This window comes from Podarcis bocagei (genome assembly GCF_964188305.1).
Source record: "Podarcis bocagei genome assembly, chromosome: W".
In the NCBI taxonomy this organism is placed as follows: domain Eukaryota; kingdom Metazoa; phylum Chordata; class Lepidosauria; order Squamata; family Lacertidae; genus Podarcis; species Podarcis bocagei.
In genome coordinates, this window is record NC_138131.1 from 88,054,936 (window position 1) to 88,127,024 (window position 72,089).

Below are 72,089 nucleotides of genomic sequence, written 5' to 3' on the forward strand. Positions count from 1 at the left end.
TTATTTTATTTTTTTAACATTCTCAGTCATGGTCAAGGCTAATTCTACTTAACTATATGAATTTTTATGTGCTTAAACTTTGAGTAGACTTTTAAGTCTGATTTTTGTAAATAATAGACAAAATGATAAACACTAATCACTTAAATGCCTGATATCACCAGTTCTGCTTCAAACATCACGAGCAAATCTGGGCTGAATTTCAACACATCAGTTACAAATTGGGAAAGTTGAAAGGGACCTGGGGTCATCTAGTCCAACCCTAAAATACAGGGTTCATAGCAAGATTTGTACTACCAGAAACACACACATTCACCTCTCACCTTTAAAAACAAAGAGCAAATCTGGGCTGGATTTCAACTCATCAGCCACAAATTGGGAAAGTTGAAAGGGACCTGGGGTCATCTAGTCCAACCCTAAAATACAGGGTTCATAGCAAGATTTGTACTACCAGAGAGACACACACATACTTATGTACACAGACACAACTGGGGAAGAGACCACAAGCCATGCGCCTATCATGTACTATGGAAGAGGAAAATAAAAGTACCCAACCCTTTTAGCAGATCTTGAAGCTAGTTTGAGTGAGTGTTTACTTCCTTAGACTAAAGAGTGAAAGTTCCTAGATAAATTATCTTTAAAGACTGAAGTGAACATTTTTCCTAAGATAGGGAGAGGATCTCTTATAAAGCATAGTTAAAACAACCATAGATTTGATTTAAAAGGAATACAAAAGTGACAATTTTTCCTGAACTTGCAGAGGAATAGTAAGCCTAATCTATCCCCCCCCCCTTTGCAGTTTCCTTTAAAGGAAGCTTACTCGGGAGTAAATTTACCTGGCACAGAATAAGAAGGAGAAGGGGGAAAAAAAACAAAAAAAACCTGAAAGAGACAGAATGAAACAGGGGGGGGGGCATTTTCTAAGAAAAGAGGCCAGGACGTCTTATAGAGACTGATACCAGGAGCCTTACAATAACTCTTCTGTCCAACCAGATCAAAGTTAAAACTGGACTCAGATTTTCTTAGAAGGAACACCATACTTTCATAGGCATATGCTTAATGAAATACATACACTGCATTTTAGCTTGAGAGAGCAGTTGGCTCAACTAGGCTTTTGCAGCAGAAACATTAGGTTAACTTAGACTGGAACACAGGTGTACTCACAAACTCAAAAGTTACAACACAACATCATTTACCATTAGACTTAAAATCACCCTCCCCACTGAAACTAGAGAAAGGGGGTGGGGTAATCCTCCTTTCAGAACACAAGTAGCACGTATACAGGATTTTACCACTTGGGAGAAAAACTCTCTTTTAGAGCCTCTTTAACAAACATTTGCACACTTCATTCTCAATTTTTGTCTTGTTTAAAGACTGATAAGGTTCAACATGGCTTCCTTAGATTTAGAATTTGGAGCAAGCTTGCATTCTTATTTTAGATGGCACATTTAAGATAAGCAGCTGCTGGATGTTGCCTAAGTACAATTTAAACACAGGAAAAACGTTTCTTAAACACAAATTGAAGGGGACTGTCAGAGTCCAGGCGGGAAGTAAGCACCAACTGGGCTTCTTTCACGCCAGGGGTCTGGGGACTTTTTTTCTTTTGACTGAGGTGCACCCATTTTCAATTAAAAGGGGTTTGGACCTGGGCAAAACTCCGAAGGGTCCGGAAAAGGGGAAACCTGGTCAAAACTCCGAGGGGGAAAAACCTGGGGATACCTGGACAAATCTCCGAGGGGAAAATCCTGGGGATACCTGGACAAATCTCCGAGGGGAAAAACCTGGGGATACCTGGACAAATCTCCGAGGGGGAAAACCTGGGGATACCTGGACAAATCTCCGAGGGGAAAAACCTGGGGATCCGAGGGGAAAACTTGGGGATACCTGGACAAATCTCCGAGGGGAAAACTTGGGGATCCAAGAGAAAAAACCTGGGGATACCTGGACAAATCTCCGAGGGGAAAACCTGGGGATACCTGACTTAATCTCTATTCTACAACCCACAGCAACCTCCCTGCCTTTTACAATCTAACTCAGAGTCCCTACTGAACGCTTGCACACTTGCAATGCCAGATTGAGACTCTGGAATATGAAAGATGGAAAGGAATTCAGCGCCCTTGCGTTCTCTGTTCACAGGTCATTTCTAACAAAGATCGCCATGGCAGAGGTGCGGCTGCGCTGGGAGTTATAGTCTTGGGAATTATAGTTTTCAGTGCAGAAGAAATTGCACGACCTTTCTGGGCAAAACTCCGAAGGAATAGGTCGGCATAAAGAATTAAGTGAAAGAAGTCACACACAACCCTTGCCTGGGCATACTCCGAAGGGCTAAGGCTGGTGTTGAGATCGAGGGGACAGAAAGGAGGAGAAGGCAATTTTTCAAGAGTTAAAGTGAGGAAAGAAGTAAGGATTTGAGAAGTATAGGTTTGCTGTGGTTTGCAGAATCCCACCCCACTACCCATTTTTCCTACTCATACTCACTTCGCAAGCGCTGTCCTGGTGATCCCGGGATCTCTTGACTGGTTTTTTTAAGGCCGGCCTGATCAAGATTTGCTTCCTCTGGTTAGCCCCGCTGAAACTCCAGTTATTGCCAGACCCTGGGACCGATGGAAGACTGGTTATTCCTCCTGGCAAACTGCCTGGTGCGCGCTGGATAACCAGTCCTTCCTCGCTTCCAGAATCTGGGTAACCAAAAGTCCCTTCGTGCGTGGTCGCCATCTGTTGTAAATAAAAATATGCCCTTTTCCCTTATGGGGTATCCAAGAGCCCATATAGAGTCCTTACATAGGTTCCCTATTGGTAGGAGAAAATAACAGAGGCCAACCAGAGAATATTGAGAAGCAAAGCAGCTAGTAAGCTTGATCTTTATTGATCTGTTGCAACAGGGTACTCCCCTCACACGCAGGAGAGGAAGAGGACCCAGAACAATGGCCTGCGAGGCCTTATAAAGACTTTTGAAATTCCCCTTCTCTAGATCAGGACCACCCCCAGAAACATTATGCATACATCACAGAAGGGGTGTAACCTAAGACCACCCCTCAGATACATCCCACCTACATCACAGAAATTTAAATGTTGTTTTTCTCTTCTCCTTGTTTATCTCCTGTCTAGCAGGTTACTTGATTGGATTTTCTGGGGAGCCTGGCCATTCCTTTGTAATGCTAAAATACTTATTTCCTGGGCCAGGTCACAGGCTCACACCTTAGAATCATAGAATCATAGAATCATAGAATCATAGAGTTGGAAGAGACCACAAGGGCCATCGAGTCCAACCCCCTGCCAAGCAGGAAACACCATCAGAGCACTCCTGACATATGGTTGTCAAGCCTCTGCTTAAAGACCTCCAAAGTAGGAGACTCCACCACACTCCTTGGCAGCAAATTCCACTGTCGAACAGCTCTTACTGTCAGGAAGTTCTTCCGAATGTTTAGGTGGAATCTTCTTTCTTGTAGTTTGGATCCATTGCTCCGTGTCCGCTTCTCTGGAGCAGCAGAAAACAACCTTTCTCCCTCCTCTATGTGACATCCTTTTATATATTTGAACATGGCTATCATATCACCCCTTAACCTCCTCTTCTCCAGGCTAAACATGCCCAGCTCCCTTAGCCGTTCCTCATAAGGCATCGTTTCCAGGCCTTTGACCATTTTGGTTGCCCTCCTCTGGACACGTTCCAGTTTGTCAGTGTCCTTCTTGAATTGTGGTGCCCAGAACTGGACACAGTACTCCAGGTGTGGTCTGACCAGAGCAGAATACAGTGGCACTATTACTTCCCTTGATCTAGATGCTATACTCCTATTGATGCAGCCCAGAATTGCATTGGCTTTTTTAGCTGCCGCGTCACACTGTTGGCTCATGTCAAGTTTGTGGTCAACCAAGACTCCTAGATCCTTTTCACATGTACTGCTCTCAAGCCAGGTGTCACCCATCTTGTATTTGTGCCTCTCATTTTTTTTGCCCAAGTGCAATACTTTACATTTCTCCCTGTTAAAATTCATTTTGTTTGTTTTGGCCCAGTTTTCTAATCTGTCAAGGTCGTTTTGAAGTGTGATCCTGTCCTCTGGGGTGTTAGCCACCCCTCCCAGTTTGGTGTCATCTGCAAATTTGATCAGGATGCCCTTGAGTCCATCATCCAAGTCGTTGATAAAGATGTTAAATAAGACCGGGCCCAAGACAGAACCCTGTGGCACCCCACTAGTCACTCTTCTTATTCAAACACAGATTAAAGGAAGAGACAATGGGGAGGCTTTTCCATTTTTAACCTTGCAGAGAAAGGATTTGGTCAGTTTAGGAATCAAAATGGTTCCTGTGCTGATCTATGTATGTGCAGTTATGAACATTACTATATATCTAAAACCATAAAATTCCTATCACACAGGTAAATTTACTCCCGAGTAAGCTTCCTTTAAAGGAAACTGCAAAGGGGGGGGCATAGATTAGGCTTACTATTCCTCTGCAAGTTCAGGAAAAATTGTCACTTTTGTATTCCTTTTAAATCAAATCTATGGTTGTTTTAACTATGCTTTATAAGAGATCCTCTCCCTATCTTAGGAAAAATGTTCACTTCAGTCTTTAAAGATAATTTATCTAGGAACTTTCACTCTTTAGTCTAAGGAAGTAAACACTCACTCAAACTAGCTTCAAGATCTGCTAAAAGGGTTGGGTACTTTTATTTTCCTCTTCCATAGTACATGATAGGCGCATGGCTTGTGGTCTCTTCCCCAGTTGTGTCTGTGTACATAAGTATGTGTGTGTCTCTCTGGTAGTACAAATCTTGCTATGAACCCTGTATTTTAGGGTTGGACTAGATGACCCCAGGTCCCTTTCAACTTTCCCAATTTGTGGCTGATGAGTTGAAATCCAGCCCAGATTTGCTCTTTGTTTTTAAAGGTGAGAGGTGAATGTGTGTGTTTCTGGTAGTACAAATCTTGCTATGAACCCTGTATTTTAGGGTTGGACTAGATGACCCCAGGTCCCTTTCAACTTTCCCAATTTGTAACTGATGTGTTGAAATTCAGCCCAGATTTGCTCGTGATGTTTGAAGCAGAACTGGTGATATCAGGCATTTAAGTGATTAGTGTTTATCATTTTGTCTATTATTTACAAAAATCAGACTTAAAAGTCTACTCAAAGTTTAAGCACATAAAAATTCATATAGTTAAGTAGAATTAGCCTTGACCATGACTGAGAATGTTAAAAAAATAAAATAAAATAATCCTATGAATTCTAACTCTCTGGCCATTTTTACTCATAAATAAGAGAGCGGTTGATTGTTCCGCGAATGGCCAGAGGGATATTAGCCCTTTCCTGTACATAAAGGAAGCACTCCTTTGCTTGGGCTGAATGGTGAATACTTGAATTGCTGAGTTTCTCTTTTTTGTTTTAAAATCTAACCATATTTTTAAAATCTACTCCTTACCTTTCCCTTCCTTATTCTAATTGAGCCAAAAGATGCAACATTTTCAATGGTATAAAAGGTTTGCTGAGGCATGAACTCTGCACATGCACAGAGGCTAGATCAGCTTAAAAAAAAAAAGAGAGAGAGAGAGAGAGAGAGAGATTGGAGGGGGGAGAGAGAAGGTTTGGAGAGCAGTGTGCTGCAGGGAGAAACCTTTCCAAATAGCCATTGAGGGAAATCACCCTTAATGTGTTTTGCTCCAGGGGCTACTTAATACAAAAGAGTTAAGTACTGGACATGTCAAATTCTTTTCACAGGTAATATCAAAGCACTCCCACTGTGAGTTCCTCTCTTGAGTAGATTTTATAACAGTGTGTGTGTGTGTGTGTGTGTGTGTGTGTGTGTGTGTATGCCTATGCATTTTAGGAACAGCATTTCCTGACAGACCTCTCACATGAAATAATTTTCCCTTTCAACAGGTGTGTATATGCCTATGCATTTTAGGAACAGCATTTCCTGACAGACCTCTCACATGAAATAATTTTCCCTTTCAACAGAGTGTCCTTTCTTTTCTCCCACAGCACAAATGATAATGAGGGGATGCAAACAGTGATTTAAATACTCTATAAAAAGTAATTGCATTTGTTTTTCTTTTTGTCTTTCTTCCCTTAAAGCCAAACAGCAACTTTCTTTCTGTTCTGTGAAACAAGTCTGAATCCCTGCTGTATTAGTAACTTCCATCTCTTTGTGCCTTTGACACTTTAAGTTACAAATAATCTGTTTTCATTTATTTAATCAGTTTCTCCATGATGTCTATGAAGTTAATCGAAGCACAACCAAACATTGTTTGAGCATTTCTTACTAATTCTGTCATTTTGGCTAGTGCAAGGTACCTGCACAACTTTAAATTGCCATTCATTTTTATTGGTATTAACTCATTTCCCAATATTCCGCTATTAACATTACAGCTGATGTCACATCAAGAAACACTTTTATTTTCATTTGTGATGTTAGAATGCCAAAACAGATTACTTCAGGTTACTTCAGGTTGCTTATTAATTGTGTGTCTTAGCATTTATTTATTTTTGGTTCCTCATAGGTCATTTGTGTGTGTGTGTTTTACTTTGGGGACATGTTCATCACATGTTGAAAGTCAGTTTCATGAAGTCCTTTTATTGGATAGCACATGGTGAATTTTAAGTTTTCCCCATTGTTTTCCCTTTTTCCCCCAGTCCAGTAGTAATCTGTGTGGTTTTGATAATATCTTTGTACTATTTAATAATAGTTATTTTCTGAATCTGATGTCTTTGTGTCAAGTCCATTTTCATCTAACTGGTAATCTAATTTTTTGCTTTCTTTTTATTTTTTAACCTTTGTATTTTTTACAGTTCTCTTTCTATACATGTGGAGTAATTTTTATTTTATAATATGAAAAGAACAACAACAACAAAAATTAAGTGAAGGAAAGCAAACAAACTTAGCAGATAATAACAGTAATTATGTGGAAATGTGATAATAATATTGAAATAAATAAAATGCTTAATGTGCTAAGATTTTTATTTATCTGCAGCTTCCCACGGAAAACTCAAGGACATCCCTTTTGCCTTTTCCCCCTTCCTTGTCTAACTGTGTTTAAGTCTCCCCAAAACCCTGCCCCCTTACAGGATATCACTTCTACAGATGTGCAATGATGAAAAGCAGCAACAACCCCTCAACTCACAAGACCTGCAACACCAGAGTTTTCAAAGTGCCCACAGTTATCTCTTTCAAAGGCTATAGACTGAGGGGGGAGTGGGGCTGACAAAGGGGGGAGGGGTTGAACTGACAAAGGGGGGAGGAGTTGAATTGCAAGGACATTTTTTCACTTGAACCTCAAGCCTCTGCTCCAGGATTCAAAAGATACATACGTAAAAGATCACAATTGTGTCAAGATATGCAACAGATATTGAATTATTTTGTTTTGTATTATGTCTTATTATGTAAGAATGTTGAAATGTGTCTGACAGTGTAATTTCCACAAAGGGGGGAATATTGTGTGTAACTGTTTTTATGTTTAATGTCTTATTGCTTACACACCAATGGAGAATTCTCATGCATTTTATACTTTCTAATAGCTCACACTATTGTGTAGTCCAATGTTTAGATATCCACAATTCGTTGTCCCACCTGGCACTATGCCGACCTTCCCTACCCATTTTAAAAAATGTGCTAAACCAAGGAGAAGCTTCTAAGAAACATGAGGGTGGATATGCTTTGGTTTAGCAGGAATGATTTCTTATAGACTTAAATTGACTTATTTGGACAACTGCCCTTGTTAAGAATGGTTTTCTTTAACAGATTGGTTTGAAGAGTTGAGAACCATGGGGCAAGATAAATTCAAATTGGACTCAGTTTGAATTGGGCAAGTGTATCCAGGCTGCAATTAGCTTTTGGTCCTTTAAGTGCAAGTGAGCAACTTCCCATTGTGCGAGTGCGAGACCACAGCCTATAATAAAATCCCATAGCTAAAGGCCAAGGCGAAGACCTCTCCCTCACGAGATGCCCAAAACCTGTGCCAGCTATGGTGAATGCCAGGCGACATGGTTAAATGAAAGCCCTGAGGGGATTCAACAGAAGGGATGTGTTGCTGTAGCACTATGTCAGTGTGAGACCACAGAAGAGCTACCTTGACACCTGAGAAAACAAAAATGGCGGGGGGGGGGAAGCAAACTGCACTTTTCAGTCATTAGTGGACCTTACCTTCCTGCTAGGTGTAAAGCATAGAACACTATTGAGTAAATGGTCTCTCCCAAGGTGTTAAAATGCCACAAGTAATTTAGTAGCAAAACGCAACATGTGTTATTTTTATGATATATTTATACAAACACATCCATTTACAACATCCGATGTTATTATTTGTGGGGCAAAAATTTTTAAGAAAAATTCTAGCCCCAAAGGGGGGAATATTGTGATAGGAATTTTATGGTTTTAGATATATAGTAATGTTCATAACTGCACATACATAGATCAGTACAAGAAGGCCGACCTGGAACCATTTTGATTCCTAAACTGACCAAATCCTTTCTCTGCAAGGTTAAAAATGGAAAAGCCTCCCCATTGTCTCTTCCTTTAATCTGTGTTTGAATAAGGTGTGAGCCTGTGACCTGGCCCAGGAAATAAGTATTTTAGCATTACAAAGGAATGGCCAGGCTCCCCAGAAAATCCAATCAAGTAACCTGCTAGACAGGAGATAAACAAGGAGAAGAGAAAAACAACATTTAAATTTCTGTGATGTAGGTGGGATGTATCTGAGGGGTGGTCTTAGGTTACACCCCTTCTGTGATGTATGCATAATGTTTCTGGGGGTGGTCCTGATCTAGAGAAGGGGAATTTCAAAAGTCTTTATAAGGCCTCGCAGGCCATTGTTCTGGGTCCTCTTCCTCTCCTGCGTGTGAGGGGGGTACCCTGTTGCAACAGATCAATAAAGATCAAGCTTACTAGCTGCTTTGCTTCTCAATATTCTCTGGTTGGCCTCTGTTATTTTCTCCTACCAATAGGGAACCTATGTAAGGACTCTATATGGGCTCTTGGATACCCCATAAGGGAAAAGGGCATATTTTTATTTACAACAAGTAGGAGTCAATGGGTATGGTCCACCTGCTGGCAACTGTGAATGACTGAAAAAACAAGGGATGGTACGCAGATGACCTGAAATAGTTTTAGGATATGTAATGAGACACAGTCGTCCACAGGTTGACCATACCGATTGAGTCCTACTACCGTTCAGAGAAATACCCCGCCCCACCCTCCCTCTAAATATCAGGGTGTGGGGACTTCCGCTTCAGTGTATCTGAATAAGTCTGCCTGCACATGAAAGCTTAGACACAGAACAAACTGAGTTGGTCTCTAAAGTGACATTGGACAATTCCTGAATTAGGTGACGCTTTTACCATTACCGTGGTACCTTGGGACTCAAACGCCTCGGTTCCCAAATGCCGGAAACCCTGGGAGTGTTGGCCCTTAAAACTCTGCCTCACCTGCAAACAGTGCGCCAGGTTGCAGTAAGCGTCAGGAAAATCCGGCTTCAGTTTCAAGGCGGTGCAATACGAAGCAATTGCCTCTGGGATGTTTCCGGAATCCTAGAAAGGGAGGGATATTTCAGCAATTGCCACTAGCTTTTTTTCTCAACCATCAAAACCAAAGATGAAGAACAGACAGAAGGCACGATGATCCACACCTGGTAGACTTATAAAGTAACATTCAACAATCATTGGAATAGAACAGGGGTCGGCAAACTTTTTCAGCAGGGGGCCGTCCACTGTCCCTTAGACCTTGTGGGGGCCAGACTAGATTTTGGGGAGGGGGGAAAAGGAACGCATTCCTATGTCCCACAAATAACCCAGAGGTGCATTTTAAATAAAAGGACACATTATACTCGTGTCAAAACATGCCGACTCCCGGCTAGATTGAGAAGGCCATGGGGCCGTAGTTTGCCTCCCCATGCTATAGAATAATATTGAGTATCAGCATGTAAAAATTCAATAGAAACCTACTCTTAACAATTACAATAAATTGTAATTAATCGTACAATAAATGAATATTACAATGAATGATTATTGTAATTGATCATAGAATAAATGTTACAATAAATGGTTATAAAACAATGGCAAGTCACAGTGTCTACAATAGCCGCAGCGAGAATCTTAACAGACAAAGGATGGAAAAGAGAATCCCATCCCTACTAAGTTGGCGTAGCTAGCAAAAAGGCTAAAATACGCAGAATTAGCAAGATTATAATACAGGCAGAATTACGAGAGGTTTTGGAAGAAACATTTCATAGAGAACAGGACACTTGCAGAGTACAGTGGTACCTCTGGATGTGAATGGGATCCGTTCCGGAGCCCCGTTCGCATCCTGAAGCGAATGCAACCCGCATCTGCACGTCGCAATTCGCCGCTTCTGCGCATGACATCATTTTGAGGGTCTGTGCATGCGGCGAAACCCGCAAGTAACGTGCTCCGTTACTTCTGGGTCACTGCGGAGCGCAACCCAAAAATATTCATCCTGAAGCATATTTAACCCGAGATAGGACTGTATTGTCTAAATTTACAGGGGTGCCCAAATTTTCCCAAAGAGGGCCAGATTTGACATGAGGGCGGGGCAAATTTGTTGAGCTGTTTTAGGATTTAACCCCAAGGTTGTTGAGCTCTTTTTAGGATTGAAGTTGTTGAGCATTTGGGGGGGGGGGTTGCCCCAGTAAGTAAACCAGGTTACGCTCCCCGGCCACACGCTGGACATGTGTGGTCTAAAAAAAAATGTTGGGAAAATTTAAATTCTTTGGCAGGTGTGGATTGACAAAGGACAGCAGGAAATATGACAAAACCAATGCATTTTGAGATCTAGGAGAGACGAGCAAAAGGGCGCCATCGGAAATGTGACGTAGGGGTGATTGGAAGTCACAATGAGATTTTTGGGTGTGGAACTCCACCATACTTTCCGTCTATATAAGCCACCCTCTATTTGGGGGGGCTCAAATTTAAGAAAATGAGCCATTCACCCACCCAATCACCCGTATAAGACCTCCCCCCCCATTTTTATTTCAAAGTAAAAATAGCAATTTTTTCATTTTCCTTTTAAAAAAATTATTTACAAACAAACACATAGACACAAAACAAAATTCGTATTACCCTACCACCCAAAATTTCAGACATTAAAACCACCCTCGTGGCTTCCCTCCACCGCCCCTCACCCTCCTATATAATATTTCACATTGCCATTTTTATTTCCCCCCTATTTATTTATTTATTTTTGATTTCATTTTACATGCTAGTTGCCGTACATTTTCAACACTATACATTACATATATGGATTCCCCACATCTAACCCTATACACAACTCAGCATTTACCCAAATACCCACGTGACTTCCTTCACTCACATTCACATTGCAATTTTTATCTAAATTTATATTTCTTAACTCTTTTAACTTACTATTTATTATTATTATAAACCAGATTTACAAACATTAAACCAAACATATCAACATGTTAGTTTTTGAGCAGTACTTGAACACATAATCTTCAAACCATTTCCATTATATTTTTATTTTCCAGTTTGATTGGTACCTTATTACTGCACTTGACCTTGCCAGTTCTATAAATTCAATTAGTTTCTTTATCCAGTCATCCTTTGTGGGTATATATTTCCTGTTCCAGTTTTGTGCAAGGAGTAGCCTTGCTGCAGCTGTCGCGTATAAGAATAATATCTTCCCATCTTGTGGTATTTCTTTACCTCTTATACTCAGTAAATATGCCTCTGGTTTTCCCCTCTAAATTAATTCTGATCATCTTTTTTATTTTCTCATGAATTTTTTAACGTTTCTGTAGCCCCACCATAAACGTATCGGCGTGCCCTCTGCCTCCTCAGACTTCCAGCATAAATTCCAATTCTCCCCTTTTTCTTTTTGTGCCCCATCTCGGTTTGGGACGGCTTTTGCCAGTTGTTTTCCTTTTGTAAAAACTAAGATTCCCCTGCTGCCCCCCCCCCCCAGTTTTTTTTTTTTAAAAATAGGTTTAGCAGAGACACAAAGCTTACCTTATGGATGGAAGCGAGGTTGCTGTGGGCATCGGCAAACGCAGGATTTATCTGGATTGCTCTTGTGTAGCATTGCAGAGCTCCCTGGACGTCTTGCATTTCCTTCAAGGTGTTCCCCATGTTGGAATAGGCGTCTGCAAAAGTGGGGCTGATTCTGACATGGAGGGGGAGAGAAAAAGTGCCATTTTGGTACAAAAATACTCTGAAGTTACGCTGGAAATGTAAGGGTCAAGAAGGCTCTTTCTATCCTATACGGTGGTCTTTAGGGCAGTTCATTAAAAAAACTTTTTTTAAAAATGCCTTCTCCAAAGCCTTCACAAAATAGGAAAACGTCCAAGAAAACAGCTATTTTCATGGAGGGTTGAGATATTAACTGATATGCACAAAATTTCAGATATAGCTATATAATCCCTAGTGTAGTAAGATAAGACCTTGGGAGCAGGCATCTTCAAAAAAGTGTTTTTTATGAACCACCCTAGTGGTCATGTGAGACAGTGAGACCTTGGTTCTCAAATGTTTTTTATACAGGTTTCTTTATACAGAAGGTTTTTTATACAGAAAGGTTCAGCATTGTGGCATCCTCTTCATACGGACAAGCAGCACTTTCCTTTTGGGAAATTCCATGCTCCTCAATTCTGGCAATTATTAATCACTCTCAATTCCACCCTAATAATTGCCACCTGCCCGGATTTTAACTTGTCTGAATTAATTTTTATTTGAATTACTTGATGTCTGCTTTTAGGCTCGTTGTGTTGTTTTTATGATGTTAGCTGCTCTGAGCCCAGCCTTGGCCGGCGAGGGTGGGATACAAACAAAAACAAATTATTATTATTATTATTATTACTACTACTCAAACGCTTTGGTTCCCAAATGCCGAAAACCCAGAAAAAGTGTTCCAGTTTCCAGGCGTTTTTCGGAAGCCAAACATCAAATTTGGCTGTCAGCTATTCTTTCTGGGGCGCCTGCACCAATCAAACAGACTTCGGGAACAGATTAAGTTTGGTGCTTTGGTTTTTGCAATTTATGTGGTGTTTTTGTTTCGGAGGCTTTTTTGGTTCATTTGTTTTTGCGACTGTGCGGATCCCAGTTTAGTTACTGATTGATTGATTGATTGATTGATTGATTGTGTGATTGCAGAAACGGATAGAAGCCCCGGTCCCCATCCGAACAATGACTATCATCAGTGCAGGTGAGGAAAAAAAATAATTTTCATTTTTATCATTTACAAGACTGTTGTATTTATTTTAGAGTACAGTACATGGATGACTGCTTTCATTTTAGGGATCAGTGGTCTCGTTAGATAGTAAAATTCATGTTAAATGGCTGTTTTAGGGATTGTTTTTCAAAGTCTGGTACGGATTAATCCGTTTTGCATGACTTTCTATGGGAAAGTGCACCTTGGTTTTGGAACACATTCAGTTTGAGAACCAAGGTACCACTGTATAATTAACTGGGGGGGGGGGAGAGAACATTTGTGTAAAAACCAGAAGCCTTTCTAATAGGTTTAACGGGTGAAGAAATACCAAGAGACCTAAAAAGACAGTGTATTCTATTTATGCCAGAATGTTCTTAGCCCGGATGTGGAAGGAAGAGAAGGTCCCAACAAAAGAAGAGTGGATTATCAAAATGACTGTGAAGATCAGACATCAAGATGATAGGAAATTTAAGCAAAGAAAAAAGTTAAAAGGACAAAATGGGGAAAATAATGAAGATGAAATGTGAAAAAGCATGGTGCAAAAACCTTAAGGATATAACCATCGTTAGTTCAAAGATGGCAAAATTAAGGGAGAATGAGATAGGCAGGAGAAGTAAATATTTAAAAAACCAGAAGAGGGAAGCTGGGGGAGATTGGGATTCATCTATGCTGTCTGCAAGAATGATGTTTGTGTTGAATATAAAATGCTAAAACTTAATAAAAACTATTTATATATATAAAAAAATTAAACAAGAATGGGAAAAATTTATTGAATACCTTAAAGATACATATTTAGAAATAATAATAATAATAATAATAATAATAATAATAATAATAATAATAATAATAATAATAATAATAATAATTGTATCCCGCCCTCCCTGGCCGAAACCGGTCTTAGGGCAGCTAACATCAAATATATAACATTAGTATAAAATCAAACAATAATTAAATTACCTCCTAAAAACAAATCGGGATCAAATTAAAATCGAATTAGATGGTTTTCCACAGGCAGGATTGATATAACATTGATGAAGCCAAAGTAGCAAATAAGGAAATGGAATAGAACGAATCATTGTAATTACATGCAAGAAAAGATGGCAAAATATGGAAACGGGGGGTGGGGGGTGGGGGAGAGTCCAAGGGGTTTGTATAATCCCAGTATTGTATATATTGAAAATGTTTGGAGTGTATGGAAATAAAATGATAAAATAAAAAAACTGAATAATAATAATAATAATAATAATAATAATAATAATAATAATAATAATAATAATAATAATAATAATATATATTTATATCCTGCCCTCCCCAGCCGAAGCCGGGCTCAGGGCGGCTAACAACAATCAAAATAGTCCAACATTTTAAAACATTCATTATAAAATTAATTAAATCAAATTAAAATCAAATTAATGGCAACCATCAAGCAAAATTCTGTGCAGGTTGCCAGAGGAGGGAGTCAGTCTGCGCCCTGACCAAAGGCCTGGTGGAACAGCTCTGTCTTGCAGGCCCTACGGAAGGATGTCAGGTCCCACAGGGCCCTAGTCTCTTGTGACAGAGCGTTCCACCAGATTGGAGCCGCAGCCGAGAAGGCCCTGGCTCTAGTTGAGGCCAACCTAACCTCTCTGTGACCTGGGATCTTTAGGGTGTTTTTATTTGCAGACCGTAAATTTCTCTGTGGGACATACCAGGAGAGGCAGTCCCATAGGTACGAGGGTCCTAGGCCGTATAGGGCTTTAAAGGTTAAAACCAGCACCTTAAACCTGATCCTGTACTCCACCGGGAGCCAGTGCAGCTGGTACAGCACCGGATGGATATGATCTCGCAGCAAAGACCCCGTAAGGAGTCTCGCCGCAGCATTCTGCACCCGCTGGAGTTTCTGGGTCAGTCTCAAGGGCAGCCCCACGTAGAGCGAGTTACAATAATCCAGTCTGGAGGTGACCGTCGCGTGGATCACAGTGGCTAGGTCAGGGTGAGAGAGATAAGGAGCCAACTGCTTAGCTTGGCGGAGATGAAAAAATGCCGCCTTTGTTATAGCTGTAATCTGCGCCTCCATGGAAAGGGAGGTGTCGAAGATTACACCCAAACTCTTAACGGACGATGCTGGCACTAATTGCACCCATGCAAGAGATGGGAGTTGCCCCCTCAATCCCATATCGCTCCGTCCCAGCCAGAGGACCTCTGTCTTCGAAGGATTTAACTTCAACCGGCTCCCACGTAACCATCCAGCCACAGCTTCCAGACATCTGGTCAGTGTATCTGGGGCCGAGTAAGGATGGCCATCCATCAACAGATAGAGTTGGGTGTCATCGGCATACTGATGGCAACCCAGCCAAAAACTCCGGACAAGCTGGGCGAGGGGGCGCATAAAGATGTTAAAAAGCATCGGGGAGAGTATCGCACTCTGAGGCACTCCACACACCAAGGAGTGGCGCGATGACAATTCCCCCCCCAAGCGCCACCCTCTGTCCCCGACCGGAGAGAAACGAGCGCAGCCATTGAAGGACTGTGCCCTGGATCCCCACGTCGGCAAGGCGGTGGTCCAGAAGTTCGTGATCGACCATGTCGAAGGCTGCTGACAGGTCTAGAAGAATCAGCAGCCCCGACCCGCCTCGATCCAGCTGCCTGCGGAGATCATCTGTTAGGGCGACCAGAGCCGTCTCGGTCCCATGACCAGCGCGGAAGCCGGACTGGAATGGATCGAGAGCAGATGTTTCATCCAGAAACCTACCAAGCTGTTCAGCAACCGCTCTCTCAATCACCTTACCCAGGAATGGAAGATTCGAAACCGGGCGGTAATTGGATAGATCTAAAGGATCTAATGATGTTTTCTTTAAGAGCAGACACACCACTGCCTCCTTCAGTTCCCCTGGGAATATCCCAGTGCCAAGGGACAAATTGATGATATCCCCCAGGGGGGCCCGCACCTCGTCTGGGCACGCTCTAATCAGCCAGGACGGGCACGGGTCAAGAGGACAGGTGGTGGGCTTTCCAGCTCGGAGGAGTCTGTCCACATCGGCTGGGGATATCCGGTCAAAGTGGTCCAATACTGGACCCGAGGACAGTCGAGGGGCCTCCAGTTCCTTTATTGTATCCAAATTGGCAGGGAGGTCATGGCGGAGCAACAGGACCTTCTCCGCAAAAAAGCTCGCAAATGCCTCGCAGCTGTGTGTCGAATTGTTATTTAAATTTGGCTGTCCTTCAAGGGACAAAAAATAAAATAAAAATAAAAATAAAAAATAAAAAAACCTAAAAGAAAAAGAGAAAGTGCTTTATCCACAAGAGGAGAGCTTTCCCACAGGCACCAGACCAGCGCATGAGGAGTAATAATAATTATTAACAACAGCAACAATAATTTATTATTTATACCCAGCCACTCTGGGCGGCTTCCAGCAAAAGATTAAAATACAGTAAGGAGGAGCTCTTTCAATCTATTTTCCCCATGGCTTTGGAAGCTCACCTGATGGCCTCCTTGTAGTGCATGAGGGCCTCCTGGAGCTTCCCCTGCTGTTGCAAAACACTGGCTAAATTTGAATGCGCAGCTGCAAACTCCGGGAAGACCTGCGGGGAAGAAGCTCACTCTTAGTTTCCCTGAGAAGCATTCTAAAGAGACGGAGGCTGCTCTTTGAGGCTCAAAGGTTGTGGGCGTGAAATAAATCCTCATTTGGATTGACTTGCAAAAATTAAGGAGGAGGAGGAACCTATGGACTGCCTTTTTAGCATGCATTGGAAATACTGTTGGGAGATCAGACTGTCAAATGACCAATGCCATATTTTAAAGAGCCCCTCTTTGATGCTCAAATGTGGCAGGGGCTGGCTGCAAAATAAATCACCGTTTGGAATGATTTGTGGTAATGATAATAATAATAATAATAATAATAATAATGGGCCTATGAACTGCCTTTTTCGTACGCATAGGAAATACTGTTAGAAAATAAGACTGTCAGGGGATCAAGCTCAGCCGACACAGAGAACAGCATGTGCCCAGCTTTTATTTCAATTTCTGTACCGTTCCTTAACACCTTGCATTGTTCTTCTGATGAAAAAGCAGATTTTTGGTCATTCCAGGAGGCCTAGGAATATAAAAAGGGGGACAGACCCTCTTCCTTCCAAAAGGGACTTATCGGACCATGCTTTGTCGAGCCTCAAAATGCTACTTCACTTTCACTTCTTCACCATTATTTCCGTTATTGATCAAGAAAAATTTGATCGGCGATTTTTAAAAAGACCCAGACTAGGAGTCCAGGGTACGCATGCCTAACCCTTATATGTCAATTTAATTGTTGTAATTCTCCACGCACGTACCTCAAGAGCTTTCCGGTAGAGGCGGACAGCCTCCTCGATATTCCCTTGTTCTCGCTTGATGTTCGCCAGGTTATTAAGAGAATCCGCGTGAGTCGGACATAAACGGAGAGCTGTATTGTAGCATTCCTCGGCTTCGGCAACCTTCGAAACACAAAACAGAGTTTTTTTTTTTTTTTTTTTTTTTTTTTTTCATAATTCTTTTTATTCCATAAAGATAACATGCACACAAAAAATCAGCAAAACACAAACATATAAAAGAAAAGACAAAAGTTCTCAATCGCAACAAACAAAATAGAAAGAAAAAAGAATAAAAAGCGCACAAAGTTCTTATTTCCATAGATTTTCCATAACATATTTCTTTCTTTTGAGACTTCCTTCAGCCTGGCCGCGAATCATACGAAGTCAATAAATAAGGTCACACGTTTCTTCTTTTATATTGTCGTTATGTCCATTGTTAATCTCTATTTTCCTTATACAATACCCTTAGTCAATTACAGTACATCTCTAAACCCCCTTAGCGTTATTTGCCCATCGCTGATGTTTTCCAGATAGTTTGCATATTTTCCCCAGTCCCTGATAAACACTTGGTCTTTTATGTATCTGATCTTCCCCGTTAATTTATCTAACTCTGCGTATTCTGTTAGTTTGCACCTCCACTCCTCAACTGTTGGGGTTTCTTCCTGTTTCCATCTTTGAGCTATTAAGTTCCTTGCTGCCGTAGTTGCATAGTATATCATTCTACAATCCTCCTTTCTTATCTCTCGTTGTAATATTCCTAATAGGAAAGTTTCTGGTTTTTTCCTGAACGTGTACTTTAATATCTTTTTCAGTTCTGTATATACCTTTTCCCAGAACTGTTTTACCTTTCCGCACTCCCACCACATATGGTAGAACGTGCCTTCTGCGTCTTTACATCTCCAACACTTTTTGCTCACCTTGTACATTTTTGAGAGTTTTACAGGTGTCAGATGCCACCTATAGAACATTTTCATAACGTTTTCTTTTATCGCCGTACACGCTGTAAAATTCAATCCTTCTTCCCATAGTCTTTCCCAATCCTCATACTGTATACTGTGGCCTACGTCTTTTGCCCAACTAATCATCACTGATTTTACCTCCTCGTTTCCCAAATTCCAGTCTAGCAGCATTCTATATGCTCTCGATATATTTTTCACCTTGCTGTTTATTATTTCCGTCTGGAATTTTGAGTCGTTGTCTACATACCCTCTTTCTTTAATGTCTCTACTAAACATCTGGTTAATCTGTTGGTGACTGAACCAATCGTACACATATTCTCTAATCATCTCGTAGGGTTTAATTCTCCATTTTCCATCCACTTTAGTTACTAGTTGGTTGTATGTTACCCGGTTACCTCCCATGTTGATGGTTTTCCTGTTTATTATTTCGAGTGGTGCTAACCAATGAGGTGTTTTCGGTTCTAATATATTTTTGTATCTCTCCCACACTTCTATTATCGGTCCTCTAAAAATATGATTACTAAATCCCCTGTGTTTTTTTGTTTCAATTTTCCACATGTAGGCATGCCAGCCAAAGTGGTTGTCGAAGCCCTCCAGGTCAAGTAATTCCGTATTCTCTAGATTGACCCAATCTTTTAGCCAACTTAGACATGTCGCCTCATAGTATAGCATAAGATCTGGCAGCGCAAAACCCCCCCTTTCTTTTACATCTGTAAGTAACTTAAGTTGTATTCTGGGCTTTTTGCCCTGCCATATGAACCTCGAAACTGCTCTCTGCCATTCCTTTATAGTCTTACTTCCTTTTATTATAGGTATGGACTGGAACAAGAACATCAGTCTTGGTAGAACATTCATCTTTATCATGTTTACTCTTCCCCATAGGGATAGTTTTAGACGTCCCCATTTCTCTAAGTCTTTCCTTATTTCCCTCCATACCGGCTCGTAATTATTTTTGTAAAGATCCATATTTTTAGATGTTATCCAAATGCCAAGATATTTAACCTTTTTTACCTTCCCTATCTGCCATTTCTGTTGGATTAATTCTGTTGTTTTTGGGTCTACATTTTTATATATCATCTTTGTTTTCGTCTTGTTTAATTTAAAACCAGCCACCTTTCCGAATGCTTCTATCTCTCTCATTATCTCTCCTATTGATGTTAATGGCTCTTCCGTCATCACTACTAAATCATCGGCAAAGGCCTTGGTTTTATATACGTTCTTACCTAGAGTCACCCCTTTTATATTTTCATTTTTCCTTATAGAGTTTAGGAGGGTTTCTAACACTGTTATAAATAGTAACGGAGAGAGGGGGCATCCTTGCCTTGTTCCCTTCCTTATCTTAATCTCTTCCGTTATTATACCATTTACAATCAGCTTAGCCTTCTGTTCCGTATATATTGCTTTCACCCCATTGTAAAAGTCACTGCCTACACCCATGTATTCTAGGTTTCTCAACATGAAATTCCAGACCACATTATCAAACGCCTTTTCGGCGTCAATAAACATCATTGTGACTTGCTTGTTAAACCTAACAGACAGAAATTCCAACATGTCCACAATGTGTCTTATGTTGTCTCTCATTTGCCGACCCGGCAGAAATCCCGCCTGATCCTTATGGATAACGTCTGCTAGTACATCTTTTAATCTTCTGGCCAGAATTCCTGCATATATCTTATAATCTACATTCAACAATGAGATTGGTCTATAATTTCTGACTTGAGTTAGATCCGAGTCTTGCTTGGGTAGGAATGTGATATACGCCTCCTTCCAGGTTCCCGGGATTTCCCCTTTCTTTAATATTATATTCATTGTCTTTTTCAAGGGTTCCACTAAAACTGCTTTCATTTCCTTATAATAGCCTACCGTGAACCCATCTGGGCCTGGGGCTTTTCCCCTCTTCAAGTTTTTAATTACCTCCTCTATTTCCTTATTTTCAATAGGTATGTTCAGTTTTTGTTTTCCCTCCAGTGGAATTTTTTGTCCCCCTTTATTTTTCAAAAATCTTTCTATCTTCCTTTGTCCTATCTTTTCTTGGTCATTATATAAGTTGCTATAGAAACTTATAAACTCGCTCCTTATTCCTTTAGGGTCTGTTCTTTCTTCTCCCTCTACTATTATTTTATTAACTATCCCTTGTTCCTTCCTTTTTTTAATTTGCCAGGCAAGCCATTTGCCTGGTTTATTAGCATGTTCAAAGTTCCTTTGTTTAAGTCTTTTTATATTCCATTCCACCTCCCTATTTATTATTGTGGCAAATTGGGTCTGAAGAATTTTTATTCTTTCCTTTGTTTCTGAACAGTTAGGTGTCTGAACTAATTTTCGTTCGTTTATCATTATTTGTCTTAGAATTTCCTCTTTATTTCTTTCTCTGTTCCTGTTTTTTATTGCATTCTGTTGAATAAAAAATCCTCTTATGACCGCCTTACTAGCATCCCAAACTGTACTTTCTTTTGTTCCTTTGTCACAATTATCCTTAAAATATTCCGTCAATTTTTTCTTTGCCATTTCCACCACCGTTTGGTCATCCAACAGGTAGTCTTTTAATCGCCATCTATAAGATCTTTTCTCATAGCTATCCAATTCCATCTCTAATGGGTTATGGTCTGAGATTACTTTTGGTTTTATTTCTATATTTTTAATTCTTGGACATATTTCTTTTGAAATCCAGATCTGATCTATTCGAGAGAAAGATTGGTTAGGTTCTGAATAGAAGGTAAACTGCTTTTCTAACGGATGTCTCAGGCGCCAAATATCTACTAATCCACAGTTTTCTACCATAGAAAAAAAAGATTTAGGCAACTTCCCTTCTTTATTTATTCTGTCTCTAAGCCTATCCATCTCAAGTGAGACCACAGCATTCATATCCCCCATTAGGATTATTTTTTGGTCAGCGTATTCCATTAATTTTTCTTCTAGTTTCTTAAAAAATTCAGTTTTGCTGCCATTCGGAGCGTATATCCCCACTAACAATATTTTTTCTCCCTGCCAGTTAATGTTAACCGCTATCATCCTCCCCTCTTCATCTTTAAACATTAATTTAGCTTCTATCTTATTGCTGATGTACAATACCACGCCTCTTTTTTTAACCCTGTCCAGGGCTTCATACTCATTTCCCAACCGTTTATTAATTAGCACTTTTCTGTGCTTTCTGGCCACATGTGTCTCCTGGAGACAGATAACATCCAGGTTTTTCCTTTTTAAACATTGTTCAATTTTATTTCTTTTTCTCTTATCATTCACTCCGTTAACATTCCAACTCCAGATTTTTAACCCCATAACCCGTGTATTAACCTTTTGTTATTTTTAAATTTTTTTTTTTTTTTTTTTTTTTTATATCTGTTATATGTTTTCTGGATCCTCTGTTTCCTCTTCTTTTTCCTCTTCCTCCTCCGACCCATCCTCCCCCCCCTCCCCCTCCTCCATCTCTTTTGATTCTTCTGGAGAGGCTCTCTCCTCTCTTCCTATCTCTTGGGCTTCCGCTTTAAGTTCTTTGTATTTCCTAAGGAATTTCCCGGTTTCTTCAGAGTTTATCAGCTTGTGTTTTTTACCTCTATATGTAAATGATATCCCTTCCGGGAATTCCCACCTAAACTCAACCCTATTCTTCCTCAGTGTTTGCACCAAAAGTTTATAAGCATCTCTCTTTTTAAGCAATCTTATTGGGACGTCTTTAAAAATAATTATATAATTTCCATCTATATTCAATCTTTTTTCTCTATTCCTTTGGAGGATCCTGTCTCTCACTGCTTTGTTTTCAAATGTAATCAGACAGTCGCCCGGAAATTTCTTTGCTTTTGTTGTGTTAACACGCATTCTAAATGCGTTTAATATACTATTGGCCATTTCTTCTGCAGGCAAACCCATCCATTCTGCTAACTCTTTCGTCAGCTTTTCTTTAATATTCTCGTTCTGTGTCTCTGGGATTGCTCTCAGCCTAAGATTTGCCTCTCTTTGCCTCAATTCGTTCATTGCTATAATGTCTTTTATCTCTTCCTGTGTCTTACATATTTCCGTCACATCTGCTCTGATCTTTTCCTTCTCTCTTCTAACCTCTCTTATCTCTACCTTTGTCTTTTTCAAACCTTCTTCTGTAAGCTGCGTTCTCCTAGATATTTCTTTTATTTGACCCTTAATTTCATTCACAGTTTCCTCCATTTTTTTATCCAGTTTCCCAATTCTGTTGTCCACCGATTCTAACTTATGCTCGACATTCACTTGACTTTGTTTGATCTCTGCAAACATCTTCAGAATATCTGTCTTGAAGTCCATTTCCTGTTTAGAGCCTCTCCTCTCTACAGGTGTACCCCCATTCGTTCCCTTCCTTCCTGTATGAGACATCTTGTATTTTATGTAATCCTTTTCCCCACCGTCCCTTTCCTCCCGCTTTTATCGTTCTTAGACTCTCCCACAGTTTCCTTACACTCACTTCCTTTCCTTAATATAATTTATCTCTCCCCCCGTAGATATCTAATCTGTGAACAATAAATTATAAACAGTAAACTATAAACTCTTATATAACACACCAAAACAATAAGGTTCAGTCTTAGCAGATTATCGTAGCAAATTCTCACAGTTCTGGTCGTGGTCTTATTTGTCAAACAAAATCTGTTTATAATTCACAAATAAGTCTTTTGGGTGTGTGATATTCCCAGCAGCAGACTGCGATATCCAAAAGTCGGTGCTTCTCCTCTAATTCATCTGCCACTTAGTCCATAGATTGCACGAACTTCGGAGAGTTTGGCAAAGAAAGGAGTTGCTAGATAGTAAAAGAGTTGCTAGATAGTAAAAGAAAATCATTGCCAAAAACGTATAAGAATGGCATACAAAGGATGAAGAAGTTAAGTCGGTTATGATTAAATGGGCTCAAGATTTTGGTCATAACATTGAATTAGATAAGTGGGAAAGATTATGGGCAAAAACAATTTATTGAATGTACAGCACTAATTAAAAATTTAATGAAGGTGACGTATAGGTGGTATTTGACGCCGACTAAACTTGCTAAAATATATATAACTCAAGATAAGGCACGCTAGAAATGCAAGGAGAAGGAAGGGAATTTCGTCCATAGGTGGTGGATGTGCACTAAAGTCAAAGTCTACTGGGATATGATTTACAAAGAATTGAAAAAGATCTTTAAATATACTGTTATTAAAAAAACCAGAGGCTAATTTTTGAAAGTGATTTACAAATGCTAAAGTAAATTGTTTTAAGTAGAGTAAGAAGGTAAATAGGGCGATATATGTTCAGGCAGCTGTGGTGGTCTAACACAGTTGAAATATATAAAAAATATATAAATTGTCCAGTAGCACATTGCAGACCAACTCAGTTTGGTCTTGGTAGAAGCTTTTGTATCTGAAGAATTGGACCTGCATACAAAAAATTATACCAAGAAGAAGCCAAGTTTAGCAAGCCCTGTTTAGGGAAGCTTTTAATGTTTGACGGACTATTGTATTTTAATATTTTGTCGCCAAGAGTGGCTGGGGAAACCCAGCCAGATAGGCGGGGTATAAATTTTATTATTATTATTATTATTATTATTATTATTATTATTATTATTATTATTATTATTATTATTATTATCATCATCATCATCAGGTGCTACTGGACAATTTTTAAAGGGTGATATAGAAATGCTAAGAGGATCGTGACTGCTTAAGAAAGCCAGGGAGTGGGAGCGGGGGAAGGGGGAGGGGAGTCGACGCTTGGTATGAGCAAAGTTGTATGTGACGATATGACAAAGGAAAAAATAAAAGAGGACTTCTTCTAGGTTCTGTACCCCAAATCCCCCCCCAAAGAGCCCAATTTCGAGGTCACCATCATCCGGAAGGCTTTTTTCAGCAAACCCTCTGACATACAGAAAGCAAAAGGGACCGGTTTCATTTTCTTTTTTTAATTTTTATTTTATTTATAACATAGTCCACAACAACTCATACATACAAACAGACCCACCACCATTGACTAATTATCAAAATTAAACTCCTATCCCCTTACACAAAGAAAACATAACATAAAAATAAAAGACTTTATTCTGTTAAATGGCCGCCTTATTTACCTCTTGTATACTATTTCTTTTGTATGGGATTATTACAATTTTTCCTAATTATGACTTAAACCACAAAGTCTCCTGTAGAAATTAATTGAAACAAGTCCAAGTGTATATTTTGGGGCACTGTTTGGTAAAGTATTCTCTGCATTTTCCCCATTCCTTTTGGAATTCTTGTCTGGGTTGTGCCCTAATTGTCTCTGTTAATCTGGCCAATTCAGCATGGGGTAAAAGCCTAAGAAAAAGCTAAACAACTTCAATCCTAAAAAAAGTTCAACAATTTAAACCCTAAGAAAAGAGCTCAACAACTTCAATCCTTAAAAAAAGTAAACAACTTTGGTCGGCCCTTATGGCCCTTCACTTCATCAAATCTGGCCCTCTTTGAAAAAAGTTTGGACACCACTGCCTAATAGGAAAGTTTCTGTATTTTTTTTTCACAGGCCCACCAGAAATGTATAAGTGTCCCTTCTTCTTTACTGCACCTCCAGCACAGTTTTTTTGTTTTATACATTTTAGCTATTTTGGCAGGTGTTAAGTACCATCTATAAAACATCTTTTATATAGATGTTCCCCCCACCCCAAGGCAAAAGGGACCAGTTTCTTACGCTGCCTTTCTCTTTCAGCGCGTTGGCCAGGTTGCAGTAGGCGTCAGGGAAGTGGGGCTGGAGCTCAATGGCCCTCTTGTAGGTATCGATTGCCAGATCGATCAGCCCCTGTTCGTAATACACACATGCCAGGTTGCCGTGGACAACAGCGTGGTTGGGACTCAGGCTCAGGGCCCGTAGGTAGGCTGCAACGGCTCTGAAATGAGATCAAGGACTGGTTCAGTTTCATTGTCACCAGGGTGGATAAAAATCTGTTTTTTAAAAAATAAAATGCTTTGGGAGGACGATTAAGAGGATCGAGGCGGGCCGGGACTGCTGATTCTTTTAGATTTGTTAGCGGCCTTCGACATGGTCGATCACAAACTTTTGGACCACCGCCTTGCCAACGTGGGGATTCAGGGCACAGTCAGACAATGGCTGTGCTCCTTTATCTCAGGTCGGGGACAGAGGGTGGCGCTAGGGAGGGAGTTGTCGCTGCGGCACTCCTTGTTGTGTGGAGTGCCGCAGGGCACAATCCTTTCCCAGATGCTTTTCAATATCTTTATGCGCCCCCTTGCCCAGATTGTCCGGAGTTTAGGGCTGAGTTGTCGTCAATATGCTGATGACACCCAACTTTATCTGTCAATGGACTCGGCCCCAGACACACTGACCAGATGCTTGGAAGCCGTGGCTGGGTGGCTGCGTGGGAGCCAGTTGAAGTTAAATCCTTCGAAGACAGAGGTCCTCTGGCTGGGTCAGGACAACATGGGGTTGGGGGGCCAACTCCCATCTCTTGTGGGGGCGCAATTAGTGCCAGAGCCTTCTGTCAAGAGCTTGGGTGTAACCTTCGATGCCTCTCTTTCCATGGAGGCACAGGTTGCAGCCACAGCAAAGGTGGCATTTTTCCACCTCCGCCGTATTAAGGAATTGGTTCCTTACCTTTCTCGCCCTGATCTGGCCAGTGATCCATGCGATGGTCACCTCCAGGCTTGATTATTTTAACTCGCTCTATGCTTAGACTCACTCTGACACCCTATATGGGATTTGGTATATAAATTTTCCCGTGGCTTTTTTGCTGGCCCATGTAGCACCAGCATGGATAGCTGGCTTGGGTGAATAGCTGATGTTTCCTCCCTTTGTAGTCTTGATGAGGCTGCATTTTAAGCTGTATTTTAATTAACTGGGGTTTTTTTCTATTCTATTTTATTGTAATTTATATTTGGTGTTAGCCGCCCTGAGCCAGGCCCTGGCCAGTGAGAGCGGGGTAGAAATAAATAAATAAATAAATAATTCGGGGAAGAATTATTTGTTTTAAGTTTTTCATGTGTGCGAAAACTCAGTCCAAGTTTTTCTTGGGGAAAAAATGTTTCAGCACATCAGTTAAGCAACATGGATACATATGCTACCATTTTACTGTTTTAGTGAAATAAATTGCTTAAATTGTTATGAAGGAAATGTTTCTTTTCTCCTTCCAATCAAGTACAGCAGAAAAGTTGTTCAAATAAAAAGTGTTCACTTATTAAAACTCACCATCATTTCGTCACAATCGGGCTGTATATAGCAGAACCAAATCATTTTGATATAACTGTAGAAAAGACTCTGAAGTTAGGATTCCAAAAAGGAAACCTGCCTCCGATTGTCAATATTAAGAGGATGCCAGCAAGGCTGAACCTTGCGGTAAAAGGGGGATTTAAATCAAGTCTTATGGATTTGGGATTTAAATCAGTTTGCTTTAAATAAAATCAACCCTCTAGGCAACAATGGGAGTTAGTTTGGGTATGGGTGCAACCACTAAACTGAGAATATAAGACGTAATGTGATTATACGCAAAACCAATAAAAAACATTTATATAAAAAAGAGAATATAAGCTCTATGCCTATTTGCTTACCTGTCAAATATACGCGCCTCCTTCAAGACGTTCCCCAGATTAATGTAAGCATCCAGGAAGTTGGGGTCCAGGGTCACCGCCTGAAAATATTTAAGATAATAGATTTTTGTTACTAATACAGTCATACCTCAGGTTGAAGTAGCTGCGGGTTAAGCATTTTCGGGTTGTGCTCCGTGGCGACCTAGAAGTAACAGAGCCCGTTACTTCCGGGTTCTGCAGCTTGCGCACGTGCAGACACTCAAAATGATGCCACACGCATCTACGGAAGCAGCAAATTGTGACCCGAGCATGTTCGCTTCAGGATGCGAACGGGGCCCCGGAACGGATCCCGTTCGCATCCAGAGGTACCACTGTATAACAGCATGGTTACTTTTAAATAAGTGGGTCAACTTTGACCTAGGCTGCCTCCTACCTACCTTCCTACCTTATCGATCTACCGACTTTATCTTATTATCTATCTACTTGCCTACCTATCTTATCTATCTATCTATCTATCTATCTACCTACCCTATCTATCAAATCTATCTACCTACCTACCATCTAATCCAGGTGTGGCCCAACTTGGCCCTCCAACCCCCATCATCCCTACCTAACAGGACCAGTGGTCAGGGACAATGTGAGTTGTAGTCCCAAAACAGCTGGAGGGCCAGGTTTGGCCATGCCTGAATCTATCTACCTACTCAATCAATCAATCTAACTAATCTATCTATCCATCTACCAACCTTTCTTATATATGTATCTATCTAATCTACCTACCTAATCTATCTAATCTAATCTAATCTAATCTAATCTAATCTAATCTAATCTAATCTAATCTAACTATCTATCATCTATCTAATCTATCTATGCAAGGAATATCAACTGTACGAGAAATGGTACCAACTAATGTACTAACAGGACACCGGAGGCCCATTGCAGCTGAAAAAATGCCTCCAGTTTTAATATAAAAAAGAATGGGAAACGTTTATTGCATATTGACAAAAGCAGTGCACACAGGTTAATACATTAGCAGGATTAATTTTTTTAAAAAAACCCACCTGTAATGGTTAAATTTAAAGTAGAATCATAGAATCATACAGCTGGAATAGACCACAAGGGCCATCGAGTCCAACCCCCTGCCAAGCAGGAAACACCATCAGAGCACTCCTGACATATGGTTGTCAAGCCTCTGCTTAAAGACCTCCAAAGTAGGAGACTCCACCACACTCCTTGGCAGCAAATTCCACTGTCAAACAGCTCTTACTGTCAGGAAGTTCTTCCTAATGTTTAGGTGGAATCTTCTTTCTTGTAGTTTGGATCCATTGCTCCGTGTCCGCTTCTCTGGAGCAGCAGAAAACAACCTTTCTCCCTCCTCTATGTGACATACTTTTCTATATTTGAACATGGCTATCATATCACCCCTTAACCTCCTCTTCTCCAGGCTAAACATGCCCAGCTCCCTTAGCCGTTCCTCATAAGGCATCGTTTCCAGGCCTTTGACCATTTTGGTTGCCCTCCTCTGGAGTAAGGACAGTCCCCGGATTTACAAATCAGTCCCCATACAAAATCCATTTAAGTTGAAAAGTATCCCCGGACTCATTGAAAAAAAATCTGATAACCTTAAATTAGTGATGATGATTTTATTGAAGAAGAAGAAGAGTTTGGATTTGATATCCCGCCTTTCACTCCCTTTAAGGAATCTCAAAGCGGCTAACATTCTCCTTTCCCTTCCTTCCCCACAACAAACACTCTGTGAGGTGAGTGGGGCTGAGAGACGTCAGAGAAGTGTGACTGGCCCAAGGTCACCCAGCAGCTGCATGTGGAGGAGTGGAGACGCGAACCCGGTTCCCCAGATTATGAGTCTACCGCTCTTAACCACTACACCACACTGGCTCTCCAGTGATGATAATGAATGATGATAATACAAAGGAACCAGGGGAGGCAAGTCAAATAATCCCATAATGTGGGATTAACATTGATTGTGTATACAGTTGTTTTTTAAAAAAATATTATTTAATTTAATGATTTGGTTTTTTGTGAAAACTAAAAAAATATTATACAGTGGTAGCTTGGGTTAAGTACTTAATTCGTTCCGGAGGTCTGTTCTTAACCTGAAATTGTTCTTTTTTTAAATAATAATAATAATTTTTATTAAATTTTCCTATTTACAAATTCGCCATCCCAAACAGTATTCACAAATTTCAACTTTTTGGACTTCCACAAGCTTTTCCACCAATCCATATTTTCTATTTTTATGCATTCTCTAAATTTATATTGCCATTTAATATTATCCTTTCAGTTCTATTTCTTTTTTACAATACATCTTTAACTTTCACAAAGCCTCTTTAAATCCCACTAGCGTTGTCTGTTCGTCACATATGCTTTTCCGATAATCTGTAAACTTTCCCGAGTCCTCGATGAACTTGTGATCCCATTGATATCTAATCTTCCCAGTCAGTTTATCCAGTTCTGCATAGTCCATAAGTTTCATTCTCCACTCTTCAAGGGTCGGTAGCTCCTCTTGTTTCCATTTTTGGGCCATTAATATTCTTGCCGCTGTTACTGCGTATTGGAAAAGTTTGTAATCCTTTCTATTTATCTCTCTTCCAGTTATTCCTAACAAAAAGGCTTCTGGTTTCCTTACAAATGTGTATTTAAGCATCTTCTTCAACTCATTATATATCATTTCCCAGAAACCCTTTACCTTCTTACATTCCCACCACATATGGAAAAAAGATCCTTCTTTTTCTTTACATTTCCAACACTTATTACATGTTTTGAACATTTTTGCTAACTTAACCGGTGTTATGTACCATCTATATACCATTTTCATAATATTTTCCTTTTTCCATTTTCATAATATTTTTCCCAGTCAGCCAATTGTATATTATAACCAAAGTCTCTGGCCCAATGTATCATAACCGACTTTACCTCCTCGTCCATCGTTTGCCAATCCAACAACATTTTATACATTTTTGACAATATCTTATAATCATTGTTTATCATCTCTATTTGAAATTTCGATTCTTTTTCCGTATATCCACTCTTTTAAATCCTTTTTAAACATTTCATTTACCTGAAAATAATGCAACCAATCAAACACATGTTCTTTTACTTGTTCATATGGCTTCATTTTCCATTTCCCCCCTTCTTTAATTATTAGCTCTCCGTAAGTGATCCAATTCCCTCTCATATTGATTTTCTTTACACTCATAACCTCTAATGGAGACAACCAGTGTGGAACTTTGGGTTCTAATATATTTTTACACCTATCCCATATTTCTATTATGGAGCTCCTGAAAATGTGATTCTCAAAACCCTTGTGACTTTTCTTCTTCTCCAACCACAAATACACGTGCCACCCAAATCTATTATCAAATCCTTCTAACTCTAACAGTTTATTGTTTTTTAATTTTATCCATTCCCTTAACCAGCAGAGACAAGACGCTTCATAATATAATTTCAAATCTGGCAGCGCAAAGCCTCCTCTTTCCTTTGCATCTGTCAATAACTTACATTGTATTCTTGGCTTTTTGCCCTGCCAGATATATCTTGAATTTGCCACTCTTTGAAAGTCGTTGTCCCCCTAATTATAGGAATCATTTGGAACAAAAATAACATCTTTGGAAGCACACTCATTTTGATCGTTGAGATTCTACCCCAAAAAGAAAGTTTCATCCTTCCCCAAACTTACAAAACTTTTTTGATTCTGTTCCACACCGGTATATAGTTGTTTTGAAATAAATCAATATTTCTTGGAGTTAACCATATTCCCAGATATTTTACCTTCTTCGCCACTTCAATCCCTGATTCTCGTTGCATTACTTCTATTGCACTTTGGTCCATATTCTTAATCATTACTTTGGTTTTTTTCTTATTTAATTGTGGGAGCCAGGAAGTCATGGAAAAGGCTTGTAGTGCCACCTGGTGCCTTGCTGACCTCGGTGACCAGCACTCTGAGCTTACAATGTATTAGAATGTATTGACCCTATAAGGAGTTAGGTTCTCCCCTCTGGGCACTGTAACCCTATATGGTTTGTGGGTGGGTTAAAGCTTGACCGGATGAGGTAACGTGAGACATTGGAATGCAGCCATGCGGCTGGAGAGAACAAAGGATAATAAAATCGGAGGAGAGAGAGGAAGGAGCTTTTTTGCCCTCCGTCCATGGAGACATTTGCCTTTGTGTGTGTTTTTTCTTTGCCTTGCACCCCAAAATGACGGCTGGTTTCCGTCAACTGGTTCCCACAAGTGGTGCCCTCTCTGAGGCAGAATAAAAGGATACGGCTGAGGTTTTTAAAAGGGAAAAAAGAAGCAACTGGAAGCAAACAGTCTGAGGCAGACTAAGAGGATTTTAAAAGAAACTGAGAGGATTTTTGATCCAAGCAGTGGTTATCATCGACTCACTACGTCCGGCAAGGATTGCAAAGCGCTCTACATCTTTAAAAAAGATCCCGGTGAGTTCGATCCCTTCTATTATATTGATTTTTGAAAAATGGGCAGCTCTTTGACTACTCCCCAACAGAAATTTTTAAAAGACTTAAAATTTCTCCTCTCCTCCAACAAACTGGAAGTTCCCGAGGGTGATTTGATACAGCTCATTCTGGCCATTGATGAACATTCTCCCTGGGACTTGGGTGTAATTGCAAATGGGACTTGGGAACTGAAACTTTGGGACAAGATTGGTGAACATTTTCATGAGCTCCCCAGCATCAGTACTCGGATTTTAAATGCATGGTGCAAGGTTCATTACGCTATGGGCTCTTTATCACCAAAAAATATCTCCCTGGCTGCATTGCCATCACAACCTCCAGCTTCTTTAATCCAGTCTGCTGTGTTAGAGTTTGTTCCAATCCTTGCCCTGCCAGCAGCTCCAGAACCCAAGCCTCCAGATTATAGTTCCTCACTAGAGGACCCAATCCTGCAAAAATATCGTGGTCTGGCTGGAAATGACCCTGCTCTTTCAGCAGCAGAACCAGCTACCCCCTTTCAACGTGCAGCCCTTGCCTGTTCCTTATCTCAGGATACCATGGCATTCCCTGTTATTGTGCCCCCTGCTGGTGCTCCAGCAGGAACTCAAGCCCAGCACCAACCTTTTGACTTTAAAATCTTGAAAGAGCTCCAATTGTCAGTCAGGACAAATGGACTGCAAGCACCATTCACACAGGCTCTTTTGGAAGCCACATTAGCCCAGCTGTTGGTTCCAGATGACATCAAGCTTTTGGCACGTACAGTTTTACCTCCATCAGCTGGTGTATTATTTGCTCATGAATGGGAAATCGCCTGTCATGGTTATGCTCCTGCCTTACTGCAACAAGCAAGAGGGAATAATCCTAATATTACCCTCGCAGATGTGATGGATGCTATGATGGGCCGTGGGCCCTTTGCTCAGGCTTCAGTACAAGCCACACTGCTGCAGATTTTATTGAGGGATACTGCTCTTGCTGCTCAACAAGCAATGAGAAAAATCCCAGAACCCACCAGTATTCAATCAAGGTGGGGTTCAATCAGGCAAGAGGCAAGAGAATCATATTCTTCCTTTATGGACAGGCTGATTACAGCAGTGAGTAGACAAATTGAAAATCCTGAAGCCAAACAAATAATTATCAAACAATTGGCCTTTGAATATGCCAAAGAGGATTGTAAGGTTGCGTTAAGACCGATAATACACAATCCTGCCACAGACACAGCAGCCATGCTTCGCATTTGTCAGTCTGGTGATACAGCCACCCACAAGATTCATCTGCTAGCAGCAGCGCTCAATGAAAACCAGCCTGTAGCCACCGATACAACGTTTCCAGCGTGGCGAACCAGGATCACCGATACCTCAGTGTGGGTAGAACGGTGGCCTCCACCAAAAGAAAAATCCGCAGCAATGGCACCATCCTGTTTCTGAACAGCTTATCTCTGAACAATTGACTTTCGGCCACATTGAACCATCTTCATCCCACTGGCTCCAGCAGACAAGGAACAGTTTGCTTTTACATTGCCAGTATATCACGATTCACAACGTTATCAGTGGATTGTCCTCAAGGCATGCGGAACTCCCCTACACTTTGTCAACATTTTGTGGGTGAAGCATTGAAACCTTTCCACATGCGCCACCTAGAGGTGCTGCACACGAGCTGCACCTGGCCGTATTTGCTACATCGTTGCCAACAGGAATTTTATATGCTCAGGCGGAACAAGAAGAAGACTATCTGCATTATAGAATGGTTACATCTACCACATACCCCACCGAAGAACATTTATTCAGTAATTGAATCCACATCAGACATTGTTATCAAAGGACGTTCACGTGCAAATTGCTTTAGCTGATTTTATAGGTGTCATCATTTTTAACCCTCCAAAGGATGACCGTTTGACATTTCTGACACAGGTCACCTATGTTTGGCTACCCCCTTGTCTCTCACACCTCTCCCCTCTGCACTAACCCTCTTCATGGATAGAACAAGAAGTAGGGGGGTGGTGACATGGGAGGAGGGAGGAAAATGGAAATGTTTATATACCCCTCCACAGTCTTCTGCCCAGTGAGCTGAGCTAGCAGCTGTGATTCTTGCCTTTCAATCCTTTCCTACTCAACCTTTCAATCTTATTGTGGATACTCAGTATGTATATCGCCTTTTTGCTAGTTTACCAATATCTTATATAACTCCTTCCTTGGATTCTGACTTGTTTTCCTTGTTTCTTGGCCTGCAGGCCTTACTTCAGCACAGAGAATTATCTTATTATGTTGCACATCTTCGCTCCCACACATCACACCCAGGGTATTTAGCAGAGGGCAATGCAAGAGCAGATGTGGCTCTGAGGGACATTTCTACCTTTTCTCTCTTTTCTGACCCTATACTAGGTCATAACACCTTTCACCTTCCTGCGAAAGCATTGGCAAAGCATTTTTCTATTCCTTTGGCCCAAGCAAGGGATATAGTTTCCCAATGTGCTTCTTGTTCTAAATCTCAGCTGGCCATTCCTTTTGATGCTGTCAATCCTAGGGGCACGTCTGCATTGGCGTGTTGGCAGATGGATGTCACACACACACCTGTGTTGGCTCCACTCTCCAAGGTTCACCTCACGGTGGACACCCACTCTGGATTCATATGGGCTACGCCCATGAGGGGGGAAACAGCTCGGCATGTCATTCAGCACACTATCCGCTGTTTCTCAGTCATGGGTAAACCTGCGCGTATCAAAACTGATAATGGTCCAGCATATATTTCTAAAACATTTTCGGAATTTTGTATGTTGTGGAATGTGAAATTAACTCATGGCATACCCTTTAACTCCACAGGTCAAGCTATAGTGGAAAGAGCACACCTGACGTTCAAAACACTATTGCTTAAACAGCTTGGCGGCCGAAGCATACCAACGGCAGATATCCCTTCGGCTGTTCACCAAGTTCTTTTTGTACTTAACCATCTTTTATATCCACATAATAGGACCCATACTCCCGCGGAATTGCATTTTAGGAAGGAGGAGGCACTCCCCCGCCCCTTGGTGGTGTACCGACGCTTGCCTGATCCCGCGTGGCATGGACCTGTTCCGCTGATCACGTGGGGACGAGGGTACGCGGCAGTGGACGTCGAGGACAAGCCTTTGTGGGTTCCAGCTCGATGCGTGCGGCCATGGCGAGTCCCTTCAACTACAGAAGTGCCTTCCTAACCATTTGCCTTGCCATCTTTTGCTGCATCATTATACAAGGATGAGAAGCAGACGACACAATCCAGTTGCAGCCACCATATTTCACCTTATCGGCTGGCAAGCAGCTGTCGCCTGAATCCTACTCTGGCTGGCAGTATCCACGGCTCAGCCACTCTCGAACTATAAGAACAGCATTGTTGAATAAGACTTTTAGGGGAGAAAATTATCATAAGATATGGAGGAATAATATTTTTGTACAAGATATGATTAAGTTTACCAGTTTATTGCATGCTTCTAAATGTTGGTTATGTATGCACATGCCGCCCTTTGCCAGTCATTCAGGCATAATGCTTCATGGCGTGCCTGTCAATGGATCTTTTCAATTTACTGATATTATATCCCCTAAGCAAACTTTTTGGCCTCCAGTACAATTGACCCTCCATGAGCCTGCCCCCATTTGTTTTCAAATTAAAGAGGGGAAAGAATCATGGGGCATATATCCAAACTGTCAATATACATTGAAATTCATGTTTAATAGCTCTTGTTCTCTTACAGGAACATACAGTGACCAATCTCAGTGCTTTAGAAGCGATACCAGTGCATGGCTAAAAACTAGGAAAGAAACCTACCATGCAAATTGGAGTCTGAATTCTTCTATCCCTGGCTTAGCAAATGCCACAGATGAGCAATTTCATATCAGTTCCTTATTTACTGAAGCCTTTAATTGGTCCCAACAGAGTAGTAATATCAGCTATTTACTCCAAAGAGAGTTATGGTTGCTTTGTGGCGAAAAAGCATACAAAGCCATTCCTCGAAACCTCACAGGCACATGTACATTGGGTCTCGTGGTTCCGTTGTTGTATAAGGTTGATAAGTTACCATCTTCTCTTAGACTACGAAATCGTCGGGAGGTAAATTCACCCATAAATCAATATATCGGTACCCAGGTCTCTCGGGCCTTGCTGCCCTCGGTGGGTGCAGCAATGAACTATAGGGACCTCCATCGGCTAGCAAATTGGACTGAAGGATTATTCAATGATACCATAAAAGCTTTGAAGGAACTCAACCAGGAGGTGTCTGCAATGAGAGAAGTGGTTTTACAGAATCGTTATACTTTGAATGTGATTTTAGCTTCAAAAGGAGGAGTTTGTGCGCTTGTTCATTCTCACTGTTGCATGTTTATTCCTGATAATAATGTCAGCATATCTGCGACAATCGACCATATGGAAACCATGGTAGCCCACAATCCGTTTGCCCCCCCTCCTTCCGTTGATCCATGGGCATGGTTATATTCTTGGCTTCCGGATGGAAGTTGGCTTCGACATTTATTGATTTTAGTGATCATTATAGTAGTTATTTGCATTATTTTGTGTTGCTGTATACAATGTATTCCTTCTTTAATTTCTGTATGTACTGCATGGTTCTCCAGTCCGCGGCCCGCTTCCGGTCTCACAAGAGTCGCCTATCGCGCTCGATATAACCGTATTGGTACTGACATATATGACTCTGATTAAATAAATAAAGAAAGAGGGCATGTGGGAGCCAGGAAGTCATGGAAAAGGCTTGTAGTGCCACCTGGTGCCTTGCTGACCTCGGTGACCAGCACTCTGAGCTTACAATGTATTAGAATGTATTGACCCTATAAGGAGTTAGGTTCTCCCCTCTGGGCACTGTAACCCTATATGGTTTGTGGGTGGGTTAAAGCTTGACCGGATGAGGTAACGTGAGACATTGGAATGCTGCCATGCGGCTGGAGAGAACAAAGGATAATAAAATCGGAGGAGAGAGAGGAAGGAGCTTTTTTGCCCTCCGTCCATGGAGACATTTGCCTTTGTGTGTGTTTTTTCTTTGCCTTGCACCCCAAAATGACGGCTGGTTTCCGTCAACTGGTTCCCACATTTAATATAAACCCGGCCACCTTGCCAAATTCCATCTCCACATTTAAACTCTTTAAAGGATCTTCTATCGTTATTACCAGGTCATCAGCAAAGGCTTTAACTTTATATTCGTTTTGACCTACTGTCACCCCTTTTATTAATTCATTTCGTCTAATTGCACTCAAGAGGACTTCCAGAACCATTATGAATAACAGTGGCGAGAGAGGACAACCCTGTCTTATACCCTTCCATATCTTCACTTCTTCTGTTATTACATTATTCACAATCAATTTAGCTCTTTGCTCTGTATAAATCGCCCTTATTCCATTATAGAAATCGTTCCCCACTTCCATAAATTCTAAATTTTTTAACACAAATTCCCATGATATACAGTGGTGCCTCGCAAGACGAATGCCTCGCAAGACGGAAAACCCGCTAGACGAAAGGGTTTTCCGTTTTGGAGGCGCTTCGCAAAACGAATTTCCCTATGGGCTTCCTTCGCAAGACGAAAGCCCATAGGGAAATCTCCGGGACAGCGGGGAAGCGCAGCGCGTCTTCCCCACTGTCCTCGGACCTCCTCCGAAGGCTGGCGGTGGTGTGGAGACCTCCTCCCGCCGCCAGCCTTTGGAAGGCTGCTCTGAAGCCTGGCGGTGGGGTGGAGAAACCTCCTCCCGCCGCCAGGCTTCGGAAGGATGCTCCGAAGCCTGGCGGCGGGAGGAGGTCTCTCTGCCCCACCGCCAGCCTTCAGAAGGCTGCTCCGAAGCCTGGCGGCGGGAGAAGGTCTCTCCGCCCCACCGCCAGCCTTCAGAAGGCTGCTCCGAAGCCTGGCGGTGGGGCGGAGAGACCTCCTCCCGCCGCCAGGCTTCGGAAGGCTCTCCGAAGGCTGGCGGTGGGGCGGAGAGACCTTCTCCCCGCGCCAGCCTTCGGGTGGCTGTCCTGAAGACTTGCGGTGGGAGGAGGGTTTTCCTTCCCACCGCCAACATTCAGAATGCTGTTCTGAATGTTGGCGGTGGGGAGGAAAAACCCTCCTCCCACCGCAAGCCCCGGGAACAGAGGAGAAGCGCTGCGCCCCTTCCCCTCTGTTCCCGTATCTGTCCTGAAGGCTTGCGGTGGGGAGAAAAGCCCTTCTCCGCACCGCCAGCCTTGAAAGCGGTTTCCATAGGAACGCATTAATTGATTTTCAATGCATTCCTATGGGAAACGGTGCTTCGCAAGACGAAAAACTCGCAAGAAGAAAAAACTTGCGGAATGAATTAATTTCGTCTTGCGAGGCACCACTGTATTATCAAATGCCTTCTCCGCATCTACAAACATTAGTATAGCTTGTTTCTCATTCCTAGCAGACAGATATTACAAAACATTTATTATATTTCTCACATTATGTTTCATCTGCCTGCCTGGAAGAAACCCTGCTTGATCATCGTGAATAAATTCTCTCAATACCTTTTTTAATCTTTTTGCTAATATTCCAGCAAAAATCTTATAGTCTGTGTTTAACAATGAGATCGTGTGTTAAATCAGAATCTTGCTTGGGAATAAGTATGATGAAGGCTTCTTTCCAAGTTTCCAGAATATCTTTTTCCTTCAAAATATTATTCATAACTTCTTTCAGTGGTACCGTCAGGGTGTGCCTCAATTCTTTGTAATAACTGGCTGTAAATCCATCTGGTCCTGGAGCCTTTCCTTTTTTCAATTCTTTTATGACCTCTATTATTTCCTCATTCTCAATTGGGGCATTCAGTCTGTCTTTCTTTTCTGTCGGGATCTTTTGCACCTTTTTTTCTTTTAAATATCTTTCTATTCTCTTCAAATTGTTCTTTTCTCTGTTGCTGTACAAATGATTATAAAAGTCCAAGAATCCTTTTCTAATGCCTTTCGGGTTCTCAATCTCTTCTCCATCCACAATAATTTTGTTGATTATGTTTTGTTCCTTTCTTTTCTTAATTTGCCACGCGAGCCATTTACCTGACTTATTGGCATTGTCCATAAAATATTCCATCAACTTCTTTTGCGCCTCTTGTATGATTTTTTGATCACCCAAGAGGTAATCGTTAATTCTCCATCTAAATGATCTTTCTTCATAACCTTTAATTTCCAATTTTATTGGACTGTGGTCTGAAATTACTCTTGGCTGAATTTCAATTTGCCGAATTCTTGGAGTTAGTTCATTCGAGACCCAAATTTGATCTATTCTTGACATTGACTGATTTGGTTCCGAATAAAATGTAAACTGTTTCTCCAGTGGATGTCTAAGTCTCCAAACATCAATTAGATTACAGTTTTTCGTCATTGAAAAGAAAGTCTTGGGTAGTTTTCCTTCTTTGCTAACCTGAAATTGTTCTTAACCTGAACTTTAGCTAATGGGGCCTCCTGCTACCATTGAGCCGCCAGAGCACGATTTCTGTTCTCATCCTGAAGCAAAGTTCTTAACCTGAAGCACGATTTCTGGGTTAGCGGAGTGTATAACCTGAAGTCTATGTAAAACGAGGTACCACTGTATATATTTAAAAATTGCATCCAATTTTGACAGTGTTATTACAAACCACTTCATTCAGCCCTGCAACATCTTGCGAAGCAGCGATATACTAATATGCATCTGTTATTATGTGACATTGGTCAAGGCTTTCTGGGAAATAATATATGATGAATTTAAAGAAAATGTTTGAAAATACATTTGTCAAAAAAGCCAGAAGCCTTCTCACTAGGTATAAGACTTCTTATGTCTGCAACGACGGCAGCAAGAATGCAACTAGCCCAATGGGGCTTAAATTGGATTGTTATGAATGAAAAAAATTAGTAAAAAAATATTTCAAAAGAGAATGCTACTTGCCCAATTAATGGGGCTTAGATCAGGTTATTCATGAAAGAAATGATAAAAAAATATTTAAAAGAAGAGAGAATGCTACTAGCCCAATTAATGTGGCTTATATTTGATTGTTATTAATAAAAAAAATAATAAAAAATAATTTAAAAAGAGAATGTCACTAGCCCAATTAATGGGGCTCATATGGGATTGTTATTAATGAAAAAATTAATGAAAAAATAATTTACAAAGAGAATGCCACTTGCCCAATTAATAGGGCTTAAATCAGATTGCTATGAATGAAAATAATAAATTCTTTAAAAGAAGAAGAGAGAACGCTACTAACCCAATTAATGGGGCTTCTAATGGATTGTGATTAATGAAAAATTAATAAAACATTATTTAACAGAAGAAGAGAGAACGCTACTAGCCCAATTAATGGGGCTTATATTGGATTGTTATCATTATCATTATTTTTCCAGGCCTTCCCATCTAGAGCCCAGAAACTCTGTAACAGTTACCTTCTCAAAGTGATGAATCGCCAGCCAGATTTCCCCTTGCGCATTGAACACACAGCCGAGGTTACTCCATGCCACAGCAAAGTTGGGTTGGGTCTCGATGGCTTTCAGGTAGCAGGCCTTGGGAGGGTCGAGAGGTAGGTAGGTACAGGGGGAAGGGGGTATTTGCACAAAAGAAAAGCAAGAGAAAAGTCCCAGTTAGCAGAGGCTTGACAACCATATGTCAGGAGTGCTCTGATGGTGTTTCCTGCTTGGCAGAGGGTTGGACTCGATGGCCCTTGTGGTCTATTCCAGCTGTATGATTCTATGATTCTACTTTAAATTTAACCATTACAGGTGGGGTTTTTTAAAAAAATTAATCCTGCTAATGTATTAACCTGTGTGCACTGCTTTTGTCAATATGCAGTAAACGTTTCCCATTCTTTTTTATATTAAAACTGGAGGCATTTTTTCAGCTGCAATGGGCCTCCGGTGTCCTGTTAGTACCATTAGTTGGTACCATTTCTCGTACAGTTGATATTCCTTGCATAGATAGATTAGATAGATGATAGATAGTTAGATTAGATTAGATTAGATAGATAGATTAGGTAGGTAGATTAGATAGATACATATATAAGAAAGGTTGGTAGATGGATAGATAGATTAGTTAGATTGATTGATTGAGTAGGTAGATAGATTCAGGCATGGCCAAACCTGGCCCTCCAGCTGTTTTGGGACTACAACTCACATTGTCCCTGACCACTGGTCCTGTTAGGTAGGGATGATGGGGGTTGGAGGGCCAAGTTGGGCCACACCTGGATTAGATGGTAGGTAGGTAGATAGATAGATAGATAGATAGATAGGCAAGTAGATAGATAATAAGATAAAGTCGGTAGATTGATAAGGTAGGAAGGTAGGTAGGAGGCAGCCTAGGTCAAAGTTGACCCACTTATTTAAAAGTAACCATGCTGTTATACAGTGGTACCTCTGGATGCGAACGGGATCCGTTCCGGGGCCCCGTTCGCATCCTGAAGCGAACATGCTCGGGTCACAATTTGCTGCTTCCGTAGATGCGTGTGGCATCATTTTGAGTGTCTGCACGTGCGCAAGCTGCAGAACCCGGAAGTAACGGGCTCTGTTACTTCTAGGTCGCCACGGAGCACAACCCGAAAATGCTTAACCCGCAGCTACTTCAACCTGAGGTATGACTGTATTAGTAACAAAAATCTATTATCTTAAATATTTTCAGGCGGTGACCCTGGACCCCAACTTCCTGGATGCTTACATTAATCTGGGGAACGTCTTGAAGGAGGCGCGTATATTTGACAGGTAAGCAAATAGGCATAGAGCTTATATTCTCTTTTTTATATAAATGTTTTTTATTGGTTTTGCGTATAATCACATTACGTCTTATATTCTCAGTTTAGTGGTTGCACCCATACCCAAACTAACTCCCATTGTTGCCTAGAGGGTTGATTTTATTTAAAGCAAATTGATTTAAATCCCAAATCCATAAGACTTGATTTAAATCCCCCTTTTACCGGAAGGTTCAGCCTTGCTGGCATCCTCTTAATATTGACAATCGGAGGCAGGTTTCCTTTTTGGAATCCTAACTTCAGAGTCTTTTCTACAGTTATATCAAAATGATTTGGTTCTGCTATATACAGCCCGATTGTGACGAAATGATGGTGAGTTTTAATAAGTGAACACTTTTTATTTGAACAACTTTTCTGCTGTACTTGATTGGAAGGAGAAAAGAAACATTTCCTTCATAACAATTTAAGCAATTTATTTCACTAAAACAGTAACATGGTAGCATATGTATCCATGTTGCTTAACTGATGTGCTGAAACATTTTTTCCCCAAGAAAAACTTGGACTGAGTTTTCGCACACATGAAAAACTTAAAACAAATAATTCTTCCCCGAATTATTTATTTATTTATTTATTTCTACCCCGCTCTCACTGGCCAGGGCCGGGCTCAGGGCGGCTAACACCAAATATAAATTACAATAAAATAGAATAGAAAAAAACCCCAGTTAATTAAAATACAGCTTAAAATGCAGCCTCATCAAGACTACAAAGGGAGGAAACATCAGCTATTCACCCAAGCCAGCTATCCATGCTGGTGCTACATGGGCCAGCAAAAAAGCCACGGGAAAATTTATATACCAAATCCCATATAGGGTGTCAGAGTGAGTCTAAGCATAGAGCGAGTTAAAATAATCAAGCCTGGAGGTGACCATCGCATGGATCACTGGCCAGATCAGGGCGAGAAAGGTAAGGAACCAATTCCTTAATACGGCGGAGGTGGAAAAATGCCACCTTTGCTGTGGCTGCAACCTGTGCCTCCATGGAAAGAGAGGCATCGAAGGTTACACCCAAGCTCTTGACAGAAGGCTCTGGCACTAATTGCGCCCCCACAAGAGATGGGAGTTGGCCCCCCAACCCCATGTTGTCCTGACCCAGCCAGAGGACCTCTGTCTTCGAAGGATTTAACTTCAACTGGCTCCCACGCAGCCACCCAGCCACGGCTTCCAAGCATCTGGTCAGTGTGTCTGGGGCCGAGTCCATTGACAGATAAAGTTGGGTGTCATCAGCATATTGACGACAACTCAGCCCTAAACTCCGGACAATCTGGGCAAGGGGGCGCATAAAGATATTGAAAAGCATCTGGGAAAGGATTGTGCCCTGCGGCACTCCACACAACAAGGAGTGCCGCAGCGACAACTCCCTCCCTAGCGCCACCCTCTGTCCCCGACTTGAGATAAAGGAGCACAGCCATTGTCTGACTGTGCCCTGAATCCCCACGTTGGCAAGGCGGTGGTCCAAAAGTTTGTGATCGACCATGTCGAAGGCCGCTAACAAATCTAAAAGAATCAGCAGTCCCGGCCCGCCTCGATCCTCTTAATCGTCCTCCCAAAGCATTTTATTTTTTAAAAAACAGATTTTTATCCACCCTGGTGACAATGAAACTGAACCAGTCCTTGATCTCATTTCAGAGCCGTTGCAGCCTACCTACGGGCCCTGAGCCTGAGTCCCAACCACGCTGTTGTCCACGGCAACCTGGCATGTGTGTATTACGAACAGGGGCTGATCGATCTGGCAATCGATACCTACAAGAGGGCCATTGAGCTCCAGCCCCACTTCCCTGACGCCTACTGCAACCTGGCCAACGCGCTGAAAGAGAAAGGCAGCGTAAGAAACTGGTCCCTTTTGCCTTGGGGTGGGGGGAACATCTATATAAAAGATGTTTTATAGATGGTACTTAACACCTGCCAAAATAGCTAAAATGTATAAAACAAAAAAACTGTGCTGGAGGTGCAGTAAAGAAGAAGGGACACTTATACATTTCTGGTGGGCCTGTGAAAAAAAAATACAGAAACTTTCCTATTAGGCAGTGGTGTCCAAACTTTTTTCAAAGAGGGCCAGATTTGATGAAGTGAAGGGCCATAAGGGCCGACCAAAGTTGTTTACTTTTTTTAAGGATTGAAGTTGTTGAGCTCTTTTCTTAGGGTTTAAATTGTTGAACTTTTTTTAGGATTGAAGTTGTTTAGCTTTTTCTTAGGCTTTTACCCCATGCTGAATTGGCCAGATTAACAGAGACAATTAGGGCACAACCCAGACAAGAATTCCAAAAGGAATGGGGAAAATGCAGAGAATACTTTACCAAACAGTGCCCCAAAATATACACTTGGACTTGTTTCAATTAATTTCTACAGGAGACTTTGTGGTTTAAGTCATAATTAGGAAAAATTGTAATAATCCCATACAAAAGAAATAGTATACAAGAGGTAAATAAGGCGGCCATTTAACAGAATAAAGTCTTTTATTTTTATGTTATGTTTTCTTTGTGTAAGGGGATAGGAGTTTAATTTTGATAATTAGTCAATGGTGGTGGGTCTGTTTGTATGTATGAGTTGTTGTGGACTATGTTATAAATAAAATAAAAATTAAAAAAAGAAAATGAAACCGGTCCCTTTTGCTTTCTGTATGTCAGAGGGTTTGCTGAAAAAAGCCTTCCAGATGATGGTGACCTCGAAATTGGGCTCTTTGGGGGGGGATTTGGGGTACAGAACCTAGAAGAAGTCCTCTTTTATTTTTTCCTTTGTCATATCGTCACATACAACTTTGCTCATACCAAGCGTCGACTCCCCTCCCCCTTCCCCCGCTCCCACTCCCTGGCTTTCTTAAGCAGTCACGATCCTCTTAGCATTTCTATATCACCCTTTAAAAATTGTCCAGTAGCACCTGATGATGATGATGATGATAATAATAATAATAATAATAATAATAATAATAATAATAATAATAATAATAATAATAAAATTTATACCCCGCCTATCTGGCTGGGTTTCCCCAGCCACTCTTGGCGACAAAATATTAAAATACAATAGTCCGTCAAACATTAAAAGCTTCCCTAAACAGGGCTTGCTAAACTTGGCTTCTTCTTGGTATAATTTTTTGTATGCAGGTCCAATTCTTCAGATACAAAAGCTTCTACCAAGACCAAACTGAGTTGGTCTGCAATGTGCTACTGGACAATTTATATATTTTTTATATATTTCAACTGCGTTAGACCACCACAGCTGCCTACCTGAACATATATCGCCCTATTTACCTTCTTACTCTACTTAAAACAATTTACTTTAGCATTTGTAAATCACTTTCAAAAATTAGCCTCTGGTTTTTTTAATAACAGTATATTTAAAGATCTTTTTCAATTCTTTGTAAATCATATCCCAGTAGACTTTGACTTTAGTGCACATCCACCACCTATGGACGAAATTCCCTTCCTTCTCCTTGCATTTCTAGCGTGCCTTATCTTGAGTTATATATATTTTAGCAAGTTTAGTCGGCGTCAAATACCACCTATACGTCACCTTCATTAAATTTTTAATTAGTGCTGTACATTCAATAAATTGTTTTTGCCCATAATCTTTCCCACTTATCTAATTCAATGTTATGACCAAAATCTTGAGCCCATTTAATCATAACCGACTTAACTTCTTCATCCTTTGTATGCCATTCTTATACGTTTTTGGCAATGATTTTCTTTTACTATCTAGCAACTCTGTCTCTTAATTTTGATTTAGTATGACCAAAACCATTTCCCTTACTGTCTTCCTTAAATACATCTTGCAAAAGACGGTAAGTGTGCGGGAAAGAGAGTTTGAATCGGATTAGTCTGCTCTTGTATTTATGTTCCCCTAAACCAAGCATGTCCAAAGTCCACTTTGGGGGCCTTCCACCCATCTCTCCTAGATCTCAAAATGCATTGGTTTTGTCATATTTCCTGCTATCCTGCCAAAGAATTTAAATTTTCCCAATGTTCTTTTAGACCAGGCATGTCCAAAGTCCAGTTCAGGGGCCTAATCTGGCCCTCTGGTCGATTTAATCCGGCCCTCGTGGCGGTTTATTTACTAGGGCAAAACTTCCCCCCAAAAAGCTCAAGAACCTTAATCCTAAAAAAAGGTCAGCACCTCTGGGGTCAAATCCTTAAAAAAGGCTCAACAATTGTGGGGTTTTACTGTTAATATGCTTCTTCTTAATTGCATTTCACTATTAATATACTTCTTAATTGTATTTCAGTTCAACAATGACTTTGATAAAATACATCTTTTGTGACGTGCAGAAGGCTTGAGTTACCTATGAGGTGCAACAGTTACCATATAGCATATATTCAATATAAAAAACAGCAACAATTGGTTGTTGACAAAGGACAGCTGGCATATATATATAAAAGATATTAACTGATATGCATGCCATTCCAGATATAGCTATATAATCTCTACTGTTGGTAAGAGAAGAACTTTGGAGCAGGCATTTTCAAAAAAAGAGTTTTTTATGAACCGCTCTAATACCAAGTTACCGTCAGGAGCTGAGGGGCCGTATCAAACCTCAATCCAGCCATCACATCACAGAGCAGCCTTTTGGGCTCCTGTGAAAGACATACTAATATTCGTGTAAAAACTCTGTTTTGTGTTTCGAAGGTTGCCGAAGCCGAGGAATGCTACAATACAGCTCTCCGTTTATGTCCGACTCACGCGGATTCTCTTAATAACCTGGCGAACATCAAGCGAGAACAAGGGAATATCGAGGAGGCTGTCCGCCTCTACCGGAAAGCTCTTGAGGTACGTGCGTGGAGAATTACAACAATTAAATTGAGATATAAGGGTTAGGCATGCGTACCCTGGACTCCTAGTCTGGGTCTTTTTAAAAATCGCCGATCAAATTTTTCTTGATCAATAACGGAAATAATGGTGAAGAAGTGAAAGTGAAGTAGCATTTTGAGGCTCGACAAAGCATGGTCCGATAAGTCCCTTTTGGAAGGAAGAGGGTCTGTCCCCCTTTTTATATTCCTAGGCCTCCTGGAATGACCAAAAATCTGCTTTTTCATCAGAAGAACAATGCAAGGTGTTAAGGAACGGTACAGAAATTGAAATAAAAGCTGGGCACATGCTGTTCTCTGTGTCGGCTGAGCTTGATCCCCTGACAGTCTTATTTTCTAACAGTATTTCCTATGCGTACGAAAAAGGCAGTTCATAGGCCCATTATTATTATTATTATTATTATTATTATTATTATTATTATTATTATTATTATTATTTCTAAATATGTATCTTTAAGGTATTCAATAAATTTTTCCCATTCTTGTTTAATTTTTTTATATATATAAATAGTTTTTATTAAGTTTTAGCATTTTATATTCAACACAAACATCATTCTTGCAGACAGCATAGATGAATCCCAATCTCCCCCAGCTTCCCTCTTCTGGTTTTTTAAATATTTACTTCTCCTGCCTATCTCATTCTCCCTTAATTTTGCCATCTTTGAACTAACGATGGTTATATCCTTAAGGTTTTTGCACCATGCTTTTTCACATTTCATCTTCATTATTTTCCCCATTTTGTCCTTTTAACTTTTTTCTTTGCTTAAATTTCCTATCATCTTGATGTCTGATCTTCACAGTCATTTTGATAATCCACTCTTCTTTTGTTGGGACCTTCTCTTCCTTCCACATCCGGGCTAAGAACATTCTGGCATAAATAGAATACACTGTCTTTTTAGGTCTCTTGGTATTTCTTCACCCGTTAAACCTATTAGAAAGGCTTCTGGTTTTTACACAAATGTTCTCTCCCCCCCCCCCCCCAGTTAATTATACAGTGGTACCTTGGTTCTCAAACTGAATGTGTTCCAAAACCAAGGTGCACTTTCCCATAGAAAGTCATGCAAAACTCTATCTAGTGAACAATAGTGAACAATGTGGTGACAGAAGAGCTTCAGATTGAAAAAGGTACACGTCAGGGGTGCCCCCTGTCCCCTTTATTGTTTATCTCAGTCCTGGAGGTTTTGCTGAACATGATAAGGAAGGATCGGCAGGTACAAGGAATACGGGTCGGAGTGAAACAATATAAACTGAAAGCATTTGCAGATGACTTGGTTTTAACATTACAGGAGCCAGAATCTAGTACAAAAAGAGTTCTGGAACTGATACAGAAATTTGGTCGGGTGGCGGGTTTCAAGTTGAACAAACAAAAAACTAAGGTGTTAGGGAAAAATTTGACAGCTACTGAAACAGAAGGGTTTCAGAAGGAAACAGAACTAAATATTGTTAAAAAAGTGAAATACCTGGGGGTCAATCTCTCCTCCAAGAACCTGAATTTATTTAAAGATAATTATGAGAAATGTTGGTCAGAAGTTAAAAAGGATCTAGAAATTTGGTCAAGACTGAAGTTGTCCTTGTTAGGCCGAATTGCAGCTATAAAAATGAACGTTTTGCCAAAGATGTTGTTTTTGTTTCAGGCCTTGCAGATTGTGGACAGAGTGGAATGTTTTGGAAAGTGGCAGAAGGATATCTCTAAATTTGTCTGGCAGGGCAAAAAGCCCCGAATAAAGTTTAAAATACTAACTGATGCAAAGGAAAGAGGGGGATTTGCCCTGCCGGACTTAAGGATATATTACGAAGCTGCAGCCTTCTGCTGGATGAAAGATTGGATCTTGTTGGAAAACACTGATGTCCTAGATCTGGAAGGCTTTAATAACTCGTTAGGTTGGCATGCGTATTTGTGGTATGACAAGGCAAAAACATATGGAATGTTTAAAAACCATATTGTCAGGAAAGCAATATTTATGGTCTGGAAAAAATACAAAGACTTACTAGAAAGCAAAACTCCGAGGTGGGTATCACCAATAGAGGCCAAGGCTCGGAAAAAACCCAATATGGAGGCCGGTTGGCCGAAATATTGGGAAATAATAGAAAACATTGGAGATAATTGGAGGTTGCAGAGCTTTGAAAGGTTAAAGGGTAAAGTGCAAGATTGGTTTCATTATGCCCAAATTAATGAGGTTTTTAAGCTAGATAAAAAAACAGGATTCCAGGTGGAAAAATCGAAACTTGAGACAGAATTGTTAGAACCAAAGACCAAGCTATTATCGAGAATGTATAACTTGCTGCTTAAATGGAACACTCAGGATGAGACAGTTAAATCAGCCATGATAAAATGGGCCCAGGACATTGGTTATAACATCATGTCTGAGGACTGGGAAAGGTTATGGACCACCGGTATGAAGTTTACGGCATGTAATGCCTTGAAAGAAAACATTATGAAAATGGTATACAGGTGGTACATGACCCCAGTCAAGCTTGCTAAGATCTACCACTTGTCCGATAATAAATGCTGGAAATGTAAGGAGGCTGAAGGGACATTCTTTCACCTCTGGTGGACCTGTCCAAGAGTGAAGGCCTTCTGGGAAATGATATATAACGAGTTTAAAAAGGTGTTTAAATACACTTTCCCTAAGAAACCAGAGGCATTCCTCCTGGGCATTGTCGGCCAGAAGGTGTTAAAGAAGGATAGAACTCTTTTTATGTATGCTACTACTGCAGCAAGGATTCTTATCGCTAAGCATTGGAAGACTCAAGATTTGCCCACACTGGAGGACTGGCAGACGCAACTGATGAACTACATGGAACTAGCCGAGATGACTGCAAGGATTCGAGACTTGGGAGAAGAAGCAATGGAGGAGGACTGGTGTAAATTTAAGGACTATTTGCAAAAGTATTATAAGTTATATGAATCTTAAGACGCCGTATGATTTGGAATATCAGCCCCAGCAACAAAATGGTTTATATAAGAAATTGGATAATTTTTACGAAAGAATCAAGGTTTAAATGGGTAAAAATGACAATATGTTATATTTTAAAAGTAAATTGAAAACAAGAGATTTAAACTTAAACTGCAATTGAAAGTAAAAAGAAACACATGAAACAAGGTTATAATTTGCTGATAATTTTATTGTTAAGAATGCACTATGTGGGAGATGTGGGGAAGCCCGATAGAAATCTGAAATAAGTTGTTGAAATGGTTGAGATTTTCTGTTTTTTCTTTCTTTCTACTGTCTATGTTCTTTCTTTTCTATTTGTAATCTGGAAAAAAACGTAATAAAAATTATTATATATAAAAAAAAGAAAGTCATGCAAAACGGATTAATCCGTACCAGACTTTGAAAAACAATCCCTAAAACAGCCATTTAACATGAATTTTACTATCTAACGAGACCACTGATCCCTAAAATGAAAGCAGTCATCCATGTACTGTACTCTAAAATAAATACAACAGTCTTGTAAATGATAAAAATGAAAATTATTTTTTTTCCTCACCTGCACTGATGATAGTCATTGTTCGGATGGGGACCGGGGCTTCTATCCGTTTCTGCAATCACACAATCAATCAATCAATCAATCAATCAATCAATCAGTAACTAAACTGGGATCCGCACAGTCGCAAAAACAAATGAACCAAAAAAGCCTCCGAAACAAAAACACCACATAAATTGCAAAAACCAAAGCACCAAACTTAATCTGTTCCCGAAGTCTGTTTGATTGGTGCAGGCGCCCCAGAAAGAATAGCTGACAGCCAAATTTGATGTTTGGCTTCCGAAAAACGCCTGGAAACTGGAACACTTTTTCTGGGTTTTCGGCATTTGGGAACCAAAGCGTTTGAGTAGTAGTAATAATAATAATAATAATTTGTTTTTGTTTGTATCCCACCCTCGCCGGCCAAGGCTGGGCTCAGAGCAGCTAACATCATAAAAACAACACAACGAGCCTAAAAGCAGACATCAAGTAATTCAAATAAAAATTAATTCAGACAAGTTAAAATCCGGGCAGGTGGCAATTATTAGGGTGGAATTGAGAGTGATTAATAATTGCCAGAATTGAGGAGCATGGAATTTCCCAAAAGGAAAGTGCTGCTTGTCCGTATGAAGAGGATGCCACAATGCTGAACCTTTCTGTATAAAAAACCTTCTGTATAAAGAAACCTGTATAAAAAACATTTGAGAACCAAGGTCTCACTGTCTCACATGACCACTAGGGTGGTTCATAAAAAACACTTTTTTGAAGATGCCTGCTCCCAAGGTCTTATCTTACTACACTAGGGATTATATAGCTATATCTGAAATTTTGTGCATATCAGTTAATATCTCAACCCTCCATGAAAATAGCTGTTTTCTTGGACGTTTTCCTATTTTGTGAAGGCTTTGGAGAAGGCATTTTTTAAAAAAGTTTTTTTAATGAACTGCCCTAAAGACCACCGTATAGGATAGAAAGAGCCTTCTTGACCCTTACATTTCCAGCGTAACTTCAGAGTATTTTTGTACCAAAATGGCACTTTTTCTCTCCCCCTCCATGTCAGAATCAGTCCCACTTTTGCAGACGCCTATTCCAACATGGGGAACACCTTGAAGGAAATGCAAGACGTCCAGGGAGCTCTGCAATGCTACACAAGAGCAATCCAGATAAATCCTGCGTTTGCCGATGCCCACAGCAACCTCACTTCCATCCATAAGGTAAGCTTTGTGTCTCTGCTAAATCTATTTAAAAAAAAAAAAACTGGGGGGGGGGGCAGCAGGGGAATCTTAGTTTTTACAAAAGGAAAACAACTGGCAAAAGCCGTCCCAAACCGAGATGGGGCACAAAAAGAAAAAGGGGAGAATTGGAATTTATGCTGGAAGTGTGAGGAGGCAGAGGGCACGCCGATACGTTTATGGTGGGGCTACAGAAACGTTAAAAAATTCATGAGGAAATAAAAAAGATGATCAGAATTAATTTAGAGGGGAAAACCAGAGGCATATTTACTGAGTATAAGAGGTAAAGAAATACCACAAGATGGGAAGATATTATTCTTATACGCGACAGCTGCAGCAAGGCTACTCCTTGCACAAAACTGGAACAGGAAATATATACCCACAAAGGATGACTGGATAAAGAAACTAATTGAATTTATAGAACTGGCATGGTCAAGTGCAGTAATAAGGTACCAATCAAACTGGAAAATAAAAATATAATGGAAATGGTTTGAAGATTATGTGTTCAAGTACTGCTCAAAAACTAACATGTTGATATGTTTGGTTTAATGTTTGTAAATCTGGTTTATAATAATAATAAATAGTAAGTTAAAAGAGTTAAGAAATATAAATTTAGATAAAAATTGCAATGTGAATGTGAGTGAAGGAAGTCACGTGGGTATTTGGGTAAATGCTGAGTTGTGTATAGGGTTAGATGTGGGGAATCCATATATGTAATGTATAGTGTTGAAAATGTACGGCAACTAGCATGTAAAATGAAATCAAAAATAAATAAATAAATAGGGGGGAAATAAAAATGGCAATGTGAAATATTATATAGGAGGGTGAGGGGCGGTGGAGGGAAGCCACGAGGGTGGTTTTAATGTCTGAAATTTTGGGTGGTAGGGTAATACGAATTTTGTTTTGTGTCTATGTGTTTGTTTGTAAATAATTTTTTTTAAAGGAAAATGAAAAAATTGCTATTTTTACTTTGAAATAAAAATGGGGGGGGGGTCTTATACGGGTGATTGGGTGGGTGAATGGCTCATTTTCTTAAATTTGAGCCCCCCCAAATAGAGGGTGGCTTATATAGACGGAAAGTATGGTGGAGTTCCACACCCAAAAATCTCATTGTGACTTCCAATCACCCCTACGTCACATTTCCGATGGCGCCCTTTTGCTCGTCTCTCCTAGATCTCAAAATGCATTGGTTTTGTCATATTTCCTGCTGTCCTTTGTCAATCCACACCTGCCAAAGAATTTAAATTTTCCCAACATTTTTTTTTAGACCACACATGTCCAGCGTGTGGCCGGGGAGCGTAACCTGGTTTACTTACTGGGGCAACCCCCCCCCCCCAAATGCTCAACAACTTCAATCCTAAAAAGAGCTCAACAACCTTGGGGTTAAATCCTAAAACAGCTCAACAAATTTGCCCCGCCCTCATGTCAAATCTGGCCCTCTTTGGGAAAATTTGGGCACCCCTGTAAATTTAGACAATACAGTCCTATCTCGGGTTAAATATGCTTCAGGATGAATATTTTTGGGTTGCGCTCCGCAGTGACCCAGAAGTAACGGAGCACGTTACTTGCGGGTTTCGCCACATGCACAGACCCTCAAAATGATGTCATGCGCAGAAGCGGCGAATTGCGACGTGCAGATGCGGGTTGCATTCGCTTCGGGATGCGAACGGGGCTCCGGAACGGATCCCATTCACATCCAGAGGTACCACTGTACTCTGCAAGTGTCCTGTTCTCTATGAAATGTTTCTTCCAAAACCTCTCGTAATTCTGCCTGTATTATAATCTTGCTAATTCTGCGTATTTTAGCCTTTTTGCTAGCTACGCCAACTTAGTAGGGATGGGATTCTCCTTTCCATCCTTTGTCTGTTAAGATTCTCGCTGCGGCTATTGTAGACACTGTGACTTGCCATTGTTTTATAACCATTTATTGTAACATTTATTCTATGATCAATTACAATAATCATTCATTGTAATATTCATTTATTGTACGATTAATTACAATTTATTGTAATTGTTAAGAGTAGGTTTCTATTGAATTTTTACATGCTGATACTCAATATTATTCTATAGCATGGGGAGGCAAACTACGGCCCCATGGCCTTCTCAATCTAGCCGGGAGTCGGCATGTTTTGACACGAGTATAATGTGTCCTTTTATTTAAAATGCACCTCTGGGTTATTTGTGGGACATAGGAATGCGTTCCTTTTTCCCCCTCCCCAAAATCTAGTCTGGCCCCCACAAGGTCTAAGGGACAGTGGACGGCCCCCTGCTGAAAAAGTTTGCCGACCCCTGTTCTATTCCAATGATTGTTGAATGTTACTTTATAAGTCTACCAGGTGTGGATCATCGTGCCTTCTGTCTGTTCTTCATCTTTGGTTTTGATGGTTGAGAAAAAAAGCTAGTGGCAATTGCTGAAATATCCCTCCCTTTCTAGGATTCCGGAAACATCCCAGAGGCAATTGCTTCGTATCGCACCGCCTTGAAACTGAAGCCGGATTTTCCTGACGCTTACTGCAACCTGGCGCACTGTTTGCAGGTGAGGCAGAGTTTTAAGGGCCAACACTCCCAGGGTTTCCGGCATTTGGGAACCGAGGCGTTTGAGTCCCAAGGTACCACGGTAATGGTAAAAGCGTCACCTAATTCAGGAATTGTCCAATGTCACTTTAGAGACCAACTCAGTTTGTTCTGTGTCTAAGCTTTCATGTGCAGGCAGACTTATTCAGATACACTGAAGCGGAAGTCCCCACACCCTGATATTTAGAGGGAGGGTGGGGCGGGGTATTTCTCTGAACGGTAGTAGGACTCAATCGGTATGGTCAACCTGTGGACGACTGTGTCTCATTACATATCCTAAAACTATTTCAGGTCATCTGCGTACCATCCCTTGTTTTTTCAGTCATTCACAGTTGCCAGCAGGTGGACCATACCCATTGACTCCTACTACCCTTCGGAGAAAAACCCCAACTCACCCTCCCACTATATATCAGGGTCTGGGGGCTTCTCCTTACTCTTATATAGCAGGGTCTGGGGACTTCTCCCTCTGTATATCAGGGTCTGGGGACTTCCGCTTCAGTGTATCTGAAGAAGTGTGCATGCACACAAAAGCTTATATCAGGCATCCCCAACCTGCGCCCCCCCCCCCGATGTTTTGGCCTACAACTCCCATGATCCCTAGCTAACAGGACCAGTGGTCGGGGATGATGGGAATTGTAGTCTAAAACATCTGGAGGGCCGAAGGCTTGGGGTGCCTGGCTTATACCAAGAACAAACTTTGTTGGTCTCTAAGGCACTACTGGACAATTTATATATATATATTGACTTCATCAGACCAATACGGCTACCTACCTGAATCTAGAACCCTGGTTTTCTTTGCCCCCTTTCAGATCGTCTGTGATTGGACCGATTACGGCGAGAGAATGAAGAAGCTTGTCAGTATTGTGGCTGACCAGCTGGAGAAGAACCGGCTCCCTTCGGTGCACCCGCATCACAGCATGCTGTATCCACTGTCTCACGGCTTCCGAAAGGCTATTGCCGAGAGACATGGGAACCTTTGCCTGGACAAGGTGGGTCTATGCTGTGAAGAGGTGTGCGCCGCTCCGTTCCGTCAGAGTTTGAATGCTTTCATGTTGGCTTTGGATATATAATAATATATAATAATTTATTATTTCTACCCTGCCCATCTGTCTGGGTATCCTCAGCCACTCTGGGTGGCTGCCAACCAAATATTAAAAACACAAGGCAGCATTAAATATTTAAAAACTTCCCTAAACAGGGCTGCCTTCAGATGTCTTTTAAAAGTGAGATAATTGCTTATTTCTTTGACATCTGATGGAAGGGCGTTCCACAGGGCGGCCGTCACCACGAGAAGGCCCTCTGCCTGCTTCCCTGTAACTTGGCTTCTTGCAGGGAGGGAAGCGCCAGAAGGCCCTCGGGAGAGGGACCCCGGTGTCCGGGGTGGAGATGCTCCTTCAGGTCTACTGGGCCGAGGCCATTGAGGGCTTTCAAGGTCAGCACCGACACTATGAATTGTGCTTGGAAACGTACTGGGAGCCAAAGCAGATCTCTTGGGACCGGTGGTATGTGGTCTCAGTCAGACTGGATTTAAATCCTTTATTTTACAGAAAGGCTTGATCTTGCTGGCATCCTCTTAATATTGACAACCAGAGGAAAGTTTCATCTGCTGGGCTGTTTAGGGCTTTCAAGGTCAGCACCAACACTTTGAATTGTGCCCGGAAACGTACTGGGAGTCAATGCAGGTCTTTCAAGACTGGTGTTATGTGGTCTCTGCGGCTGTTCACGGCCCCCAGTCTGGCTACCACATTCTGGATTAATTGCAGTAAGGTAGCCCCACATAGAGCGCATTGCAGTCGTCCAAGCTGGAGATAACAAGAGCATGCGCCACTCTGGCAAGAGAGTCCGTGGGCAGGGAGGGTCTTATCCTGCATCCCAGATAGAGCTGCCCTGGACACAGAACAGACCTGTGCCTCCATGGGTCCAAAATGACCCCCAGACTGTGCAGCTGGTCCTTCAGGGGCACAGTTGCCCCGTTCAGGACCAGGGAGTCCCCCCCACCCGCCCACACACCACAGAACTTCAGTCTTGTCAGGATTCAACCTCAACCAGTTAGCTGCCATCCATCCTCCAACCGCCTCGAGGCACCCGCGCAGGAACTCCACCGCCTTTGCCGGCTCTGATTTGAAAGAGAGGTAGAGCTCTCTATCAGGCTTCCTCAACCTTGGCCCTCCTGATGCTTTTGGCCTACAGCTCCATGGTCCCTAGCTAGCAGATCTAGTGGTCAGGGATGATGGGCACTGTAGTTTGAAAACAGCTGGAGGGCCAAGGTTTAGGAAGCCTGCTCTGTATTGGCGCCAATGGCTGTTAAGCGAAAAAATTCCAGGGTGAGTGACTCCTTGACAGCCTAGCTCACGGGGCACTTGTCCCCCATGGGTCCATGCTGTCAGTAAAAGGAGGAAGTCCCAGCCCGGTAATTTGGAGCAAAACAGTGGTCAGTAGACCATGATTCTTACTGTTGCACCACAGGTCTGCCCAGGAGTAAGAACCCCGAGCATGGGGCAATGTCAACTTTTAAAACTTCCTTCTTCCCCCCAGAATACACTTCAAGCAGCATCGTTGATACATCATCACTACATCACTAGCACATCACAAATGAGGAGGGGTATACAAGGGTTATGCATTCACTATGAGGTCCCTTTATCAGACCCCTTAAATCTCCATCACTGAAAGAACAATAAAACTCTTGACACGTCCTTTCCCACTGGACTTGTCTGGAGATGGGCATTCAGAACACCTGCCTTGCTAAACTGCCTTGGCAGATGTCTATGGTTGCCCCCTTGGTCCCTCCCTCGGTGGGGTGCCGTGTATGTGCTCTCAGGCTTGGGGAATTCTGGCGGGATGCCCTGTTCCTGCTGCCTACATGACTTCCTGCTTCTTGGCTCATGGAGGGAGGTGGAGCCCAAATTCGTTCAAATGGCGGAATGAGGAGAGTCGGTTAAAGCATAGATTTTCTGCGTGTCTTTCTTGGGCTGTCAAGTCAAAGGTATGTATATTTGTAACATTGGAACAACTTCAAAGATGTGGCCTCATGTCCCCCACCCCCATGTCATTTCCGTAACCCGGCTTTCTTGAATCCCCTTGCTAGATCAACGTGCTCCACAAGCCGCCTTACGAGCACCCCAAGGACCTGAAAGGCAGTGAGGGCCGGCTCCGCGTTGACTACCTGAGCTCTGACTTTGGGAACCACCCCACCTCCCATCTCATGCAGTGAATCCCAGGCATGCACAATTCGGACAAATTTGAGGTGAGGTGCACAAGAGGGCAGCTGTGTGAGTAGCTCAGGCGGCAGAGCGCTGAGACTCTGAATCTTGGGGTCATGGGTACGAGCCCCACGTTGGGCCAAACGAATGAATACAGCCTAGGACCGCCTCTCCACGGAGGATCTAACAGTCTGCAAATAAAAAAATGTTAGAGGTCCTGGGCTTCAGGGAGATTAGGCTGGCCTCGACCAGGGCCAGGGCCTTTTCAGCCTTGGCCCCGGCCTGGTGGAACTCTCTGCCACAAGAGATCAGGACCCTGTGGGATCTGACATCTTTCTGCAGGGCCTGTAAGATGGAGTTGTTCCGCCGGGCCTTTGGTTCAACCTGACTCCCCTTCTCTTTTTGTGTAAGGACTAGTATGAAAGAGGCCTCCCAGTGTTCTCACAGGCCCATATAAGAGTTGGGCCTGATGAGCGTTTACTGTTCCCAACCCTAATCCTGCGGAAAGCCATCTAATTGGATTTGAATTTGATCCTGGCTTGTTTTCAGGAGGTAATTTCGTTATTGCTTGATTTTATACCAGTGTTACATATTTGGTGTTAGCCTCCCTGAGCCCGGTTTCGGACGGGGAGGGCAGGATACAAATAAAAGTTTATTATTATTATTATTATTATTATTATTATTATTATTATTATTATTATTATTATTATTATTATCATCATCATCATTATCATTATCCTCTTAATTTGCATCAGCCCTTGGTTGTAGCAATAAAACAACGAGATGATCTGCAAGGAATAGAAATGAAAAATCAATGATATCAAATACATTTGAGGGTTTTGAATCGAGAGTGGACCTTATTCTGACTGCCCCAGCTCAAAACCCGGCCGCCTTTGCCGTCACCTGCTCCTCTTGATCTGCCAAGAGAGGACTCTGGGGTAGTGGTTGGGCAACCCGGAACAGGCAATAAAGGAGGGGTAATCATCTCACGACAAACCTAGACAGCATCTTAAAAAGCAGAGACACCACCTTGCCAACAAGGTCAGTATAGTAAAAGCTATGTTTTCCCAGTAGTGATGTATGGAAGTGAGAGCTGGACCATAAAGAAGGCTGATCGCCGAAGAATTGATGCTTTTGAATTATGATGCTGGAGGAGACTCTTGAGAGTCCCATGGACTGCAAGAAGATCAAACCTATCCATTCTGAAGGAAATCAGCCCAGAGTGCTCACTGGAAGGACACATCCTGAAGCTGAGGCTCCAAGACTTTGGCCACCTCATGAGAAGAGAATCATAGAATCATAGAGTTGGAATAGACCACAAGGGCCATCGAGTCCAACCCCCTGCCAAGCAGGAAACACCATCAGAGCACTCCTGACATATGGTTGTCAAGCCTCTGCTTAAAGACCTCCAAAGAAGGAGACTCCACCACACTCCTTGGCAGCAAATTCCACTGTCAAACAGCTCTTACTGTCAGGAAGTTCTTCCTAATGTTTAGGTGGAATCTTCTTTCTTGTAGTTTGGATCCATTGCTCCGTGTCCGCTTCTCTGGAGCAGCAGAAAACAACCTTTCTCCCTCCTCTATGTGACATCCTTTTATATATTTGAACATGGCTATCATATCACCCCTTAACCTCCTCTTCTCCAGGCTAAACATGCCCAGCTCCCTTAGCCGTTCCTCATAAGGCATCGTTTCCAGGCCTTTGACCATTTTGGTTGCCCTCCTCTGGACACGTTCCAGTTTGTCAGTGTCCTTCTTGAATTGTGGTGCCCAGAACTGGACACAATACTCTAGGTGAGGTCTGACCAGAGCAGAATACAGTGGCACTATTACTTCCCTTGATCTAGATGCTATACTCCTATTGATGCAGCCCAGAATTGCATTGGCTTTTTTAGCTGCTGCGTCACACTGTTGGCTCATGTCAAGTTTATGGTCAACCAAGACTCCTAGATCCTTTTCACATGTACTGCTCTCAAGCCAGGTGTCCCCCATCTTGTTTTTGTGCCTCTCATTTTTTTTGCCCAAGTGTAATACTTTACATTTCTCCCTGTTAAAATTCATCTTGTTTGTTTTTGCCCAGTTCTCTAATCTGTCAAGGTCGTTTTGAAGTGTGATCCTGTCCTCTGGGGTGTTAGCCACCCCTCCCAGTTTGGTGTCATCTGCAAATTTGATCAGGATGCCCTTGAATCCATCATCCAAGTCGTTGATAAAGATGTTGAATAAGACCGGGCCCAAGACAGAACCCTGTGGCACCCCACTAGTCGCTCTTCTCGAGAATGAAGAGGAACCATTGATGAGAACCCTTTGGGTTCAGTCAGTCAGCCAGTTACAAATCCACTGAGTGGTAGCATAGTCAAGACCGCATTTTACCAGCTTCTTTACAAGAATATCATGGGGCACCTTGTCAAATGCCTTGCTGAAATCAAGGTAGGCTACATCCACTGCGTTCCCTTCATCTACCAGGCTTGTAATTCTGTCAAAAAAGGAGATCAGGTTAGTCTGACATGACTTATTTTTCAGAAATCCATGCTGACTATTGGTATCACAGCATTCCTTTCTAGGTGCTCACAGACTGTTTGCTTAATGATCTGCTCCAGAATCTTCCCTGGTATTGATGTCAGACTGACTGGGCGATAATTATTTGGGTCCTCTCTTTTCCCCTTTTTGAAAATGGGGACAACATTTGCCCTCCTCCAGTCTGCCGGGACTTTGCCTGTTCTCCAGGAATTCTCAAAGATGACTGCCAGTGGTTCTGAGATCACATCTGCCAGTTCTTTTAATACTCTTGGATGCAGTTCATCTGGCCCTGGAGACTTGAATACATCTAAACTAGCCAAGTATTCTTGTACTATCTCCTTAGTTATTCTGGGCTGTGTTTCCTTTGCTGAATCATTTGCTCCAAATTCTTCAGGTCGGGCATTGTTTTCTTTATCGGAGAAGACTGAGGCAAAGAAGGCATTGAGGAGTTCAGCCCTTTCTGTGTCCCCTGTTTGCATTTCACCATCTTCTCCTCTGAGTGACCCCACTGTTTCTTTGTTCTTCCTTTTGCTACGAACATACCCATAAAAGCCTTTTTTGTTGCTTTTAACCTCTCTAGCCAGCCTGAGTTCATTCTGTGCTTTAGCTTTTCTGACTTTGTGTCTACATGTGCTGGCTATTTGTTTGAATTCCTCTTTGGTGGTTTCCCCCCTTTTCCAGTTTTTGTACACATCCTTTTTTAATCTTAACTCAGTTAAAAGTTCTTTAGATAGCCACCCTGGCTTCTTTAGGCAACTTCCATGTTTCAGTCTCATTGGTATTGCCTGACGTTGTGCTTTTAGTATCTCCCTCTTAACAAACTCCCAGCCATCATGAACTCCCTTTCCTTTTAGTATTACTGTCCATGGGATCTCACCCAGCATTTCCTGGATTTCCTTGAAAAGACCCTGGTGTTGGGAAAGATGGAGGGCACAAGGAGAAGGGGACAACGGAGGACGAGATGGTGGGACAGTGTTCTCGAAGCTACCAGCATGAGTTGGACCAAACTGCGGGAGGCAGTGGAAGACAGAAGTGCCTGGCATGCTCTGGTCCAGGGGGTCACGAAGAGTTGGACACGACTAAACAACAACACAATCATCTCCTCAAGGCTTTTTATAAAGCACATGCACTACTGATTTGGTGCTACATGGGACATGAGCGTTTCCCATGTGGAATCTGTCGGAATCGTCCCTCGAGTCCAGTCCAGGGCGAGACATTTGATCTTGCAAGGTTCAAAGCTGTCGGCATTTTGGGATTGCTTGGTGATGCAGATCAGGTGCTGGAGAGTCGAAATGGGACGGTGGGAAATTTCCTGATAGCAGTCAAGTTGTTCTGACACTTGAGATCATTTAGGCACTGACAGATTAGACCAGGCATCCCCAGCCGTCGGCCCTTCAGATGTTTTGGACTACAATTCCCATCATCCCTGACCACTGGTCCTGTGAGGTAGGGATCATGGGAGTTGTAGGACAAAAACATCTGGAGGGCCGCAGGTTGGGAATGCCTGGATTAGACTGTTTGCTTGACTAAAACCCAAAGTCAGTATCTGTTGTGGGGATAAGCCACAAGAGGGAAGCTCTTTGGCAAAGATTCCCACATTGCAGGGGGTAAGCCTAGATGAGCCTCGTGGCCCTTTCAAACTCCCTAGTTCTATGATTATATATTAGCAATTGCTTCATCATTGAGGAAAGCTGTGATGGTTCATGCGCTTCGTAAATTCTGGCCTTTTCCTGCGATGTTTGGGAAAGATGGGCTTTGTCTACTGTTTATCGGCCTGTGTTTTGCTGCGCCTCACGTGCTTCCTGCTCAAGTGACCCTCAAATGTATTTTATACAATGGACTTTTTATTTCCATTCTTGATTGATATTTATTACGGCCATTGGCCCGTCACACGACAGTTTCCCACCAACATATATATACTTAAACCTCCAAATTTAAAACAGCTAAAAACTTACAAGAACAGACAAGAACCAAAGCAAAATAAGCAAAAGACCCAACAACATACATTACAATAAATTTGCAACATAGACATCGTCTTCTGCTCATAAATTAATAAAAGACATCAGTGGTGATATCACCTAGTTACATCCTAAAACATATATCATGGTTTAAAAGGGTCATCCGAGCCACACAGGAGTCCGTTTTTCTTCTTTAGGGATAGGACGCTGATCAAGAATCTGGCAACCGTGAGTGATCTTAGGGGATCTTCATCATTTAGTAGATATCTCAGTTTGGCTTCATTCCAATCATCGGCGATTCCCTTTAGATATGGATCAAGAAACTTGCTCCTGGCCGATGAGTGAGAAGCACAATCAAAGATTATGTGATGCAACGATTCCGGTGCCCCACAATTACAATCACATAAGAGCGATATCTGTCCATTGGAAAATCTATTTCTCAGCACGTTCGATGGGAAGGCGTTGAATCTTGCCTTTATAAAGGCATATCTATGAGTCGAAGAAGTTAAGGAATTCAAATAGTTTGGGAGCCTTAAGAGGGGTAATAAACCAAGGTTTTGAGGTGAGCAGGTACCATTGCCCAACACCATTTTCTGCTGCAAGTCCATCTCCTCTAGTTTACAGGTTACTGTTCTTTTAGCTGGAACTAATAATAATAATAATAATAATAATTTATTATTTATACCCCGCCCATCTGGCTGGGCCTCCCCAGCCACTCTGGGCGGCTTCCATAAAAACCAAAAATACAGTAAAATGTCACACGTTAAAAACTTCCCTGAACAGGGCTGCCTTAAGATGTCTCCTGAATGTCAGGTAGTTGTTTATCGCTTTGACATCTGCTGGAAGGGCGTTCCACAGGGCGGGCGCCACTACCGAGAAGGCCCTCTGCCTGGTTCCCTGTAGCTTTGCTTCTCGCAGTGAGGGAACCGCCAGAAGGCCCTCGGCGCTGGACCTCAGCGTCCGGGCAGACTGATGGGGGTGGAGACGCTCCTTCAGGTATACTGGACCGAGGCCGTTTAGGGCTTTAAAGGTCAGCACCAACACTTTGAATTGTGCTCGGAAACGTACTGGGAGCCAATGCAGGTCTTTCAAGACCGGTGTTATATGGTCTCGGCGGCCGCTCCCAGTCACCAGTCTAGCTGCCGCATTCTGGATTAGTTGTAGTTTCCGCGTCACCTTCAAAGGTAGCCCCACGTAGAGCGCATTGCAGTAGTCCAAGCGGGAGATAACCAGAGCATGCACCACTCTGGCGAGACAGTCCGCAGGCAGATAGGGTCTCAGCCTACGTACCAGATGGAGCTGGTAAACAGCTGCCCTGGACACAGATTTGACCTGTGCCTCCATGGACAGCTGTGAGTCCAAAATGACTCCCAGGCTGCGCACCTGGTCCTTCAGGGGCACAGTTACCCCATTCAGGACCAGGGAATCCTCCACACCTGCCCGCCTCCTGTCCCCCAAAAACAGTACTTCTGTCTTGTCAGGATTCAACCTCAATCTGTTAGCCGCCATCCATCCTCCAACCGCCTCCAGACACTCACACAGGACCTTCACCGCCTTCACTGGTTCTGATTTAAAAGAGAGGTAGAGCTGGGTGTCATCCGCATACTGATGAACACCCAGCCCAAACCTCCTGATGATCTCTCCCAGCGGCTTCATATAGATGTTAAAAAGCATGGGGGAGAGGACAGAACCCTGAGGCACCCCACAAGTGAGGGCCCAAGGGTCTGAACACTCATCCCCCACCACCACTTTCTGAACACGGCCCAGGAGGAAGGAGCGGAACCACTGTATAACAGTGCCCCCAGCTCCCAGCCCCTCAAGACGGTCCAGAAGGATGCTATGGTCGATGGTATCAAACGCCGCTGAGAGATCCAGCAGAACTAGGAAACAGCTCTCACCTTTGTCCCTAGCCCGCCGGAGATCATCAACCAGTGCGACCAAGGCAGTTTCAGTCCCATGATGAGGCCTGAATCCCGACTGGAAGGGATCCAAATGGTCCGCTTCTTCCAGGCGTGCCTGGAGTTGTTCAGCAACCACTCGCTCAATCACCTTGCCCAGGAATGGAAGATTTGAGACTGGGCGATAGTTGGCCATCGTGGCCGCATCTAAAGATGGTTTTTTAAGAAGCGGTTTAATAACCGCCTCTTTCAGCGGGTCTGGGAAGGCTCCCTCACGGAGGGAAGCATTCACCACCCCACGAAGCCCATCGCCCAGTCCTTCCCGGCTAGCTTTTATAAGCCAGGATGGGCAAGGATCCAGGAGACAGGTGGTTGGTTTCACTCGTCCAAGCAGCCTGTCCACATCCTCGGAGGTAACAGGTTGAAATTGATCCCACTCAACTTGACTAGACAGAACTCTAGCACTCTCTCGCCCCGGCCCTGCTCCCACGGTGGAGTCTACTTCTTCCCGAATCTGGGCGATTTTATCTGCAAAAAACTTTGCAAAATCATTGCAGGAGAACATGTGGCCCGTACTGGGCCCCGATGTTGCAGGTGGTTCCGCTAAATTGTGAACCACCTGAAAAAGTCTCCTGCTGCTGTTTTCTGCAGATGCAATAGAGGCGGTGAAGAAATTCTTCTTCGCCGTCGCTATCGCCACTTGGTAGGCTCGACGTTGAGCTCTAACCTGTGTCCGGTCAGATTCGGAATGAGTTATCCGCCACCGGCGCTCTAGCCGTCTCAACGATTGTTTCATTGCCCTCAGATCCGTGGAAAACCACGGGGCTGTCCGGGCTCCATGCAATCGGAGAGGGCGCTTCGGAGCCAAACAGTCAATAGCCCTGGTTAACTCCACATTCCAGCGGGCCACCAGGGAATCGGCTGAAAGGCCATCAACATGGGATAAAGCATCCCCTACCACTCTCTGGAAACCATTTGGATCCATTAAGTGGCGGGGGCGGACCATCCGAATTGGTCCCACCTCCCTGCAGAGGGGATGGGTCGCAGAGAAGTCCAGTTGCACCAGGAAGTGATCTGACCATGGCACTTCTTTCATTTCGCTTTTACTTAGTGTCAGATCACCAACATCCATAGAGGTAAACACCAGGTCCAAGGCATGTCCACGGCTATGGGTTGGGCCAGACTTATTCAGGGACAGCCCCATGGAGGCCATGCTTTCCACGAAGTCCCGAGCGGCCCCTTGTAAGGTCGTGTCGGCATGGATGTTAAAATCCCCTAGGACGACCAGGCTAGGTGTCTCCAGGAGAACATCCGCCACGACCTGAAGCAGCTCGGGCAGGGAATCCTTGGTGCAGCGGGGAGGTCGGTACACCAAGAGGAATCCTGTACTGCCCCTATTGCCCAATGTCCTGCTCTAGTAATTTAGATGGGGAGATTCCCATTGCCGTAATTTTCAGTTGTAAATTTTTTACCCATGGGCTCTGGAAATCATCTCTCCACATACATTGTATCAAATACAAGTTTGGGAGATTGTGCCATAGAGATAACCAGTGACAGAGTATGTGCTTCCACAGGGCGTTTTCCAGGGATACAATATTAAGTTCCATGTGTAACGCTGTATTACTTACACAGTTGGGCAGTTTCAATATCCCTCTTAAAAACTGATTTTGAATAACCTGTAGGTGAGATAGGTTGACAAAAGTCCCCCAAGTTGAGATGGCATAAGCAATTGTCGGGATCACCTTGGCCTTGAACACTTTCAACGCCGATGGGATGTGGAGGGCTCCATCGGTGAAGAAGAATCGCAAGATCGCCAAGGAGATAGCTTTGGCTCTGTTTGTAACATAAGCTACATGGGCCTTCCATCTAAGGTTATGTTGTAACCAAACTCCCAAGTACAGTAGTGCCCCGCAAGACGAATGCCTCGCAAGACAAAAAACTCGCTAGACGAAAGGTTTTTTCGTCCGCGATTTGCCTCGCAAGACGAATTCCCCTATGGGCTTGCTTCGCAAGACGAAAGCCCATAGGGAAATCTCCGGGGACCTCTTTTAAATGCTAGCGGTGGGGAGCAAAGCCTTTCCCCCCCCCTCCGGCCTTCAGAAGAGGTCCAGGAAGGCTGGCGGGGGCCAAAAGGCTTTGCTCCCCAGCGCCAGCATTTTAAAAGCAGTCCGGGATAGCAGGGAAGCGCTTCCTGCTATCCCGGACGGCTTTTGAAGGCAGGAGAGATCCGCGAAGCCTGGGCGCGCTGCGCGCAGGCTTCGGCATGCCGGCAAGTCTCCGCCAGCAGCGGCAGCGCTGCTGCTGCTGGCGGAAAGGTCCGGGAAGCCTGGGCATGCCGGCAAGTCTCCGCCAGCAGCGGCAGCGCTGCCGCTGCTGGCGGAAAGGTCCGGGAAGCCTGGGCCGGACAGCTTTTGAAGGCAGGCGGGGGGAGCAAAGACTTTCGCCCCCGCCAGCCTTCAGAAGAGGTCCAGGACCTGTTCCGAAGTGGGGAGGGGGGGCGGAGACACCTGGCCCCGCTGCCCCACTTCGGAAAGCTGTTCCGAAGTGGGGAGGTGGGGCGGGGACACCTGGCCCCGCTGCCCCACTTCGGAAAGCTGTTCCGAAGTGGGGAGGGGGGCGGGAACACCTGCCCCCGCCGCCCCACTTCGGAAAGCTGTTCCGAAGTGGGGCGGGGGGGCAGGGACACCTGGCCCCGCCGCCCCACTTCGGAAAGCTGTTCCGAAGTGGGGAGGGGGGGCGGGGACACCTGGCCCCGCTGCCCCACTTCGGAAAGCTGTTCCGAAGTGGGGAGGGGGGGCGGGAACACCTGCCCCCGCCGCCCCACTTCGGAAAGCTGTTCCGAAGTGGGGCGGGGGGGCAGGGACACCTGGCCCCGCCGCCCCACTTCGGAAAGCTGTTCCGAAGTGGGGAGGGGGGGCGGGAACACCTGCCCCCGCCGCCCCACTTCGGAAAGCTGTTCCGAAGTGGGGCGGGGGGGCGGGGACACCTGGCCCCGCCGCCCCACTTCGGAAAGCTGTTCCGAAGTGGGGAGGGGGGGAGGGAACACCTGCCCCAGCCGCCCCACTTCGGAAAGCTGTTCCGAAGTGGGGCGGGGGGGGGGCGGGAACACCTTCTGAAGGCGGGCAGGGGGCGAAAGTCTTTGTCCCCCCTGCCTGCCTTCCCAGGGGCTTTTAAATCGCCCCGGACAGCGGAGAAGTCCTCCGCTGTCCGGAGCGATTTTAAAATGCCGCCCGCCAGCATTTTAAGATAGCCCCGCACAGCGGAGAAGTCCTCCGCTGTCCCAGGGTTTTTTAAAATGCTGGGGGTGGGAAGAAAAGCCCTTGTCCCCCCCCCCCAGCCTTCAGAAGAGGTCCGGGGACAGACTGTCCCCGGACCTGGCCTGAAGGTGGTTTCCCTAGGAACGCATTAATTGATTTTCAATGCATTCCTATGGGAAACCGTGCATCGCAAGACGAAAAAAACCGCAAGACGAAGAGAATTGCGGAACGAATTAATTTCGTCTTGCGAGGCACCACTGTATTGGAATCTATAAACTGGTTCGATGACTCTCCCATCAATTCTCCAATTATGGAGTTTCCGGCTCTTTGAGAAAACTAGGATCTTAGATTTTCCATAATTAATTGTAAGGGAATTTGTGTTACAATATGATCCAAAAAATTTTAAGGCCCTCCTGAGACCTACTCTAGAAAAGGAGAGGATGACTGCGTCATCCGCATATAGTAACAGAGGGCAACGATAAAGTGCTAGGCGGGGTGCGTGAATCCTTTCTTGAGCCTCTGTTAGGGGAGTCCTCATGTCGCTTATGAATAAATTAAACAGGAATGGAGCCAATATACAGCCCTGTCGGACACCTCTGTTAATGGGAATTGAATTGGTGAGATCGCCCTCCGGAGTGAGTCTCACTCTGGCCACTGAGTTCTCATGGAGTTTAATTATTAGCCAGAGAAGCCTTCTGTCGATGCCCCAGCGGGTGAGTTTTTCCCAGAGGATGTTCCTGGGGATACTATCGAATGCTGCCTTTAGATCAATGAATGCCACACAGAGTTGGCCACCCTTTGGGGTGGAATATTTCCAGGCAAGATGCTGTAAAATTAGAATATGATTAATTGTTGACTGTTTTGGGCGAAATCCAGCTTGTTCGGGCCCAATTAATTTTTTCTCTTCGGCCCATTGGGTAAGTCTGTTCAACAGGAAGCGGGCATACAGTTTCCCCACTATTGAGAGCAGACTGATATTTCTATAATTTCCTGGGTCGTCTGGTGAGCCCTTTTTGTGGATTGGAACGATAATAGCGTCCTTCCATACTTCCGGGATCATTCCAGAGTTGTTAACGGCATCAAAAATGGTCGCCAGGACTTAAGCCCACCAGTCCGCATGGTATTTTATAGCTTCTGCCGGGATCAGGTCTGGCCCAGGCGCTTTCCCTGTTTTGAGTTTAACGATCAAATCATGGATGTCCTCCGGATCAGTGGGGGGCCAGAGGGGAAGCTGTTCTTGAAATTCATCTCTTGTGTTAGCAGTACAGTCAGTTGTGGCAAAATAATTTTTTAAGTATGATTCCCAAACCGGGGCAGGAATAATAGTTAAAGGGTATCTTTTAGTTCTTTGATTTAACAGGAGCCAAAATTGTCTGGAGTTCCGTAATGATGAGGCTTCTATGATTGCCCGCCATTGATTCACTTGCCATTCCTGTCTAGCTCCCTTTTGAATTTGCTTGTAGGCCGATTTTGCTTGGAAATATTCTTTTGGCAGGACCGTTGCTTTATATTCTTTGTAGATGTTACCAAGAAGTTGTCTAGCCTGTTTACAAGCACTATTGAACCACAATGCACCTATCTTCCTTTGTGTTCGATTTATTTTATGCGTCGGAACAGAGAAGAAGGACGATAGATCTTCTGACAGATTCGAGAATAGTCTTAGAGTTTGGTCATAATCGTAGTAGTCCTCAATTAAGCCTGAATATGCTTGTTTTAGCCCTTGTTGGAAATATGCTGAGTATTTTTGGGCCTGTAATTCGGACCATTTAACACTTTTGATTTGCAATACTGAGTTCGTAATCAGATGTGTTGGGTGCCTGTCTCCATCTGGGGTCCAGTCTATAGTCATTGTGGCGACCAACGGTAGGTGGTCGCTCAGTTGAATATTTTCAACTTTAAAATGGGAAAATTTGGGGAAAATGTCATGAGATACTAACATATAATCCAGGACACTGTTTGCAGAGGAGCTTATGTGTGTAAAATCACCCGGTACGTCTGGCGGGCAGTTCCCGTTTAGAATCACTAAGTTTAGACGTAGTACCAATTGGTAAAGAAGGGTTCCTGCTTCATTTACCCTTTTGTCTTTGGAAAGTCTTTGAGTATGGAGGGCGAGGTCATTAATGAATTCTGGAGTTATCCACCATTTGGCTTTGATTAAAGACTCCCAGTTTGTTGCAATGCGAGCATTGAAGTCCCCTGCTATAACATTGGGTATATTGGGGTATTTGGAGAGACAAAGAGTAAGATGTTCCTCCAAAATTCCCCATTTATTGTATAAGTCTGCAGTGTTGCCTCCAGGAGGAAGATAGACATTTGTTATAACAAGTTCAAATTTTTTCCCCGTAATCAGGGCTGTAATTGCAAAGGTGGAAGCATTTACAAGCGTGAGTTTTGCCTGTATTTTCAAGGAAATTGCTATAACTAATCCTCCACTAGGCCGGCCTCCTTTAGTAGACGGGCATGCCGGTAATGATGTAACATCAAAACCATTAATATCTACTCTCCCCTCTTCCCATGTTTCTTGTAAAAGAATTACTTGGTGTAAGTTTATTAGTTTTACAAGGTCCGGGTCAGATTTTTTCCCCTTCCAACCTGCTATGTTCCAGCTTAAAAAGGAGAACGGGGGGGGGGGGAGATTTGACTGGGGTTTGGGTAGTCACAATGGAGAAGGGGGGAACGCTGATCTTGGGTTGTCAGATTTAAAGAAGTCAGTAATTTTCCTTTGACTAATAGTAGATGACTTCTCTCCTTTTGACGCAGGTGTGCCTCTTGAGCTGTTTATAATTATGCTCTGCTCGCTCGGTCCTATAGGGGTAGTGTCCTGGTTTGGTCTGATCTCCTCTCTGAAATCCCTTGTTTTATCAGAGAGCTTATCACCTAGGGGGGCAGAGATTAGGTCGGTACAAGTTTTAGCTATTATTAGATTTTCCTTCCATGGGTATATCATCTTATTTATATGGCCCAAGGGGTCTTCTGTCCAGTCCGTATCGATAACAGATTGAACTTCTAGATCATCAGCTAGGGATTCTCCGTCCGATAATGATGACTCCAGGTCAGGCATTGAGGAATGTGTCGAAATTTTGTTTACATTTTGCTGTTCTTTAGTAGATATATCCATTCCGGTTGGTACAGGATGAGCTGGTTCCAAATTAACTAATGAAGGTGGCGGGACGATTGTCTGTATCGTTGCCTTGGATTTTATAGACCTATTTTGGGGCTGTGGGCTAAATTGGAGAAGGTCCACCGAGCCTTCAATGGCCCTGTTTGTTTGAATTTCTTTGTTTCCTATTTTACTTTTGGCCTGAAACATCTTCTCTCTTAATTTGTCTAATTTATTTATTATTTTTTCTTTTTCTTGTGATTGTAATTCATCAAATGAATTCATAAGGGCGCTTTCACCACTGGATATTCTGGAACTACCCAAATTCATTCCTAGTTGTGGGCTGCAGACGATCTCCTCCGTTCTCTGTGGGGAGAGCAAGATCTCTTTGTCTGGCGATTTTATAGAGCTTGTTTCTGAATCTAATGTCTCTTTCCCTTTTTCCACAAGTAGTGGATTTACTATGCTGTCCGCAAAAACCCTTGTGGGTATGATTTTTGTTTTTATGAATTTCCATTTTTCTCTTATTATTAATAAGGGTAATCTCAGCGAATGGAAGGCTAAAATAACTTTGTAAGGGCCATTTGATTGAGTTAGCGGAAGTAAAGCACGAAGATCGATATGAACTGTGCTTATTCTCAGGATTTTACTTAGGGCAATTTTAGCTCCTTCTAAGCTTGACCAGTCCCATATCTCTGACCTTATCGTTAGGCACACCTTCTTTGGTTGCAGTGTTAGATTTTGCTTACACATGAGATTGTTTAGTTTGTATTTTCTCATCCCCTTTGCCCCAGATTTTGGTGGGGCTATCCGTGGAGGTCCCCTCTGGTAGTTATTTTTGAGGGCAATTTTGGCATCCATATCCATCACTTTTTCAGTTAGCTTGGAAATTGAGCACGTCAGAAAGTCTATCTTTTTAAATATACAGTCCAGTGTCCTAATGACTAATTGTAAATGGGAGGACTCATTTCCCAGCTGGTTCTCTTTATCCTGGATCTTTTTTCCATCCACGTCGGACCCACCTTTAATGGGAGTGCTCGTTAGATTACAAGTGTGTAAGATGGTATTTTGGGGCTTGGGAATGGCTACATCCAAGTCACTTAGTGGAAGACATCTATTGTGTGTAGTAACTGCTGCTTGAGGATTTGACTGGACTCTTCTTCCCTTAGCTTGTAGCTTGGGGCTAGGGAGAAGCAGTAATTCCTCTGCTTCTCTGAGGCGTTTCCTCTTGCCCATAGCCACAGTAGATATGAACTAAATAATATAAATAATACAGGAGAGAAGAAGGGAACTTCCTACCACAGTCAGTGATTTAGCTGTGCAGCTGAGTATTTAACTCCAGGGATTTCTCCACAGTTCGTTGAAGAGCTATAATAAGAGTAAAATTCCGATAGAGATTTACTCCTGTTGAGGGCTCTAGTAAATCTTCTCCAGCTCAGCCCTCTTCACGGTTAATTATACAAGTCAAGGGCTCTCAATTTAAATCTTTATCCGGTCCCCCGTCCCTCCCCTATTCGGTCTCTGGGGTAAGTGAAGGCAGGCTTTACTTAAAACAGAAGGGTCTCACCGCTTTGCGAACTTCCAGGCTTTTGTTTTGTTTAATTGGAACTTCCGTCTCCTTTCTTCTCACCTCTCTCTGCCGTAGACTTCTTCTTCGCCTCTCAAAGTGTAATTTCAGCAACCCGAAGCCTCACAGCCTCACAGCTTTCCACACTAGCTGGTAGGATGACGAAGTGCAGCTGGAGAAAGCGGCTCGGGAGGGAGGCTGGGTCCTCAAGCCCGTCGGGTTCAGCTGCTTGTCCAGGCACCTGAGGACTCCTATGGTCTCCTCTGGTCCTCCCCTGGCCTGGCTTCAAAACTTCGGCTTGGCTTCTTTCCCTTCCCCAAGTATTGAGACTCCGCTCAGACCCTGTCTCCAGGCTACAGCTACAGCAGCGGTGATCCAGTGCCCGGGAGTAATTTTAACCAACGCTTGCCTTCTAGTTCCTTGTGTAGCCGGTGATTCAGTGTCCTTCCAACAAGGGAGACAAATTGCTGTGTCACTTGTAGGTTTAAATGCCTTAGCTAGCAATTAAAACAGGTAAAAAGAAATTAATAAAACTGTTAAAAACTAATAAAAAACTGCACGACTAGCATGGAGCTTAGAGCAGGGCTGCCCTTGCCGGCGCCATCTTGGAAGCTCTCCCCCCACCTCTCGGGCGTGGAATTGGCATTTCTCCAGTTTGACCCACAGCTGATGCTCCTGCAGCCTTTTCAGCACTTTCTTGACATCTTTCAGATGCTGCTCCTCGTTCTCTGAGTAGATAAGTACGTCGTCCAGGAAGGCCACACAATTCTTGTACAGCAGGGACCCCAACACGTGGTTCATGAAAGCTTGAAATGTGCTGGAACCCGATTGTAATCCGAAGGGCATCACGAGGTACTCAAAGGCCCCCAGAGGGTGAACATCGTGGTTTTCCATTCATCCCCCTCCCTCATCCTTATCAAATTGTACGCCCCTTGAAGGTCCAACTTGGTAAAAACCTTCCCTTTCCTTACCCTGGCCAAAATGTCATCAATTCTGGGCATAGGGAAGGTCACTGGTTCCGATACCCGGTTGACCGACCTATAATCTACGACCAAGCGGGGCTCCTTGGAGTCTCTTTTGTCCACAAAGAACACTGGACTGCCCCCCACCGCCCTTGATTCTCGTATAAAGCCCCTCTTCAGGTTCTTGTCAATGAACTTCCGCAACTCCTGCATCTCCCTGTCTGACATGGCGTACAGCTTACCCACTGGTAACTGAGCCCCTGGGAGTAGGTTGATCTGACAGTCAAAGGGCCTGTGAGGGGGTAGTCTATCCGCCTCTTTCTCACTGAAAACTTCTTCCAGGTCTGCATACTGAGGTGGTACTTATGGCAACGGAGAGGCCAAAGTTGCCATGAGTTCCAAGAAAAACAAACATGGAGTCCAGCACGCTTCCCTTTGCGC

General features: G+C 42.8%; 1 protein-coding gene and 1 long non-coding RNA gene across 2 annotated transcripts; one reads left to right on the forward strand and one right to left on the reverse strand.

Moving 5' to 3' along the window:
• Nucleotides 1-9,447: 9,447 nt before the first annotated feature.
• On the reverse strand, nucleotides 9,448-39,907 carry LOC308578223 (uncharacterized protein; the record flags this gene model as incomplete). Its single annotated transcript, XM_081178470.1, has 7 exons — nucleotides 9,448-9,507; nucleotides 11,962-12,115; nucleotides 16,617-16,717; nucleotides 17,462-17,602; nucleotides 25,087-25,282; nucleotides 26,955-27,034; nucleotides 39,770-39,907. Coding segments are annotated over 7 exons (870 nt in total), but the record flags the coding sequence as incomplete, so codon positions are not given.
• A 1,087-nt stretch (nucleotides 39,908-40,994) lies between these two features.
• LOC308577982 lies at nucleotides 40,995-45,874 on the forward strand. Its single transcript, XR_014003801.1, has 3 exons — nucleotides 40,995-41,074; nucleotides 42,747-42,942; nucleotides 45,738-45,874. It is a non-coding gene; the product is annotated as an uncharacterized lncRNA (long non-coding RNA).
• Nucleotides 45,875-72,089: the final 26,215 nt, after the last annotated feature.